This window comes from Notothenia rossii (assembly GCF_949606895.1).
Source record: "Notothenia rossii genome assembly, chromosome: 5".
Taxonomy (NCBI): domain Eukaryota; kingdom Metazoa; phylum Chordata; class Actinopteri; order Perciformes; family Nototheniidae; genus Notothenia; species Notothenia rossii.
Genome location: NC_136903.1, coordinates 29164882 through 29236970, shown reverse-complemented (window position 1 = coordinate 29236970; position 72089 = coordinate 29164882). Strand labels below are relative to the sequence as shown.

At 41.1% G+C, this 72089-nt stretch overlaps 2 protein-coding genes and 1 long non-coding RNA gene across 3 annotated transcripts; 2 read left to right on the top strand and 1 right to left on the bottom strand.

The window, feature by feature from the left end:
- Positions 1-15156: 15156 nt before the first annotated feature.
- LOC307038781 (uncharacterized protein) lies at positions 15157-27100 on the top strand (the record flags this gene model as incomplete). Its single annotated transcript, XM_079680459.1, has 6 exons — positions 15157-15288; positions 15632-16020; positions 16125-16266; positions 16372-16444; positions 16661-18088; positions 26975-27100. The coding sequence occupies exons 2-6, from the start codon at positions 15642-15644 to the stop codon at positions 27098-27100; spliced, it is 2148 nt and encodes a 715-aa protein (XP_079536585.1). The 5' UTR covers positions 15157-15288; positions 15632-15641.
- A 22111-nt stretch (positions 27101-49211) lies between these two features.
- LOC307038780 (zinc finger BED domain-containing protein 5-like) lies at positions 49212-51053 on the bottom strand (the record flags this gene model as incomplete). Its single annotated transcript, XM_079680458.1, has 1 exon — positions 49212-51053. The coding sequence occupies one exon, from the start codon at positions 51051-51053 to the stop codon at positions 49212-49214; it is 1842 nt and encodes a 613-aa protein (XP_079536584.1).
- Positions 51054-56769: 5716 nt separating this feature from the next.
- Positions 56770-60821, top strand: LOC307041581. Its single transcript, XR_013808801.1, has 3 exons — positions 56770-57180; positions 59139-59228; positions 59784-60821. It is a non-coding gene; the product is annotated as an uncharacterized lncRNA (long non-coding RNA).
- The last annotated feature ends 11268 nt before the right edge of the window (positions 60822-72089 follow it).

Below are 72089 nucleotides of genomic sequence, written 5' to 3'. Positions count from 1 at the left end.
AATAATTTTCCTGCAGAAGTGTGCAACCTCAAATGCTTTCAAAACAAGCCTGATTGTATCCGTCTTGAAGAGGTATCAAAATACAACTATTTAGCAAGGTAGGACATGCCAATTTATCTTCAAATGTGGGCTGAAAGCTCCCGGAACACGTTATATTTTTTCAAAGGAAAACCCATTCCGTTATAGAAGCTGAATATGAGCTGAGTCTAAAAAGTTGAGGAGGTGTGGGACTCTTTAAAATGGATCCTTTTAAGCATTTATTCAACTATGTTTTCTCCATTGGTTTGTGCATGGTTGACCCAGATTTGAAAAAAAATTGATCGCAAGAGTCTACACCAGTGTATTAACGGAAAATCAAAGCCTTTTTAATAGGGAGTATAAATTCCACCTAATAAAAATACTCAAGACGATTAAAGTGATTGCAGTACATGTTATATTTAATACCGCCTGGTCTCCACAATGCATTTTCTCTTGCCTGTGGAGGTGTAAATAAGACACAAACACATGGGGATTCAGGGTTTAAAGGATAACTCTTTGAATCGTTTTTAACAGCTTTCTGATGAGGCAGCATATGTATTTGCGCTATAGTGTGTGAGACAACATGTGGACATTCATTAGATCTGCTTCAAAGACGGTGCAGTCACATACTCATTTTTAGAATATTGCTTACTCTGTCTTTGCATCAACTTGTGATTATGGCGCCTCAGGGTTGTAAACAGCCCACTGAACAGGGAATCAATGCTAAGAGGATGAAGAGGCTGAGTTACTGTATAAGAAAAATGCAGTTGAAGAGAGGTGACAGGATCACCTTGACCTCAGTCTGTGCTGTCTGACTGAGTCTGCCCAAACAGAAAAACACAAACAACAAAGGGAGGAAGTTAAATCTAAGGTGACATGCTGACTAAACCGCTCCCTGCTGTTGACCAGCTACAGATTGTGTAGGTCAGGACATAAACACACACACACACACACACACACACACACACACACACACACACACACACACACACACACACACACACACACACACACACACACACACACACACACACACACACACACACACACACACACACACCACCCACCCACCCACACACACACACACACACTGCTGTTTCCTGCCAACTGCTGGCTCTGAATCACACACAAATATGCACACACACGCGCGCACAGCTTCAGGTGACAGAGATTAATAGCCTTACTGACTGACAGAGTAACTTCCACTTCCTTTGTGTCACTGTCAGGCCCCCGGGTAAAAGCGTGTCTCAGTGTGTGAGTGTGTGCGTGTGCGTGAAGCCATTATTAGAAGTATAATTGTGGAGACATTTAAAGTGTTTCCCCTCAAGGGCTCTGCCAGCATCCAATAAAGTTTTCATACCGCAGGAGAGACATAGAGCTACTAGAGAGAGAGGAGAAGGAGAGGAGAAAAAATCGAAGAGGGGGTGCAGGGGTGTAGGCCTACAGCAAGCATGTGGTATCCTTCTAGTACACAGTAAAGTCATTCAGAGCAACTTGTATGGTCTTTGTATTTTGATTGTTGCTGTGCGTGGCATCAAAAATGTCACATGTGATTAAGACAGTGGTTCTCAAACTTTTTCTGTCAGGCCCCCCCTTTGGAGAAAAAGGCCCCCCAACACAAATAGTCAGGCTCAGTGGCGGCGCCAGAGATTTATTTTGGGGGTGGTGTCGGGTAGCTTGACGTTTCATAGAGGGTGCTCAAACATTTAGGGTTTCCCATTAATGTACCGGTCCCTACATTGGAATTTTCTACTGCAACAATCCCCACGCACACACACAGTGTACCCACGACTGTTACAATGAAGGCTCGATAATCAGCTCACGGCATATAGGTGTAAGCAGGGGTAAAGTGCTATTTTTATAGGTGTTGTGTGGACCTCACAAAGGGGGGTCCGGGGGCAAGCTCTCCGGGGAAGATTTATTTTAAAATATTGAAGTTAAAAGCATCAATCTGGTGCACTTTGAGAGCAAAATTAAGAGATCTATGGATACATCTCTCAACACCCATATGCAGGGTTCTTACACCTTTTCCAAAGTCAAATTCAAGCACTTTTCAAGCATTTTCAAGGTGTATTTTCAAGCTTTTCAAGCAGCGTACAGCTGTTGTAAATTACATATTTATATGCACATATTTATACTCAAATGATTATTTCCCTACCTCACATTAAATCAGATGTTCTTTATGCTATAAACAACCAAATGTGTGTTTCGTAATAGCATTCTACATAAGGATGAAAAATTAAAGGTAAGAAAACAAAGTTTAATATTGTAAAATGAGTGACCCATATCATATATAGTAGACTGGGAATCCCATATAACCTGGCTAAGCCAATATAAAACAATCAGCCAACTAACTTTTCAATAAATTCTTTATTAACATTTTTAACATTTTTGAGGTCCTTTTAGGGTGGCAGTAAACATACGGCTCTCCAAGGTTAAGACAAAACCATTGAAACACAAAGCTGATGTAAAAAAAAGCGTGTGCAGAGATCCTCTTTCTGTGTAAGAGTTTTGGTTTTTACAATATTGATTTATCGTAACATAGTGATAAAAAACACTTTTTAAATCAGATCAGACCACTGGTCTGCAGAACACACGAGTCCCTGAATGCATCCTCAATCAACACGCAGGAGCAATCACAGGATTAAACTATTTCCATGAAAGGAAACGGAAGTGGGAGACACAAACCACATTTTTTAACTTTTTTTCTTTATACCAAACAGCATAGAAATCTATTGAGGTAAACAAACCGACATCTTACACAGCCAAGGTAACAATTAGTTCCCTGCCTTCCTGACTACTGCGACACTACGAGGCCTACAGAGCCTGACTGTGGCCGAGCTGGGGGGGGCGACTGATGGAAGGTCCTTTGGATCATTAGGTTGTGTGTGTGTGTGTGTGTGTGTGTGTGTGTGTGTGTGTGTGTGTGTGTGTGTGTGTGTGTGTGTGTGTGTGTGTGTGTGTGTGTGTGTGTGTGTGTGTGTGTGTGTGTGTGTGTGTGTGTGTGTGTGTGTGTGTGTGTGTGTGTGTGTGTGTGTGTGTGTGTGTGTGTGTGTGTGTGTGTGTGTGTGTGTGTGTGTTAGCTGCGAGCTGCAGCAGAGGCAACAAGGCTTATACACTGAATCATCAAGGCTAAATAGCATGCAGCCTATTAGGGAGTGTCTCTCAGTTCTTTGAGTTTATCAGTTAGCTGTCTCTCCAAAGTCTCCAGATGTCTTTCCTTTTCCTTAGCAGCTCTTCAAAGGCCATTGGACTTGGAGATGAAGCTTAGTTCTCCTTGTGACTCAGCTTTTTCTGCGTTATTATCAGCAGACTTCATGAGGACCCTTATGTCTTCTTCCATTCTCTTCTTTTTGGCTTTCATCTGTGTTATCTCCTCCATCATTCCTTTCCTCTTCTGTGTCTTCTTCTCATCTTGCTTTAGATGTCTTTGGTCATCAAGATATATGTGATATTTCTGCCTGGCAGATGCTGCAGAGAGGAGCAGCTCTTTTGTGTAGGCTATGTTGAGCAGCCCTCCAACACTGTGCACATGGTCATTAATGACCCGCTGAGCAATCAATGAATGCTCTTTGAGGTTCTCCACCATAACTTCCTTGTTAATTGAAAAACCTCTCTCAACGGATGCTTGACCATGTGAAAGGACCAGGACGAGTTTTACTACCTCCCATAGATGACGACACTCTGCTTTGTTGGATAAATGCTCCTGGTAGAATTCATCCAATCTTCCACTTTGTGGGTTGAAGTCCCTGAAGGAATCTGACGCTGACATCAGGCTGTGGTCATAGAAGTGACCAAACTCCCTAATGATCTCATCGCAACATTTTTCTTAATTGCGGGCAGTTTCCACAAGGAGCCGCAGAACAGTAGTGCATTTTCGTGTGCTTACTTCTTTGCTCTTGAGGAGCACCCTTGGATCCAGAACAGACAAGTTTCTTACAAGGGGATATTTGAGTGGAGCCTTTTCAAAAAGCTTGGAGACCATCTTCAGCAAAAACAGCTTGCAATTCTGTCTGAACTCCAGCCTCAACCTCTCAGCACCTGAGTTCTTCTTCATGTGTTCCTCCAGACCTCGCTCTGTGACAAATCCCACTCTCAGTTTGGTGACATCCATGTGGTTGACTGGGTCAGTTAAGTCAACTTGCAGAAGCTTGACCGTGGTAGTTGCATTCTTCATGACACTGGGCTTGATAAACTTCTCCATTAGACTCCTCAGTATATTAGAGAGATCCTCACTCATAAATGGCAGCATCGGTTTATCAGTCTGGTATAACTTCAAAAAAGGTGTGACTTCCCTTGCCACCATTAAAAAGAAGTTGAGCTTTGCTTCAAAGAGGTCATCTTGAACAATCATCTGAGCAGTCTTAAAAGACTTAGTAGATGGTTCTGTTACAGTTTTCATTTTGGCAGCATCGATGTATATTTTTAGAGAAGGCAAAATCTGTAAGGCACGCTCAGCTACCTCCACATTTTCAAGCCATCGATGATGACAGAAGTCAAGAGGGAAGGATGAGCTACCAGTGACTTCTGTATAGTCCTCCCTACGAGCTGGAACATCCTTGAAAAGCCATTTAAGGGCTGACAGAGCATGTCCCAGCTCCCAGTTTGTGGATGCACACCCTGCTCTAAAGGAGTTGTGTAGTATATGCAAACCACAGCTTCCTACATTTAGCAATTTCTTGCCAGTTTGTCCTTCAATGTTTTGCGGGGCTATGGAGAAGAGTTTCCAGTTCACATTTGGACCGTCCATTGACAGCTGAATCAGGTTTTGGAAGCCTATATCCAAACACACTGTCTCAACCTTCTCATAGATTTGTGCTGCAGTGTGATGACCCATGAAAAACGATGTCAGATACCTTGAGTTTACTTGGTTATCATTCCAGAATCGAATGTGGATGTCATGCTGGCTTTTCTTCATTTCCCGATTCAGACTTTCATCGAACAGAAGAACATATCCAGACTCTTTCTTGGCTTTGGCCTTCATTATGGAAGAGAAATGAGGACCAATCCCAAATGTAGTGAGATATGCCACTTTATTCTCCCCACAACTGAACTGCTTCGCTACATCACTGTCAGGAAACATTGTCTGGAAAATGGCCCCTGCGTTCTCACATGATTTGTACGAATAGTGGCTGGTTACAACTTTTGTTGCCCAACATATTTCTGATTTGAGTGTTGGATTAGAGCTAACAAATGATGTTAAAGTGCCTGTGGTCTTGCTGGATGACTTGGGTGGATTTGATGAACCTGCTGATATTAGAGGGGCAACTCCTGTCACTACTCCACTGGCGGCTTCCACTGTATTGGCTCTCTCTACACTGCTGGTTGCTGATGTGGATGTAGCTGTGCTGCTTGATGCATCCCTCGTCTGTTGGAAAAAATCTCCCAATGTAGGACCTGGAGTTTGAAGTCTTCTCATCCAATCTTGATGCTTCTTTCCTAAATAACATATCATAAACACAAATTGTTTATTCATAAAACAGTTATCAGTAAGATGCTGAAAATGATAGTTTTCATTCAGTTATGTCGCTGTATGTGTTATTTTAATAAGTTATCTACTTGTTTAAAAAAAAAAAGTTGTTCAGGGCTCGGGTGTTTTATTTGATTTTAAATAAACAAAGTCTTGGCTTTCAGAATATGAAACTTTTATTGCCAAAATCTCCCGATAAATACATGTTTGAAGCTTGTAAAGGGAAGATGACAGCTCTCCCTCGCACTAATGCTTTTACATAGCGATGCTCCCCCCTCCCTCCCGCTGACATTATGAATGTATGGCGTATAGTAATCATAGATAACACGGCAGGGTCCGTTACAGTTTGTTTTCATCTGATTTCAAATAAACAAAGTCTTGGCTTTCAGAATATTAAACTTGTTTCGGCAAATTCAGATGATAAATACAACTTTGAAGCTTGTAACGGCATAATTACAAGCGGAGAACGGAGTAACTTTACGTCAAAGCAGGCATAACAACAGCCGGTGTTTCTCTTGAGTGTTTTCCCCGGGAAACTAACACAATACACACAAACCCAAAAATACACAAACACACACACACACTCGCGAGCTTCCCCCAGACCAGTAATACAAACGAAAATATGTTTCCTCCGTTAGAAAGCTAGGAATATCCTCTTTCCAACAGTGTATAACTCAAAATGTGTCTTCGGGTCAATGTGACTGATTTGCGATGGAGCAAGTTTAGGCACGAAAAATACTACCAGTAGAAATACATTGCTTTTATGTGCTTCATCCTCTGAAAACCACAGGATGGCGACTGTCGCACATACTGACATAGGTACGCTCCTTTTTATTATTGTCACCTGCATAAGCAATTATCCCACATCGAGTTCGCTAACGTTACTAGCTTAAACAAACGTAACATGCAACGTTAGCCTAATCCAAAATGCTCTACTACGGCTTACCTTTCATATGGCTCGTCAGCGCAGACTCTCCCATCGCGAATAATTGAAATTCTTTGTGGCAAACTGTGCAGAAGGCGAATCGTTGGGTTGATCATCGTTTTAGCCACAGCTTGTATTTCTTTTCGGATGGCCAACGCTCGTTAAAACAGCAACCTCCTGGCATACTGTCATTCTCTCATTAGAATGCCCAGGTCACACAAAATAAAACACTTGCAGGTCGCGCGCATTGCGAAGCAACTAAGCTCGCTCCGACTTCTTTATTTTCTTTTAATCTAAAAAGCGAACTATTCAGTCAGACAGCAATTTATTGTAAAAGTAAAGCATTTACAATTTCAAGCACTTTATCTCAAATCCAAGCACTATTCCCAAAATTCAAGCACTTTTCAAATCATGAAAACACCTCGTAAAAATTCAAGCATTTTCAAGGATTTCAAGCACCCGTACGAACCCTGCATATGAAACAGAACTGTAAACAGATTTACTTTTTCTTTATGGATATTTTACAAATCACCCTTTTAAACTTTATTCTTGTTTTACTGTCATATAGTATTTCATACCTGTTTTACATTTATTCTCTTATTTTTTTATAACTATAATGATCATATAAACGTGTGCCTCGGAAATAATTGTTTACATTAATGGTGACCCACTGAGATAACACTGAGAGAGTCCTTTAGTTCACTGAGCCTCTCAGTCTGACAGGAAGGGACTCTCCTCCACTTTGTTGTTGAAAAAATTCCTTATATCCGTTAGCGTAGCTCGCTAGCACCAGAAGCTAACAAAAACGATTTCCAGTACCGGTGCGCTCTCTCTCTCTCGCACGCGCACACAAAATGGCTCGTTCCACACACACACAGACACAAACACACTCAGACGTAATAGTACTGTACTTCATCATATTATAAAAAATTGTGAACCAGTGGTTCTCAAAGTGCCCCCCACTTTGAGAACCACTGGATTAAGATAACGTCTGAGTATTGTCATCAACTGATAAATAAAAGCAATTATTGGGTTTGGAAGCGCAAAAAAAAGTGAATAGGTGGACCTTTAATTTTGTCTAAGTATTTAAAAATGTAGACAACACTACAGTCCCTCTGACTTTTTTTAAAGAGGCCCTATTATTCTTTTTGCGGTTCTCCCTTCCCTGTCGTGTGTTATATACTGTAGGTTTTTGTTTATTTAAATGGTCTGCAAAGGCTAAAATCCCAAGTTGAAGGGACATAGGGTGAAAAGAGCTGCTGCAGCACAGGCAGTATGAGACAAATAAATACCTTTTTGAACATTAAAGCATGGGGACATGTCACAGTAGAGACACTATGTAAATATGAACCTGCAAATGAGCAGAATATGTTGTTGTCTGTGAGAGCAGACTTGTGTGTTTATTGAATAAAAAAACGTAAGTTTTGTATGTACAATGTGGTTTTCAATGTGTCTGAATAAACAATGCATCTCAGGAAGCAAGGTTCTTTATTGTACTTCTCATCTGAGGGTTGAAGTGAACTGTGTCAGCCCTGAAGTGACGGCCTTTGTGTCTTTTAAATAAACTAACATTTTTCAACAGAGGACACAAGTGGATGAGATAGTCTGTCTAAAAAATTATATGACAAGTATATGAAGATGCAGCTCAAGATAGGAAGAAGGTTTGTCATTAGTTCTTCAGTGCGTGAGCATGATTGCAATGTGAAACCAAAACTACCCTGATGGAATGTATACAATTTAACAAACACACAAACTTTCAAGCGTGAAAAGGATCTTACAGATGCCGGTTTGCGTAGATATGTGTAACTTTTACTCTATTTAATGGGTCAATATTCATTTATAAGTTGCAGCTGCTATAGGTTACTCTGAGTGACATCTATATTCATGTATAATTCGATAAACAGCTAAACATGCTGCTTTAAGGCAACTCTTTCATCATAAAAATCTCCACTAGCTTTACATTTGCTGTGCAATCACTACTATGCATCTTCACCATTTATAGATAGATATAGAGTGAAAGTATAAAAGTTGAAGAGTGAAGGCAAAGGAAATGAGGATGGTTGATTACTGGTGCAGTGAGTCTCTGAGGATGAAAGGCTTTTATTAAAAGCAGATGAGAAGAATGCATGACAACTACTTCCTCTCATTGCTCGTATTTTTCTTAGTGTCTCTCTGCCTCTCAGTCTGCCACCCACCTCTGGGATTTGCATGTCATATTGAGACTGGATAGAGTGTACCTGAGAAGTTTACCTAACTAAACATCTTGAAGTACAGCTTGTCCATTTAGATGAGATGCAATAAAGAGAGGGAAAGACACACAGCCACCCTCTGTCTGTCCTTTCCCTATAAAGGAAATTAGTTGCTTTCCTTCCTAACACTGACTCAACATTCTGAACATTCTCCTTGTTATTGTTTTGCCTAATATGTTTTTGGCACAAAGCAACATTTATTCTATACTTTGCCACATGGATAATAGATCAGCATTAAGACATTTGTGGTTCAGTTTGTGACCCGCAACATAGATTTCAAACGCCAAGCCGATAGAGTTTATTTAACATTTTAATTCAAACTAACTTAAATGATAGAAGTCTGTGTGGGCTAGCCTCACAATGGGCCGTAGGACCCAGCACTCCCCCGCTAAACTAAAAGGCAAATGTATAAGTTAAACTAATAAATAATATTGTGTTAAGTATGTAAGTCGCTTTGGATAAAAGCGTCTAACAACAAGTAACATGTGATTTAATGTAATATGGTGATTAGGTGAGATCAGGAACACCTGAGCAGAGCTGCAGAGCAGATCAGGTGCACCTTTGCAGTGAGGAGAAGGAGAACAAAAGGTGGGAGCGCATAACAATTAAGTATTTTTGTAAGCCGGCCCGGAAGTTAGCAACAAGGGCTTCCTCGACAACAAGCAATGTTTTTCTTCCATTGGATTGAAATCCTATCTGTGGCAAACAGACGTTCATGACACTTAGAGGTTTGGTTCTTTTTCTAAGCTAAAGGCGGACTTCTGTTCCACATGACAGCGTTTAGTAGTCTCATTTAGTCAACTGTTAGCAACCACCGTTTGCTTCGGACACTCAACAGTAAGATATTTACTGGCATATTCTATGTCGTAGAATATTTTTTTCCTTTCTGCTCAAGTTAACCACAGGCCTTATATCAGAACTCTAAACGAAACAAGTTTAAAAACTGTTGACAAGAGAAGCGGAAGTGGTAAAATGCTTACTCATGTCCAGATTTCAGTACTTGTTCCACTCCTTTGCAGTTGTTATCTCACATGCCTAATATATCTTGTGAATCAGATTTTGGTTGCAAGTGATGCTGAATTCATGATGCCAGCAGCAGCTTTCATCCTTTGTGAATTTGCACTTGAGTGTATTCTGATTTCTCAGAAGGTTCAAACTCTGTGAATTAGAGAATTCACATGTGTACTCCATGTTCTTGCCAGTATATCAAGTTTCAATTTGATTTCTTTTTACCACTTCTGTCTCATCTGATCAAATGATCTGCCTCCTTTTTCTCACCTCTCTATCATGTGCAGGGGCGCTGCATCACAGACGCACTAAGATCTAATTTCTGCTTCTGCCAATGATCATAGCCTGTCATGTCTGTTTAAACAGAAATGAAATGAAGGCTGTCATGAGGTTGATTAACAATGGAATGCAACACAATACAAAGAAACACGATCCATACATGAAAGCATCCCAGCTAGCGGGGAACGTTCTCACAACTTTGGCTAACGTTACCTTTTGGTTCTAATACGGTTTTAAAGAAACATTTTAATCTGATGTTCAAATAACCTTTTTAGGATGTTTATTTGTTCAAATAATGTTCCTATAAGGTTTAAGCTTAACTAAGACATAACGTTTTAACTGCAACATTCAGAGGATGTTTCGAGGATGTTATTAAGGCCTGAGATGACAGAAAGTTTTTTTATAAAATGTTCCTTTAATGTGATATGTTAACAAAGGTGGAACGTTTTGCCTGCAACATTCTAAGGAAGTGTTTTGGACGTTGTTGGGTAACACATTGAATATCTTCTTTATAAAACGTTCCCTCAATGTTACATGATAACAAATTAAGAACATTTTCAAAGCAACATTCTGAAAATGTTTTCAGGATGTTATTGAGGCCTGAGATGAGAGAAAGGGTTGTATAAAATGTTCCCTCAATGTTACAGGATAACAAATGAAGAACATTCTTCAAGAAACATTCTGAAAATGTTTTCAGGATTTTATTGAGGCCTGAGGTGACCTAAAATGTTTTATAAAATGTTCCTTTAATGTGATATGTTAGCAAAGGTGGAACGTTTTGCCTGCAACATTCTAAGGATGTGTTTTGGACGTTGTTGGGTAACACATTGGTAAGAGAAATATGAACGTTAGTTTTTACTGAAATTATTAAATAAAGTCAACATTTCACAGAGCTGTGTGGGGTTTGTTCAACTTTTAAAATATGTTTGAATGGTGATATACACAGTGATAGATGTTAAGGACTAACGTTTATAATAAATACATCCCAGCTAGCGGGGAACTTTCTCACAGCTTTGGCTAACGTTACCTATTGGTTCTAACAAGGTTTTAAAGAAAGGTTTTAATCTGATGTTCAAATAACCTTTTTAGGATGTTTATTATTTCAAATAATGTTCCTATAAGGTTTAAGGTTAACTAAGACATAACGTTTTAACTGCAACATTCAGAGGATGTTTTGAGGATGTTATTGAGGCCTGAGATGGCAGAACGTTTTTTTATAAAATGTTCCTTTAATGTGATCTGTTAACAAAGGTGGAACGTTTTGCCTGCAACATTCTAAGGATGTGTTTTGGACGCTCTTGGGGTAACACATTAAAGATGTTCTTTATAAAATGTTCCCTCAATGTTACATGATAACAAATGAAGAACATTCTCCAAGAAACATTCTGAAAATGTTTTCAGGATGTTATTGAGGCCTGAGGTGACAGAAAGTATTTTATAAAATGTTCCTTTAATGTGATATGTTAACAAAGTTGGAACGTTTTGCCTGCAACATTCTAAGGATGTGTTTTGGACGTTGTTGGGTAACACATTGGTAAGAGAAATATGAACGTTAGTTTTTACTGAAATTATTAAATAAAGTCAACATTTCACAGAGCTGTGTGGGGTTTGTTCAGCTTTTAAAATATGTTTGAATGGTGATATACACAGTGATAGATGTTAAGGACTAACGTTTATAATAAATACATCCCAGCTAGCGGAGAACTTTCTCACAGCTTTGGCTAACGTTACCTATTGGTTCTAACAAGGTTTTAAAGAAAAGTTTTAATCTGATGTTCAAATAACCTTTTTAGGATGTTTATTATTTCAAATAATGTTCCTATAAGGTTTAAGGTTAACTAAGACATAACGTTTTAACTGCAACATTCAGAGGATGTTTTGAGGATGTTATTGAGGCCTGAGATGGCAGAACGTTTTTTTATAAAATGTTCCTTTAATGTGATCTGTTAACAAAGGTGGAACGTTTTGCCTGCAACATTCTAAGGATGTGTTTTGGACGCTCTTGGGGTAACACATTAAAGATGTTCTTTATAAAACATTGTTTTCAATGTTACATGATAACAAATAAAGAACATTCTCCAAGCAATATTCTGAAAATGTTTTCAGGATGTTATTGAGGCCTGAGATCACAACGTGTTTTATAAAATGTTCCTTTAATGTGATAAGTCAACAAAGGTTGTTTTCAGGAGGTTATTATTTTTTTATAAAATGTTCCTGTGATGCGAAATATTAACAGGGTCATGGTCAACGTCAGATTTATTTGTAGTGCGCTTTAAAAAACAAAGTTGTTGCATTTGAAAAGGATGTTTAAAAGAAATCTGATGTCACCACATTTTCCTTTTTAGAAAAAAACAAGCAGTAATTCATGATATTGCATGTTTGCGTAGGCATGTCTGAGTTCCAAGCTAGACATTGTTGGTTCTAAAAACATTTTGAGAATGTTACCATTCATTGTTCTAGGCACTGTTCGAAATGGGGGGGGGGGAGCCAGGGGGAGCTTGGCTCCCCCGAAGAGGGAGGGAGCTCCCCTGAAGGCCGACTTTGAGATAAATAGGGGCAGCCCAAAACAATCGTGCATATTTGTCTCACACAGATTAGAAATGTTGAGTTTCTGTAAATAAAAGTTCTTGAAATAAATAACAGTTATTGTTCATTACAGTTTCTGAATATTTGTTGTATATTTGTGAATATTTCTGGGTGTTGCCATCTGTACATGGCGGCCAGAGTTCCCGTTAGAATATTTTTCCGCCGGTCAACATGTCCGTTAAAGTTTAAATCTTCCGGACTAAATGAGAAAAGTGCCGGTCAAAGGTCTTCTTTGTTATTTATTGTACTTTAAAACAAATTGATATGATTCAATATTAAACAAACTAATTATAGTAGATGAACTATTCAAAAGTGTAGGCCTACAGTAACTTACACACGGGAATAATAAACGGAACGCTCTCTCCCTCTTCTGACAGCCCGTCAGCTCGCGGATCCAGTAATGAGTGACCCGACAGTAAAACTAAACATATCTATAACTAGTTACGGTAGTTTGAGAGGTAATTAAAATAGCTACGTGTGATATTCTAACCTGAAGTGTGTGTTTTGTTCCGCTCACCGCTGCATGTGATCATGCAGAGCTGCGTGTCGATCGTCAGCAGCAGCTGATCTCTCTCCCGTCATATTAGACTTCACTCGCGTTTATGTCCATATCGATCAGATCTAGCTAGTTCTAGCTAATGATAGGACTACCTGCTTATTAAAAGACACCTAAACAATAAGCGTCGCAACCGGGTTAGGCCGCAAAGTATAGCACAGCATTATGCATTTGTTTACATGCCCACCGGAACCCCGAGGCATTACCAACAGAATCAACGCACAATCAACCCATACAGGACATCTCTTTCTCCATATTAAGTGTTAGACATTAGAATTGACTATTCTTGTCTGTCACATACTCTTTTGTCTGTCACATAAGTGGAGCAAGTTGTGCAACTGATGTGGTATTGCTCTAAAACGTAAATTATTTTTGAACGGACACTTTGACCGGAGAGATTTAGATTTGCCGGTCTTCAGCATATTTTACCGGTCGTAGTCCGGTAATTACCGGCTAACGGGAACTCTGGTGGCGGCGCTGCATTCTTTACGCTACTTACGTTGCTATGGTTACGGTGGCGATGCCGGCGCGGTATTTGAAATGTTCATATTGATATTTTTTTAACTCCGGCTTTGTGATAAAAAATATGACAAAACGAAAACAGCCATGCCTCGCAGCTTTTGGGTTCACAAGCAAAGAAGCAAAGGAGTCTAAAAATGACAACGTGAACGGAAAACAACTTTTAGTTGGCTGGCTGTAAGCGGCGTTAGGGTCGAGTTTGACAGCTCCTCACCAAGTTGAGTAAAGTTGGAACGATATTGGCAGATTCAGATATCACGGATCAATAACTCAAACAAAGTACGTCTCCTAAGTACCGTGGTAAGGTTGACAACGAACTACAATCACATTTTGATCAAATAAAGCCAATACGTGCTGTCCTCCAAACTGGACACATTACATTGGTCTCTATCCGCAACCGGAGAAGAAATGAGTGCTCATGGACCGTCTGCAAAGTGCAACTCCGAAAAAAGAGAATACAATAATATCCTATCACTTCACATTTATACAGTATATTTCTACCAAACTCACTACACACATCAATAGTCTCCTGTGTGTCATACTACAGCAATGAGTTTGGAAGAATGTGCTTTTGAATAATTTTGGTGAATATTTCTAATGTAAAGTATTCAATAAACATGGCATCATCTTCAATAACGTTACTATTATACAGTTTAAATATTCACCAAAATTATTCCAAACCATATTCTTCCAAACTCTCTGCTGTAGTATGAGCATCAGGAGACTATTGATGTGTGTAGTGAGTTTGGTATTAATATACTGTATAATAGTGAAGTGATTGAATATTATTGTGTTCTCTTTTTTCGGTGTTGCACTTTGCAGACGGTCCCTGAGCACTCGTTTCTTCTCCGGCTGCGGAAAGAGACCAATTTAATGTGTCCAGTTTGGAGGACAGCGCGTATTGGCTTTTTTTTTATCAACATGTGATTGTAGTTCGTTGTCAACCTTACCACGGTACTTAGGAGACGTAATTTGTGTCTGAATAACGTTTTGTTCATGAGTTATTGATACGTGAAATCTGAATCTGCCAATATCGTTCTAACTTTACTCAACTTCCACACTGAGGGAGAGGCCTGAAGATGCTTCAACAATGGCCACAGCCGCCGGCGTAGTGACACCGTCTGTAGTAGTAGCAGAGTGATTTTATAGCAATTGATCGAATCCGCGCTGCTGCGCCAGTCAGAGCGTGCCTGTGATATATTTAGTAGCAGGATGTGCACTGAAAAATAGGGCTCCCCCGAAAGCAAAGGGTAATTCGAACACTGGTCCTAGGAATGGTTTCATCGAGAATTTTTAATTTGGTTCCTAGAATGTACTTCTGAAAGATAGGATAACGTTCTATAAAAACATTCTTAAAATGTTTGGTGATTACGTTGTTCGAACATTATACCCCAAGTGTTTTTGTTGTTTATGCACATATCTCTATTGTCATATGGATCGAATAACGTTTAGAAAACCAAAGACAGACATATAGAAGAACGGACCGACTATCACTGCCCGTCCCTGAAACCCCTGTTAGTGTTTGTAGGGGAGAGCGGGGTAATGTGGGACACCGGGTAATGTGAGACACCCGCTGTAACTAGGCAAAGAAACAAATTTGCGGTCATGTGACCATAATGTTTTCAAGCCCCTCCCACCCCCCACTTGTCATGAAGGAGAAGTTGGTGCTGGTTCTGTGGTAAGTATTTTTTTTCACAAAAATGTGTTTGTTGCATGTAAAAGTAAATGTTCTTACTGCGAACGTAATCAACTGTAGTATCAAAGCAAATTGATTCAGGTTGAAAAACTTATATCATACATGTTGCTGAACTTCCAACATATAAAACCATGTGATTGATGCTAGTTAAAGATTAGCCTGAATTGCCGAGATGTTGTTTTTTCTAAAATGGTGGCTGTGGGGTAAAGTGAGACGCTGACTCACTTTACCCCGACATGAAGCACAAGTTAAGTTTAGTCTTATATATATTTTAGTCTAATATTACAATACATATGTTTTAATTTTAATGTCATAAACATTGTAGAAAAGTCATCATGCCAAGACGATACATCAGGAAGACAGCTTGGGGCCAAACACCCCTCACAGAGATGGAGAGTGCAGCTGCAGAGGTCATGCAAGGAAAGAAGTCCTTAAGACAAGCAGGAAAGGAAAGAAATATCAACAAGACAACCCTCCAAAGATTCATTAAGAAAATAGAGAAAGGGAGAGTTAAATCAGTAGCCTGGGGTGCAGTAGCTGAGGCAAAAAGAATACTGACAGATGAGATGGAGGAGGAGCTTGCCCAACATTTAAAACAACTGGCTGACCAGTTCCATGGCCTTGCTCCAGTTAAGTGCCGTGAACTGGCATTTGAATATGCAGACAAAAACCATATCCCTGTCCCTGCCAATTGGATGGAGAAACAATGTGCAGGTAGGCTAGCGTGCGCAAGAGATCACATGATTCTGTAGGTCAACTTAGGCCAACTGATCTTGCCACAAAGCTTATCTTATAATAACGAATTGTCCACTCTTTAGGAGTAGAGTGGTTTGGCAGCTTTCTAGCCCGTCGCCATCTCTCTGTCCGAACTCCGGAGGCAACATCCCTGGGAAGGGCTACAGCCTTCAATAAGACTACAGTGGGGGAGTTCTTTACAAATCTGGCTGTAGTGATGGACAGGTGACAGAATTAATTATTTAGTTGCAAATGTTTTATGGAGGCTTTACCTGTAAGATTTGGTTTTGATTCTGATAAGGTTCTTCCCTTGCCTCTCTTCTTTAACAGACACACATTTCCTCCACACATGATTTACAATGTGGATGAAACAGGCGTCTTTACAGTACAAAAGCCACGGCAGGTAAGCTACTAGAGAGCAGCAGACTGATACTGAGTGGCTTGTGATAATGACCAGCTAGCTATTGGCAGAATGCTGAAACTAATGCTATTAGTAATGTTGTGAGCCTGTGAACTAGAAAAAAATGAATGGACTGCAACAAAATAAAATGTACCTTTAGACCAATAGTAGCCTACTGATTGCACATGCCATTGATTCTAAACTTTCTACTTGATTCAGGTTGTGACAGAGAAAGGGAAAAAGCAAGTTGGTTCTATCACATCAGCTGAGAGAGGAGAACTGGTGACTGTGGTGTGTGCAGTGAATGCTGCTGGGAATGCCATACCTCCCATGTTTGTCTTCCCCAGAGTTAGGTTTAAGGACGACTTCATGATAGGAGCACCTCCAGGAGCCAAAGGTGCCTCCACCAGAACAGGATGGATGAACGAAGACACCTGGCCTGAGTTCCTCAATCACTTGATAAAGCACACTAAGTGCACTCCTGACCATCCCATGCCGCTAATCCTGGATAATCTGAGAGCTCACATCTCACTCAAGGCAGTGGAGAAAGCAAAGAGTAATTGTATTGTTCTGCTCACCCTCCCACCCCACACATCCCATCGCTTGCAGCCTCTCGACGTGACGGTGTATGGCCCGTTCAAGACCCTATACAGCCGAGCTCTTGATGGGTGGATGAGATCTAACCCTGGCAAAACAGTCTCCATCTATCAGATTGCAGGATTTGTGAACGAGGCCTTCTTGTCAGCAGTGACACCACGCAATATCACCTCTGGCTTCAAGTCCACTGGGATCTTCCCATATAACAGAGATATTTTCCCTGAGGAGGCGTTTGCACCATCCATGGTGTCAGACCGGCCAAACCCTGAGCTGCAGCCTGCATCCACTGGTCCATCCACTTCAGATGATCCGGATGGTCCACGGCCTGCAGATGATCCACCCCCTGCAGATGAACCACCTGCTGCAGATGCTATTCCACTCGCTGATGCTATTCCATCCACTTTGCATGGTCCACATGGATGTGCCTCGCCAGCTGTCTCACGACCTGGATATGTGTCTCCTCAGGAAATCATACCACTTCCAAAATGTCCCCCCAGAGGACAAACAAAACGAAAGCGTGTGAAGACAGCCATCTTAACAGATACTCCAGAGAAGCAAATCATAGAACAGGCTTATGAAGAGAGACAAAAGAACCTGGCAGGGAAAAAGCAAAATAGCAAAGAAAAGGGAAAACCGAAAAAGAAGGCACCCAAGAAGAAAATCATAGATAGCAGCTCGGAGGAGAGTGATGACCCTGTCCCATTTGAGGATGATTTTGAGAGCTCTGAAGATGAGAGGAGTGACCCCGGAAACAAAGATCTGTCCGTGGGTGACTTCGTCCTCGTCAACTTTGCCACAAAACACCGAAGTATCCGTTATGTTGGCATGGTTGAGAAGGTTGAGGGGTACGAAATACTAACCCAATTCCTCAGAAAAATCAAGGGAAACAACAGAGAGTGGGAGAGACCCACGTTTGCTATGAAAGAAAAGGATGTGGCACATGTTCCTAAAGGTGATGTGGTGAAGAAGCTGCCTCAACCTAATAGGCCTGGAGGAACAACACGGAGAGAGCAACTCTTCACCTTTCCCTGTAACCTTCAGGGCTGGAATGTAGAGTAGGCCTTGTTTAAATATGCGGCTGATGTTCATATCATATCGTGTTCTAATCTAACTGGTTAAATGGTTAATTGAATGTTTATTAAAGCACTTTGAAATATATTATGTTGTATTTGACTTTGTTTGGAGTTACTTTGTTTAAAAAATGTGCTAAATTGACCAATCCCCATGATTATGTTGCGCATCCGACATTAGTTTTGGAATGTGTGGTTGTCAATCTATCTGTCAGGATTCTAACTGTTACAACATGTGTTGTTTTGGTAGTTTAAAAGTGGAAAAGGTAAGTGGTTCACTTTACCCCCTTGATTTCTCTAGTCTGTCTCAGTTCACCCCTTAGCTGGGGTAAAGTGAGACACAAGACCACTTTTTAAAAAACAATCATATTTTCACTGCCATTTGTCCTGAAGACATTCTGATCATTTCCAGTGCTAGGAAACATCCTGAATTAATGGGAAATGTGTAAATTTTACTGATATATCATTTTAGCTCACCTACAGGAGAGCAAATGTAAAAAAAATCTCACATTACCCCGCTCTCCCCTATGTGTTTGTTTCTACTGTGTGTCTCTCTCTCTGCCTGCTGGTCTGCTCTACACGGCTGGGAGCAGTCTCCAATCAACCACACCTGCAACCTGCTCTTCAGCCACACTATGAAAACCTGCAGCCTGCACTCATTCCCTGCCGGATTGTTGCCGTGAACATTTTTTTGCGTGCTGCTCTAGCTTTTTACCAGCATATTCTTTGACAACTTTGCCTGCTTTTGCCTCACACTGATTTTTGTGTCTCTCCCAGGAGGAATCCAAGGCCCAAGACCAGCCAGGCCTCTCTACCAACCCTTGAACGACTGTTTCCCACTGCCGCCATAACCAACCTCCACTCCCAGCTCCCCTTTTCTAATAAACAAATGTTACTTTCACCAGCTGATTCCGTGTCATCCTTTTACATGCGTTAATAGTCACATTCCAATAGTTAAGTAAACTATCATAATCATCCTCATGACCACAGTGGTCAGTCCACTTACCCAGGATTTTTTAGTTGAACAATTAAAGGAATATTATATCTTTATGTTCTAATAATGTAAACATATTTTAGTAAGTTGTTACCATAGAACATTTGCATAATTTCTTTAACATAAACCATGTTATCCTTCTCTAAAATAATAACATTCTGGCAACATAAAAAATCTAACTTGCAGCTGGAAATGTTTTAAGAACAGTAGGGCATAATGTTCGAACAATGTTATCAAAAACATTTTAAGAATGTTTTTAGAGAACGTTATCCTACCTTTCAGAAGAACATTCTGGGAACCAAAATAAAAGCTTCTGGCGAAAACGTTTTAAGAACAGTAGGGCATAATGTTCTATCAATGTTTTCAAAAACATTTTAAGAATGTTTTTAGAGAACGTTATCCTACCTTTCAGAAGAATATTTTTGGAACCAAAATAAAAGCTTCTGGCGAAAACGTTTTAAGAACAGTAGGTCATAATGTTCTATCAATGTTTTCAAAAACATTTTAAGAAGGTTATCACCAAATATTTGAAGAATTTTTTAAGAGAATGTTATCCTACCTTTCAGAAGAACATTCTGGGAACCAAACAAAAACTTCCCGCTGAAAACCTTCCTAGAAAAATGACTGTAACATTCTCAGAATGTTTTTAGAACCAAACATTTCTAGCTGGGATTTCTGTCGAGATACATAGAACTCCGGAACAGCAGCAAGTACTTCTTCAAAATAGTCTCAGGATGCAGTCAAATTTTACATTTTAATCCACTATTAAAGTTCCCGTTGTTTTACACTGGAATACTAGTTTTTATACACACTGCAGTGCAACCCTTCCCAGATTAGGTTGACTCAAACCATTTCATTTAAATAAAAAAATCTAGAACATTTGACAAAGGAGAACACTGACCTGCCAGGTATGTGTTCTAGCAGTATGAGACTAACACTGCAGGAAAAATGTTCCAACATCCTAACCCTAACCCTAGCTCAAATGTTAGAATGCTGGACAACTGAAATGAGCATTACTTCCAATTAACCAGTGTTAATGATATAACTCCAAAATGCCCAAGACACACGTACCAACTTGAAGAAAACTCAAAATGACCATAAAGAGACACAAAACTACAAAGATACACTAAACATTTACATTAAAAAAGAAAAACCACTATAAGTTCTGTGTGTCTTGTTTCTATAGGAGAGGTCTGAGCCTCTGGACCCATTGTCTCACAATCCATCCGTTAAATAAATATACGAATTGTCAGGGGTCTATCTTGCATCATTCATGTTTACTTTGTGATTGCTTTTTGAAAATTGAAAATAAACCTCACTTGAGTAAAAAAGATCCCATGTTCGCCCCTCTTTCATCCTTCAAGTCTCTTCCTTTGTAGCCTGCCTGAGTCTTTTTCTCTCCGGTTACCAGGTAATAAATTGGTTGACACCAGACATTTAGGCCGGCGATGGAAATATCACACCCAAATATCACGCTGACCCTCAGCAGCCCTCTCCATCGCCCGCCAGACAACGTCCTTCTTTGTTCTTCACACACAGAGGAACAGAAGGCCAAAAATAGAAGAAAGGAGGAAAGAAAGATCTAAGAGAGAAAAAAAGAGAAACAGGTGGAGAGAGTAAGATAGATGAAGGCAACAGAAACAGACATCGGAAGGATCAGGTGTTCGTCTATTATATTTCCACTCCATCTCTCACTCTCTAAAGGCTCTATAGCATCATTAAAAGCTCATTTGTACTTTTCTTAAACTCCTCCCCCTCTGCATTGATTAGACGTCTCATTGATGCTCCGGTGATTAAGATTGAGATTGTCATTCTTTGGCATTTTGACTTACTAATCAACACTTATAATGATGAGGAAACCGTTCCCTCATGTTGTGTCACCATTATGATTTAGGCGTTGTTTGGTTGTTTTCCTTATTCCTGTTAGTTGGGTCCTGTGAGATGCAGAAAAGGCAATTAGGCTTCATGGACTATATCTGTCGCTTCTTGTTGTTCTGTTCTTTTGTCCATCAAAAGAAAAAAGTGACAACAGTTAATGATTATGTTTCATTGATTAGTTTTAAATGACGCCTCATTTACATGAAAAGTGTTCCTCAGAATCTAGGTAACATGGGGGGACTGTAAACTGATTCAACAAAATTCAGCTTGAAGGTGTGAGGCTTCTTTCCATATTGGGAAAAAGATTTGCTTCAGTGTACTCTGCACAAATGTACTGTAGATCTGCAGGGCCTGTGTAGAGAACCTTAAGCTGCATTTACATGAGCATTGCCGTGAAAACATTCAGATGAGTGTTGTTTCTATGGTAATGTCCCCTGCTAGCTTGTTTAGCACAGCTATTATCTGATTGGTTGCACGTCAAAACACCACAGCAACGTGAGCGAAGAACCGTTTTGCTGCTTGTCATGTAAAGGCAGATTTATTGATTGAATATTAATCATATCTGTGTTATCAGATGCATATGAGGTGGATGATAAACATAGCTGAAAAGTGTCCAGTTCGTAGAGGGACACCGAAGCTAAGGACTTTAGATTCCTTTTCGCCACAGGCAGAATTGTGATTACAATCATCAAGTCATACTTTCATTCTGTCCAGTAGTTTGGCATACGAAATGTACATTGCCTATCAGTCTTAGCTGTCATTACCCAGGGCTGCCAACACTCACGCATTGAGCGTGAGAGTCACGCAATTAACCCATATCTCACTCACTCACGCCACACTTGCCTTTCCTCACGCTAAGTTTTCGTCCAAAATAAATGTATATAAATATAAAAATAAAGTGAAGGAACAGCAAACCGAGCAGTCTACGAAATGGGACGGTCTTCTGGCTTAGTTCAGTAAAGTTGGAACGATATTGGGAGATTCTGATTTCACTGATCAATAACTCATGAACAAAACGTTATTCAGACACAAATGACGTCTCCTAAGTACCGTGGTAAGGTTGACAATGAACTACAATCACATTTCGATCCAAAAAAAAAGCCAATATGCTCCGTCCTCCGAGCTGGACACATTACATTGGTCTCTATCTGCAGCCGGAGAAGAAACGAGTGCTCAGGGGCCGTCTGCAAAGTGCAACTCCGAAAAAAGAGAATACGATAATATTCAATCACTATTATACAACTTATTACTACCAAACTCACTACACACATCAATAGGTAATATTGGTAAGGGACTCTCTGTTTAGATAGCTAACTTAGTTATCTCAGTGGTTCTCAAACATTTTGGTCAACATTTATGAGAATAAATGAAAAACAGTTATGAAATACTATATGACAGTAAAACAAGAATACAGCTTAAAAGGTGAGTGATTTGTAAAATATCCATAAAGAAAAAGAAAATCTGTTTACAGTTCTGTTTCATATGTGTTGAGATATGTATCCATAAATTCATTTTGCTCTCAAAATGCACCAGGTTGATGTACTTAACTTCAATATTTAAAAATCTTCCCGGGGGAGCATGCCCTCGGACCCCCCTAGAGGAGGTGAGGAAAGGCATTTTCTATAGTTAAAACGTACATGTCTGTATTTTGTCTAATCACTGATTGTAAGTTTAACCAAAGGAAAAAAAAAAAATTGTGATGTAACACACTGCAATAGTGATTTCATAGAAGAGTGCTAATTAAAAAATTGTTTCTCGTTGCCAAGTGCACAGGTTTTTTTCTTTTCATTGCTTTGACTTGCTGCATTTGATCTGTTTTGATTCCTTGACAGTTGGATTGAATCTAACGACAGCTCTGGGCCTAAGATGCTCTGTATGTGTCTTCTGTAATTGGTAACGCTTGATTTTCCTGTTTGAGAGGCAGATAACCAGAGCAGCAATCTGTCTGTGAAAAGGCAAACAGTCAAAGCAACAAGGAGTGGGTTTTTTTAAGATGTAAGAAGCAGAAAGAGTGAATATTGCCACTGATAGATCAAACTGAAAATCAATGAAGTCAGTGCGAGATAGGAATACTGTCTCTCTATTTCTCTCTCTTGCATACACACAAATGCATGGGCTAATTAAAGGAAATCCAGAGTGAAGGAGAAACAGAGAGACAGGTATGCCAAGGGGATGAAGGAGACTTTAGACTTCATAAAGGCGAGCAAAGTAAATTGACCTCCTGAATGAGGGAACTGTTTCATTACATGTCCCCCGGGTGTGCAGGGTAATAAGGTTAAAGCTTGGGGCACACACTACAGGATTAGAAGACACAGAGGTGGTGTGGAGGGGAGATAGAGATGAAGCCATTGCAGCACTGTAATGACTGTGTTTTGTAAAACATAGCCTACACTGCCTTCAGTTTGATTCAGCTCAAGAATAATTCAAATATTAAACATTTAATATACATTTGAATATATTAATAGAGGTACAAAAAAAAGGACTATCATTCTTAAACAAGAAAAATAAATTGTGGGTAAGAAACAGGCTAAGCTAAGCTAACCACCTGCTCACTGTGGCTTCATATTTACTTTACACAGCATGCTGTATCAGTCTTCACATTAAACTCCTGGCAAAGAGCAATTAATCTAGGAGATGTTACGCCATGGCTTGCCATTCAGTCCAATGGAAACTGAAAAAGCACATTGGGTTTTTTTAACACAACTTTGTAGCTTTTTTTAAGCAGAATTTCACTGAGCATTATTCTATTTCCCAATTTCAAAAAAGGATACAACCAAAAAACTATATTGAAGCATTTGCAGTGACTCAGTAACCTTTGACCCAGCACTTCTGACAGCTGGCATTAATGTACACCTTTCCCACTTGAGCAGTTAAGCCTTTATTTAGCAGTGTATTATAGCTGCCATAATACAGGACTTAAAGCCATATAGGGAGGATATGTAAACTGACATATTAACTGGGCCATTATGTGTCCCTTGTCATCAACGTCACCCACAAATATTATGGAATAAGGAATTTGATTAGAATTTACTTGACAAGTAACGTGACCATCCTTATGCATTCGTCCAAATGGGTTTGAATCTATTGCGATCAATTTAGCGAAAATACTTAGGTTTGATGGTATTTCAATTATCTTTGATCATTTTATTTAGTTCTAATGCACAAAACGACACGTGTGTCATTGTGCATAGAAAATCACCACATTGCTATATTTTAATCTTAACAGCAAAATATTGCAACACAACCAGCAATCGACTTTGATTTTATGTGGCAATGCTAACATGCTGATGTTGGAAAGGAATTGATTTGACCATGTTCACCATCTTAGTTTTGCATTCTGAAAAGTGCTTGTAATAAAGTGCAGCTGACTGATAGGAATGTCATTAATTCTGCAGATAGTAGGTGATAAATTAATCAAAATGAAATATATAAGAATTGGACTAGCTGATTTTTTACGGACTTGTTGAAAGGCTAAAGGAAAGGTCAGGGGATTAAAGTGATTACAGTTCCTCCTCTGGGGAATGTGGTCGTCAGTACCACATTTTACAGAAATCAATACGTCAAGATATTTATATAAAAAACTGAAATGTCTACCTCATAATGGCCCTCAAGGAAAGGTCAGAGAATACCAATGTCAGTGGGATTCATCCTCTGAGGAACATGAATGTCTGTAAAAAATGCCATGGCAATATATCAAATTGTTGTTGAGATGTTTCAGTCAGGAATAAAGTGAAAGACTGACTGAGAGACCAAAAATACCATCCCTAGAATCAAACTGTTAACGTAGCAGGCTTAATTGGAGAATTAAATCATCATGAAAACCTGTTCATTTTATACCATATTGGCTGGCTGACTAATCACAAAAATATAATCAATTGATCTGCTCATTGAATTTAATAGTTTTCAAGTAGAGTGTGATTACTAGATTTGCTCTTCCATAGCCTAATCTGTTTCTGTTGCTCCTGTAAAATGGTGGATTAAATTGTTTTTGAGCAATTCAATCTCGGCACAACGATTATTTTGTGTTGTGAAAACCTAAAACACGTTTATTTTTGCTTTGCCTGGCGTTTAAATCAACCTTTTTTTTATCAATATGGAAAAGTTTTAAGTTAACTGCTCCTGCAAACTCTACCGCAGCTAAAGCATCAACTGAAAATGATATTGGCTGGACAAAAGTTCACTCACTGTTAACCAGACTGAAGGCTGAATGAGTCAAGAGAAGTCTAATTAATTTAGCTATGAAGATTATGCTTCATTAAGCCAACCCGGTATCACGGCATGACGTGAACATGTGACGATTTACCATGTTGGGAGACGTGAAGATGTCACGATTTCGTCCCTTCAAACGTGACAGTTACACGGTATTGCTAACATGGTCCAACAAGTGGAGAAATACCTGGAAATGCCAACTAAAGGCTCTACCACTGACGGTCGGTTGTAATTGTCAATATTAATATAATGTTTTTGTTTTTTTAAAAGTCACACTCGATTTCGCCGATTTTCTTGTTGCCCCAGCTGGTCGACACCTCTTTTAGCAGAAACAAAGGCTACATTAATGTATTAAATCGATGTTAATCCATGTGTGTGGTTGTGGAATTAACGGACGTGATACCTGGTTGCAGGGGCGGACTGGGACTAAATATCAGCCCGGGACTCTAGACCGGCCCACCGCAGTACCGCAAGTAAATACTGCGAGGAAATTGTCGACGGGGTGGGGGGGGTGGGTACTAGTGACTTATCCGGACGGCCCACTTATCCGACCCGCTCACTCAGGTATTGTACTCAAGCTACTTTTACATAATTGTACCTTACTTGAGTATTTTCCATTCCTTTTTTATATAAAACTTTTTTGATACACCCAGTATCTCACAAAAGTTCTAATATTGGCTCCACATTGAGAAAACACAGGTTTTGTATGTTGGTGATGTGACGGCCTCAGAGCCTGGGGCCTGTGAGTGTGTTGCAGGTCCTGCGATGGGGTCGAGCTTAAGAGGCCACTCAGCGGGATCAGGAACACCTGGCCGGAGCTGAGGTGCTATTTAAGCCCAGCTGCCCGGAGTCACATCCCCGTCAGTACTCTCTCCAAGACGGCTGCAGAAGGACTCCTTGATCTTTCCCCATCGTCCATCCTCTCCTGTTTTTGGTGTTGCAAATAAAGTGCCGTGATTTTTGGAAACTTTGAGCGTCTCTTTTTGAACTTTCCTGTTGCGGCCAACGGGCCGGTCGTAACAACTGGGGGCTCGTCTATCGTGAGTAGGAACCGGGAGTTAGTTGGGTTGTTGTGGTGTTAGCTGTACCTGAATTAGCCTGTGTTCGTGGCTAATTGGTAGCATGATTTTATTTTGGGGGAGAAGCTGGGAGCATGTGTCGCCCATATGACTGTTACGTCACGTGTTGGGGATTCCCTCGGATGACAGTGACGTATGTGGCCTTATATGGTGTTGTATATGTACTCTAGGGGTGCCTAGGCGTTATTTTGGAACCCGTATGGTCCCGGGTTTGGGTGTATTGATGAGGTTTGTTTTTGTCCGGTAGCTGTGATCTGTTCTCTTAGATATTCGATGAAACATAGGAGGTAGTGGTCCCGTCTGTGTGCACAATACCTGTAGGAGTGTTTCCCCTGGTAGGTTCAAGAGGCGTTTCCCCTTTGGGTTTGGTCTGGGGTGGGCTTTGATAGTGTTGAGGTACGGCGGTTAGAGCTTCACTTTCCCTTTTCCCTAAACTTGCTCAGGAGCACTTCCGTGGTTCAGGGGGGTTGCCGGTTACCTGGTCGCCTCTCTCGGTCCAGCGGGCTTTAAGTGCATAAATACCCACCGCTACGCCTCATGAAGACTAGGAGGGGGAGTTACCTAGTGAGTTTTGTGGTTAGAAAGTCAGCTAGCGGGGCTGCTCATTCCTACTGTATGCACAGGTGGGCTAAGACATTGCAGCGGTTATTGTATAAATATGGAGGATATTGTAACGGGTCAGAGTTCCGTGTTGAATTTTGAGCAGGAGAAGGAGTTGCTCAAATTACGCATAGAGTTGGAGACGGAAAAGGAGTTGGCCGTGGAGAAGATGCGACAGGGCATTGAGCTGGAAAGAGCGGTGTCTGTGGAAAAATTGAGGCAGGAAACTTAGCAGGCAAAGTTGGAGTTGGAGAGGGAGAAACTGGCATTGGTTAGAGAGGGCAGAGTAGCGGTTGATGTCCTGTTTCCTGATGATAGTCAAAGCAGGACCCGAGGGAGGTCAGTGGATGAATTAAATGATTTGAGGCTGGTGCCAAGGGTTAATGAAAAGGATCCAGACATTTTTTTTTCCATGTTTGAGCTTCTCGCTGTTGTAAGGGGGTTGTCTGAGGCCACTCCATCCATCCATCTATCTTCTCCCGCTTATCCGTGGTCGGGTTGCGGAGGTAGCAGTTCCAGCGAAGAGCCCCAAAGTTTATTTTCCCTGGCCACATCAACCAGCTCTGACTGGGAGATCCCAAGGCGCTCCCAGGCCAGCGAAGAGATATAATCCCTCCACTTGGTCCTAGGTCTACCCCTTGGTCTCTTCCCAGCTGGACGTGCCTGGAACACCTCCCTCGGGAGGCTCCCAGGTGGCATCCTAACTAGGTGCCCGAACCACCTCAACTGGCTCCTTTCGACGCGAAGGAGGAGCGGTTCAACTCCGAGTCCCTCCCGGATGACCGAACTTCTCACCTTATCCCTAAGGGAGACACCAGCCACCCTGCGGAGAAAACCCATCTCGGCCGCTTGTAACCGCAATCTCGTTCTTTCGGTCATGACCCATCCTTCATGACCATAGGTGAGGGTAGGAACGAAAATGGCCCGGTAGACAGAGAGCTTTGCCTTCTGGTTCAGCTACCTTTTAGTCACAACGGTGTGGTAAAGCGACTGCAGTACCGCTCCCGCTGCTCCGATTCTCTGACCCATGTCACGCTCCATTGTTCCCTCACTCGAGAACAAGACCCCGAGATACTTGAACTCCTTCACTTGAGGTAAGGACTCATTCCCTACTTGGAGTAGACAGTCCATCGGTTTCCTGCTGAAAACCATGGCCTCAGATTTGGAGGTGCTGATCTTCATCCCAGCCGCTTCACACTCGGTTGCGAACCGATCCAGTGAGTGCTGAAGGTCGCAGACCGATGAAGCCATCAGAACCACATCATCTGCAAAAAGCAGTGGTGCAATCCTTAGTCCACCGAACTGCAGACCCCCTCCCCCACGACTACGCCTCGAAATCCGATCCATGTATATTACAAACAGGGGTGGTGACAAAGCGCAGCCTTGACTTACTGCAGAGGACCCGGACACAGCTCTCGCTTTGGGAGTACAGAGATTGGATGGCCCTGAGAAGAGACCCCCTCACCCCATACTCCCGCAGCACCTCCCACAGTGACTCCCTGGGAACCCGGTCATACGCCTTCTCCAAGTCTACAAAACACATGTAGACTGGATAAGCGTACCCCCAGGCCCCCTCTAGGATCCTTGCGAGAGTAAAAAGCTGATCCGTCGTTCCACGACCAGGACGGAATCCGCATTGTTCCTCCTCAATCTGAGGTTTGACAATCGGCCTGACCCTCCTTTCGAGTACCTTAGAGTAAACTTTCCCGGGGAGGCTGAGTAGTGTGATGCCTCTGTAATTGGCACATACCCTCTGATCCCCCTTTTTAAAAAGGGGAACCACCACCCCGGTCTGCCACTCCTTCGGTACTGTTTCCGACTTCCACGCAACGTTGATGAGACGTGTCAACCATGACAGTCCCTCAACACCCAGAGCCTTCAACATTGCTGGGCGGATCTCATCCACCGCCGGGGCTTTGCCACTGTGAAGTTGTTTGACGATCTCAGTGACCTCCCCCCGGGAGATTGGTGTCGATCCCCCGTCATACTCCAGCTCTGCCTCTAACATAGAGGGCGGAGTTGTCGGGTTCAGGAGTTCCTCAAAGTGTTCCTTCCAACGCCCTAACACTCCATCAGTTGAGGTCAACAACGTCCCATCCTTACTGTACACAGCTTGGATGGTTCCCTGCGGTTGTAAGGTTCCAGAGCCGTCTGAGGCCACTCGCGTGTTATTATTACAGTGTGTGTTAACCGGGAGGGCTCAGGAGGCTTATTCGTCTTTAAGTGGCAGTGACTATTTGTGTTACGATTTGGTTAAAACTGCCGTTCTCAGGGCTTACGAGCTGGTGCCTGAAGCTTACCGTCAGAGGTTTAGGAATTGGAAGAGAGGTGATAAATCTCACTTCGAGTTTGCTCGAGATATTTCCACCCATTTCGATCGCTGGTGTGCGGCAACTGACGTTGATTCTGACGGCGCGTTGAAGGATCTCGTCATTCTGAAGCAATTCAAAAATTCTGTACCGGAGCACATTGCGGTGTATATCGGTGAGCACGCAGTCAGGACAGCTGCTGAAGCTGCTGCGTTAGCAGATGACTATGTTTTGACACACGTTGGGGGAGGTGCTGCCGTACAAGGCAGTCACGGTGGAAATTCATCGGGTATGGGAGCGTGGTCTGGTCGTCCAGTGAGACCTGCTGGGCAAGAGAGTGGGTATGTACGCGGTGCACGTGAGCCTGACAATGTGTGTCATTACTGTCATGAGCAAGGGCACTGGAGAAAAGACTGCTATGCATTTTGGGCTAAAGCTGAGCAGGAATGGACAAGTGGTAGTCCCAGGCCAGCAATGTTTGTGGAACCTGTCGCTGAGCAGGTGACTGGGCGTTTAAACGGTGAGTTGAAACCACAGGGGTCTGGCTCAGAAATGCAGTCTTATTTGCCTTTCATGACTGAGGGTTTTGTTGTGAAGTTATTACGCGACACCGGATTATTTGATTCGTTCATTTTAGCATCTGCCTTGCAGTTTTCAGAGGACACATATATGGGGTTGTTCATTCCAACACTTGGTATGGGGTTAAATGTTCTTCAGGTGCCTCTCCATAAAATGATGCTGTTTTCGGGTCCGTTTCAGGGTGAAGAAGCGGTTGGCGTGCGGCCAGCTCTACCCATAAATGGGGTCACAATGATCCTGGGTAATGACATTGCGGGTAGTCGGGTGTGGGCTGATGGGGCACCTCCTGCTATCGTGGTGCCAGTGCCCCTGGTTAGTATTAAGCCAGGCAAGAGCGAAACTGAGTGCCCTGACGGGTTTACAGCATGCACTGTGACACGGGCAATGAAACGTGGGCAGGCAGAGGACATGAGCTCAGCTGACATCGAGGAGGCCTCACCGCAGCATGGGGTGACATTTCTGATGGAGAGTGTTCTGACTGGTGGGGAGGTGAGAAATCATGCTTGGGCGTATTCGCTTCAGGAGAATATTCGAATGGGAAACTGGATACCTCAGTGGGAGCATTTTGCTGGTGAACCTCTTTACCAGGTTGGGGGGCATTCCAGGTTTCGTGGCATTACGAAAAAGAGAAAAAAAACAGACGTAACACGCTAATCAGCTGAACTATTCAGTGTTGTTTTCTCTCTTTTAGTGAAAGTTGTGTTGTGGGCACTATGTTTTTGGTATGTGGTTGATTCGGGTGCCAGGGTTCTGTTGGGGACACTGACTTTATGGGGGGGGCTGCGACGGAGTACCGCAAGTAAATACCGCTAGTAAATTGTCGACGGGGGGGGGGTGGTGCTAGTGACTTATCCGACCGGCCCAGATTGTCCGACCGGCCCACTCAGGTATTGTACTCAAGCTACTTTTACATAATTGTACCTTACTTGAGTATATTTTCCATTCCTTTTTTATATAACAACAGATAATATACTGTTGCAGTAATATACTTCTGATACACCCAGTATTTCCCAAAAGTTCTAATATTGGCTCCACATTGAGAAAACACAGGTTTTGTATGTTGGTGATGTGACGGCCCCAGAGCCTGGGGCCTGTGACTGTGTTGCAGGTCCTGCGAGGGGGTGGAGCTGAAGAGGCCAATCAGCGGGATCGGGAACACCTGGCCGGAGCCAAGGTGCTATTTAAGCCCAGCTGCCCGGAGTCACATCCCCGTCAGTACTCTCTCCAATGCGGCTGCAGAAGGACTCCCTCCGTGATCCTTCCCCATCGTCCATCCTCTCCTGTTTTTGGTGTTGCAAATAAAGTGCCGTGATTTTTGGAAACTTTGAGCGTCTTTTTTTTAACTTTCCTGTTGCGGCCAACGGGCCGGTCGTAACAGTGATATAACATAATAACTGAAAATGTTTGCTTCTGATACTTGAAGTAGTTGTTGGTGATAATACTTCTGTACTTCTATTCAAGCGAAATGTTCAATTAAGGTCTGTTACTTGTAATTGAGTACTTCAAAATCTGAGTATTTAAACTTTTAAAATAAAGTGACATATTGAGGGGTTCACAGAGTTATGTGTTATACATCTTCTTGACCATGAGCAATGAGTTCCTTGAGCCTTTGCCTGGCAACTGGACAACAAGACTCCAGAGTACAGACTTTTCATGGCATCAACCTTCCAGAAAAGCAGTTCGGAAAGTGACAAGCTATCCCTTTAAGAAAAAAGATACAAAATTATAAAATGATAAACCATATTAAACGATCCCTGTGGTAACAGTTTTAAAGAGGACATGTTATGCTCATTTACAGGTTCATATATGCATTTTGTAAAAAATAATAATACACTTCATTTAAAGTATAGCACACTTTAAAAACAACGTCATCTCATGGTGCTTCACAATGCTATAAGGAGAAAATAATAAAACAAAGTCAAAAGATATCTAAGGAGCATATTGATTAAAATATGGTAAAATAAAAAGGTTAAGAGCATAAAAGGTTAGAATTAAAAATAAAGTAGAGGCATTTTGTGCCTCTCCTGACATGTTTACATGCTTTAATGTTCAAAAAGCTCTTTATTTGTCTCATACTGCCTGTGCTGCAGCACCTCTTTTCACCCTCTGTCTGAAACCAGAGGCCAGTCTGCTCCGATTGGTTAGCTGGCTGGCTCTGTTGTGATTGGTCAACTGTTTAGAGAATTTCTGTAACGTCCCTTATGACGTGCAATGTGGTGGAGCTAGCCATTAGCGGTGCAAGTTTTACATAGTAATGTCATTTTTATACGGAAGTAAACAAAGGAGCCCAATCAGGTTTGGGGGATTATAGCCTTTGCAGAACATTTACATACTCAAAAACCTATTTAACACACTACGGGAAAGAGATTACACCCAACAGCATAATAGGGCCTCTTTTAAATGTATGATTGGCCATTCTAAGCTGAATGAAAACACACGTATAAATCGACTGATGTTTGGACTCTATACACGGTGCTGTAGTAAAAAAGAATATTTAACGTGTTGTCAGTGTCAATGCCAAGGTTAAATAAAAGAAAATATCTCCCAAAGAAATGAAAAGTGAGAGCTCTTTAGTTGGCCAAGGTCATCAGTCAGTCTTGAATATTTTATAGCACCACGGCATGCCCTGCTGCTCTCTCTATACACATACAAACACACACTAGCCCAAATACTGACTGGCAGTCGGTGAAGATGGTCCTACACATACTCACATACACGTGCAGTCCCTGGTCGGATGGGTGATCAGAGTTCAACACACACACACACACACACACACACACACACACACACACACACACACACACACACACACACACACACACACACACACACACACACACACACACACACACACACACACACACACACACACACACACACACACACAGAGTGTACACCCAGAGTGAATAGTGCTGGTTTGAAGGGCAGAGGGGCAGAGTTGAGAGGTGACCAGTGTCCAGGTGTGCATCTCCAATTATCCGCTACTGCTGCCGGTACCTGTCAAAAGTACACACACATGCACACACACAAACACACACACACACACACACACACACACACACACACACACACATACACACCCACATACACAAAAGCCCCCTCCTTGCTTGATTCCCTTCTCATCTCGCCGCACCACTCAATTAAAGCACCCCCCTTCTCCAACACCTGGTGTCCTACTGTAAAGAAGAGAAAGAGGCAGGTACAGTAGAGGAAGGATGAATCTGATATCCTGTTTGTATTTTTTCTCTTTCTACCTCTCTTGCCTCTATCTCAGGCTTTTATTTCTTCTTCATTTGAAGTGAGATGGCAACCTGTGTGCCTGTGTGGTCCTGTTTGGCATGCCAGCGACTGCTATTTGACTTTGAAAATATGAAACGCGTGCAGAACAGGGGGACACGGCAATGGAGGAGCAGGAAAGACAAGATTGAGAAGGAGGGGTGTGAGCCCACTACTGATGGGTTTGTGTGAAGAGGAGAAAGGGGACAGGTGATCAGAACAATGTGGAGGGGATGGAGGTGAACGAGGGGGGGGGGGGGGGGGAATTGTTATACAAACAGAGAAAGTAATAACAGGAGTTGAACGTGAGAACATTGAGGGGGATGAAAATAAATACGGGACAGGGAGCAGATCAAAGCACAGAAGGGCGAGGAGGGAAATGGTGAGATGAACAGGAAGCTGAGAAGGTAACAAAACATGTGAGGTAGCATCGAGAGGAGGCAGCATGAAGGGGGGCCGCTTTCAGTCCATGGAGGTCAAGATAATGTACATTTCCTGTTCAGGCCTTAGTAAGACCAAACTGCCAGGAAGTGCGCCAGGCAATGAAGCAAACTTATGTAGTGGCTAAACCCTGATACTGCAACTTCTGCATAAGTCACCCGATGAGCAAAATGGGGTTTTTATATCTTACATTGGAAAGAGACACCTCTCAATAACTAAATGTATCCAATACAAAACCTTGAATTTATTTATTTATCGATTAATTTGACCAAGCCGCGACCGAATGAGAAGAAGTGGCTAAGAAGGTGGGGCTTAAGATGCATGTCACTTTATATTTTTTATTCCATATCAATAACTAATGTAATGTAAACTAAAAGTAATGTAACCTCATTACTTTACATTGCTGGTCCCACAGAATAATATCGTTATTATGCTTTTTAAGTGGATTACATGAAATAAAAGCAAATTATTGTTTTATTTAATGAATCAGGTTTCCACCCAGTGCATTTAAAAATATAAATATTTAAAATAGAGAATAATGAAAGCATCTAAATGAAAAGCACCTCCAATCCCGCACACCGTTAGTTAAAAAGGCAGCATCTCTGTAGCCGCTGCTGCACTGGAATTGCCTGCATGGAAAACAGAACCCAGCGTCTGCCTCTTTGCTGTATTCTACAAAAGTGTAGGTCTTGTAGTACTCAGATGAAAACAATCTTCTCTGTTTCCCGAAAACCGTTTTTGGGTATTCCGGCAGGATGGGCTGAGATGGGCCGCTTTCTCTGTCTCCCAAGTCAGTAGCGGCGGCATTAGGACTAACGTAGGTCAGCCTCAGAGGCAGAGCACTGACTGGCTGGGCTGCTCCCATCTCTCCCGGCTCGGCTTCCGACTCGCGTCCCGCCACTCCCGGCTTGCCTCCCACCGCTCCCGGCTCGGCTCCCGGCTCGCGTCCCATCGCTCCTGGCTCGGCTCCTGGCTCGGCTCCTGGCTCGGCTCCTGGCTCGGCTCCTGGCTCGGCTCCTGGCTCGGCTCCTGGCTCGGCTCCTGGCTCGGCTCCTGGCTCGGCTCCTGGCTCGGCTCCTGGCTCGGCTCCTGGCTCGGCTCCTGGCTCGGCTTGCCCCAGGCACTGCCCGGCTTCGTTGTAACATTATCTTGGCAGGTGTTCGTTGTGGCATCGGGATTAGTTTTAATGTTTGCCTTGAAAAAAGTCTGTATATCCATTTTCGACCGCCAATGTACACTATACTATACAGTAGCTAATTTTGCATTTGAAATTAGCGGGCTTCGCTGTCAGATCGCGATGTGATTGGCCACAGAGGGGTTAGCCAATCACATCACGATCCGACAGCGAAGCCCGCTTGACACAAAGATATCTGCTCGTGCAACTGCACGCCGTCCGGTGGCTGCATAGCAGCGCTAATGTCAATGAGTCAGACATACATTATATTTAAATTTTACCAGGATGCAGTGACAAAAATATTTGGGAAGGCTTAGCCTTCCCTAGCCTACAGTACCCGCCACCCCTGGTTTTCACTATAAGTACAACATATCTTTTGGACGGACACTATAATTTACAGTTTTTTACCATGTTCAATCTGAATTTTCTTTAAAATAAAAAACATCTATATTGATTCCGACTTTTCTCCATCCAACTCACAGGTTTATCATTACTTTGAGAAAAAACATTATTAATTTAACCCTTTTAGAAGGGGAGATATGGTCATTTGTTCTGGGAATGTCATTTTCGAGCCTGAAACATGAAAAACAGGCTTGGGGCCTAACAGGTTTTAAGCCCTGAGCCTGTTTTTCAGGCCTCAGGCTCGAAAATGACATGCCCAGAACAAATAACTATATCTTCCCTTCTAAAAAGGGTAAATCAATAATCTTTTTTCTCAAAGCAATGTGCTCAGGGCTTAACAGGTTAAATAAAAAGCTGAAATAATAAATTAAAGTAACAGTGCTAAGGGTTTACAAAGTGCCATGGTTTAAACCATGCCTGTACTAGGTAGTTTATTTAGTTTTTTAAAAATGATCCGCTGATTAACAGACGTGTCTTTTCCCATGTTAGTCAATGGGAAAAAGTCTTTCTGGGCCGGGTGACGTCATGGACTGATATGGAAATGTTGCCGTTTGGACACAACAAATGTTTGCTTCAGAGTCTGGCGCACTTCCTGGGGGCTTGGGCCAAAATGACAGATATACGTCTTACCTTTGCTGTTTTCTGATCAAAAGTTGTGTTCAAGGGCATTCAAATGCATATAAACGCTACTGAGGGTTAATCCGATGTATCTGTGTCACTTTTAAATGCTTACTGATAATCCATCATAACATTTATGGCAATAAACATATTTTTCACATAGAGCAGTGCTCTCCAACACGTCGATCGCGGGCAGTTTTTCAGTAGCTCATCGCTCGATTATCGATTATAGCGTAGTAAGGTTCCTTATTGATTTTTCGGCCGCGGCTGGACAATAACGTTTTTTTAGTTTAGAATTTGTTCTGTCACACGAATATCAAATTGGTCTGTGATGCAGAGATCAAGGAACAGACGTGACAGCAGGACAGCGATACCACACACGGAGCAGTCTGCTTTCTCCACCAACACCAGTCCAGAACCAACAGCAGAATGACCCGCTCTGAATCGCTCCCTGTCGCTGCGGCTCAGACACACAGGGAGGAATTCGTGTTTTTTGAGAAACACTCGTTATCGTCATGTCAGTATTTTGGTGGATTTAATCAAGTCTTAGATAGCAGAGTATGAAAGTCCTCTTTCTATTTTCAGTTGATAAATACTTGTGTAAAGTTTGTGAAGGCAGGAGGAAAGCTTCCATGATCACCGTCTCCTCTGTTCCTCCAAACCCCACCCCCTCCCTGAAAATAATGGCTGACAGTGACCCGATAGAAACTTTATTGTTGATTTAATCACTGATTGAGATATGATGAAGCTATCTTAATCTCATGCATTCATGGGATTTATGTAACAGTAATGCTGTGTTCACAACGGACGCGATGCGATTTTTGGGTGCGGCGCGATTACATGTAAAGTCAAGGCAGAGACGCGGACAGACACAAATTCGCTCCGACAGCGCGCATGAAGCGGTGGACGCGGCGCGAATCACGCGATTGAGGCGATTTGAAGGGGGCCGCGTTAAATGTGATAGTTACATTTTTTCAACTCGAGCGTCAAATTCACGTGACCCGTTCTCGCAAAAGCCAATCAGGATTCCCTCTGACGTCCCTCTGACGTCCTACTGTTGATCAGTTGTAAAGATGGAAGAGATGATCTTTGTGGCAGTGAGTGGGTTCCCGGAGATTTACGATACAATGTCGTAGCCTATATCTACTGGGACTGAGGAGAATAAGAACCCAGACACAGCGTTTGTTGCTACGCTTGTAGGACTTCCACAGAAGGTGCAAAGCAGCAATATATGTTATATCCTCCATAGTCAAGGACAGAAATAACCAAAACGATCTTGCATGGAAGTGTAAACAACCTCAACCAGGGGGGTGCTAGTGGATCGCCGGAGCTGTATTAGATTAACATTAACATGCTTATTGTAGTTGTAAGTGCACTGCCTTGCGGCCTGTAGCACCATCCTTGATGGAGCATATGTATCTGTGTCACTTTGAAATGCTGGAAATGTGTTTTACAGGAAAGGAGTGAGCAGAGGGTAGAGTTGTCGGTTCTTGTTCTGTTTTCTGTGATATATCTCAGACTGTCAGTTGCGCGCGCTACTAAAGAGACGCGCTACCATGGAAACCAAACAATGGTGTAGCTGTATTAAAGTCAGAGTGGAAACAGTCCTGAGTAAATCTGATTTTGTCAGAAATCGGGAGAAATGCGGGAGAAATATGACCCCGGGAGGAAACCGGGATAGGGCAATGAAATCGGGAGTTTCCCGCGAAAATCGGGAGGGTTGGCAAGTATGCAGGGCCGCCGCTCCCTACAGGCAAATCACGCAAACTGCATGGGACCCCGCCTTGCGCAGGGGGCCCCGCCCAGAGGGCCTCAGCTCCTGTGCGCAATTCTCCGCTCAGTTCTCTGCACACCCCCCGCGAGAGTGAAGTATTATTTGAATTATTTGAAGTATTAAAGTAACGTGTTATGGCAGGAAAGTTCAATCTGGTATATTCATTTTAATGTCACCTCATATATAGAATGTGTGTTAAACTTGTGATTTCTGCATTGAGTGACTTCTGCCTAGCAGATACCAAGAAGAGGCCCCTAGGGTCTTTCTGTTAATTATCAATAGTCCTTGCAATTAACAGGGGAATTCCCAGATACATTTTCAGATATAAGGCAGTTAAAGTCTTGTAGAATTAATGATTTATCTCCTAAACATCCTGCAGGCCTTGAGACTTGGGTCACCCAGCAGTAAACGAGATAGACGTCCTTTTGAGCTTATCAATAAAATGTATTCATTCCTAGTAAGCTGACTTTGGGGTGAAGGGAAGTTCAGGGAAGCCATTAAGCCACAAGAACAATTAACTTATGTTGGTTGACTGATGCGGTGACTGTCATGGGACGATGGCGTTTGGATATTTACAAATATGGCTTTCATAAAGAAAAACAGGTGACTGTTGTGTGATAAGATACATGATACGATGTTTGTGTGTGTTGAAGATGTTTAGGGGGAATGAGTATGTGTCCTGAAAAAAAAGAGTCCTCTGTCATGACTCCAAATCATTGATTGGGGGATCTGCCTAAGGGCAGAGGGAAAGAAACACACACACACACACACGCGCACAGAAGCAACATGGAATCAACAACTGCGGACTTACTACCTGGGATCCCGCCCAGAAGGGAAACCGACCAATGGAACACTGCCAACTCACTGTCTAGCTCGCTCAGAAGTGAACTCTGTGTATAAATGTTGTGATCATTTTGAAGATCGGCGCTCTTGTTTTTGACTTGCCGTTCCTGAGACGTGTCTCACACGGTGGTAGAACCTGAGCCCGGAGTACTCTGCAGAGTGCTTCGTGATTAGGTGATGTATTTGTATGTTTTTACCATTAAAGCAGATTATTGTTTAACCCTTATCCTGGCTGCTTTGAATTTTTCCTTCTTTTGAGAACCCGCTCATAGAGGAACGGCGCAGAGCAGAGATTCTGCCCCAACAAATGGTGTTTCCCCGACGTGATGACGTCATGACGTGGTGACGTCATGAGTAGGGTTTTTGAGAGGAAAATCAGCAGCCAGCGGACGAATGGTCCGGAGAAGAGGCCTAGAATAATCTCTGACAACTAAAACGAGGATCCTACAATTGAAAGGTGAGCAGACGAGCCTGTTTCTATCGAAGGTCTGTAATTGGCTAAACTCAATTTTAGAGTTGTCAGAGACATATTCCGGTGTCATAGTTGTTGCGGTGGAATATACAAATACATATTTTAGATAGGTAGGAAAGTTATATAACATAAAAGTGAATCAACGAGGTATGTAAGACGAAGGTGAAAGGCCCCGTACTTTTTGCAAAAAGGAGACGGCTGAAGACTCGTTGGGGGATGTTCAGTGGCTGTTTTCAGACGCCATCCGGGAACAAATCAGAATAACAATTCTTAGGTTCATAGGAATCGAAGTTGAGTTATAAGTAAATCCAAAGGAGAGTAACGCAACCTTCAAAAAGCAATTTTGAAGTGACCGGACCTCATTAATCCTTTGTTCTGTGGGGGTTGAATCTATAAAGCCAAATGTCACGATAAAGAGTTCTGTAAGCCTGGGTTACGACTCCATGTCAGGGTCACATCGTTGAAAGACGGTGTTGAAGCGGGCTGAGAGGCTCGCTAAACTTGTTGGAATAAACATCAGACAATAAAAGCTGAATAGACTGTACGGGGAATTTTTTCTGTGAATATTTACTGGTAACAAAGACAGTAAGTCAGATGAATAAATACGAAGTCATAATGAAGGGAGAATTTGAACGAGAGGAGCGTGAGTTAAGAGCTTACGAGAACAGTGGGTTCAAGCAGAAAAATTGAATAAAATGATAGCAGAAATGTTAATTGTTGAAAGAAGCCCCCCGTCTCCTAAAAAGGCTGAGAGCTGCAGCGGGGGAGAGAGAGGGGGGTGTCAGTATTTGTCTGTGAGACCCCCCCCCCTTTTTTCCCTCTCGAGAGCAGCAGCGGCCCGGAGGGTGTCTGCTTGCTTTTTTCTCTAAAGCCTGAAGTTGGAAGGAAATACATTGAAAATTAACAGATCAATGTGTGATTTGAAGTGGTAGATATATTGAAATAAATAAGAAACAATGATTTGCTGCTATTTAAACATAGTCTTTGAGAACTGATTGATACCGTTGCATTGCGTTGTGAATTTTATGGTATTTGTCATTAACTAAGGATTGTACTTAATTATACTTCAAGGAAAATTATATTACATACAGTAACCTTAGGGAAAGTAAAAAGAGATTTACTGAGTATATGAAGTACATTGAGTATATGAAGTACATTAAGGGTAAGGTTTTATTCAAATTAAATATGATAGGTGGATTTTTCCATCTAGAATACGACATGGAAAAAGGAGAATTTGTTAGACATGAAATAACAAACTCACTGGAAGAAATATATATTGTAATGTTATTTAGGAGTTATATTTATTATATACAGTTACTCTCAGTTGATGGTTGTTTAAAGTAGATAGGAAACTAAAAATGTAAACGATTCACCACAATGGTGTTTTTAAGTTTATGAAGAAGGAGTAGAAAGTAGAAAGTAGAAAGAAGGTTTTTGTAAGTTTGTCAGAGGGAATCTGTTAATGTTTAAGCATGACAGAGGTGCTGCACGAGGCTAAAAGCCATCTCACACAGTTGGAGAACAAAAGAGGTTTTGATGAGAGAAGCTTGGGCCGGCAGCTGCAGGGCGCAGAGAGGAAGAGAGAGAGAAAAGTCAGATGGTTTGAAGAAGTATAGAGAGGGTAAATGTTATATAGAGTTACTACTATTCTGGAAAATGTCATATTGTTTTGTGAGTAACATAAAATAAGAATATATTTACTAGATATAAGAACAACAGGCTTATCTAGGTTAACAGAAAATGGCTATTAACCAGTTTCAGCTGCAACTATCCTGTCTTTGTTCTAAAGAGAACATACGTTGCATTTATAATTAATATTAAGAAAGTTCACAATTGATACCATTAAAGATCGTTTGGGATTAATAGGACGAGTTTGTCATAAACATTCGTGCTTAGATGGAATAAAAGTGTTGAGATGTTCTCAAAAATGGGAGTTTTCACAATGCTTTTTAGTTTTTATTGAAACAATTAAGTAATAAGGACAGAAAAATGTTCCGTGATGATTTATTTAGGTTTCAGCTTTAGTAATAATGAAGATTACATTTTTTAATAATTACTTTAAGTGTTCCAAAAATATATTCATTAACTGTAGTCAGATTACTTGTTTTCAAATATATAGCGCTGAATACAGTTAGTTTTGTATTCTGTTACAAATCTAACCATGCTTGTAACACACAACTTAGATAAACAATTTGAAAAAGAATAGAAAAAGCAAGTAGATAAAAGATGAATCTATAGTGGTTAAGAAAGGTGTCTTTTTTTTGCCTATTAACTTAGAACTGAAGTAATGAAGAATAGGAAGACTGTTACCATTAATGGGTTTAACATTCACATGTTTCAGCATTCCTGACCATATAGACACTCAGCTGTTTTATCTTGTCACCCGCTGGGGGAGAGATTTACATTGAGTTTTTCTCAGTAGCTGATTTGCTGTGATTACAGCAGCATTGGATAGTTGTGCGCCACCTTTGGGTTGTACTCTGAATCAGTGTGTTGGTGAAGTGTTGTTCATTGCAAACAGAAGAACTTTGCAAAGAACGCATCTCTGAGGAGGTATGGACAGTTTGCTTGTGCCTCGTTGTCAAGGCAACAGTGGTGTGAAGAGGTACTGCAGTTTTGGGGGATTTCTGCTGTACAGAGGACAACGTGTGTCTGCTGATTGTATCACATTGATCCAGAGGTCCCTTCCCCCTCAGGACATCCCAATGCCAGAGAGAGTTTCCTTGGAGCCCACTGACCAGGGCCGGTTCTAGCTTTTTGGGGGCCCTGCCACTGACTACAGCTGAAGAGGACAATGAATCATTGACTGTTCTCAATATGACAAAATCTTGAGACAGGCTGGTCTCAGTCTGTTCAGACTCTGAAGAAATCATGCAATTATTTTAAAGCATAACTGTGCAAGAGTTTACCAGAAGGTGGTGTAGAACGATATGCTTAGTGTTTAGGAAGGGAGGCTGATTGTTTAATGATGGTCTGGAATACTGAAAAGATTAAAGTTTAATATCCTGGTTTGGCAAACAAGACATCTGATTATTTTGTCATACATGATAATCTTGACATAGAACCTAGCTATGGGTAAACGTGTGGACGTTATACCATTATTATCATGAACTAAAAATAAATAGGGAAATAGTATCTGGTTAAAGATGAATGGATTTCATATCCTAGAGAGGATTAGTTATATTGTGAATACTTCACAAGGTGTTCGCTAATGTATTTTGAAGAAAACATAACAAAAACACAAGTCCAGTTTTGTTTTTAGATTAAATTGTCCATTAAAAGAACTGTTCAGCTTAGGTCTAGCTTTAGACTTTGATAGTAATAGAGTATTTTGGCTTATTTTTGTATATCTGACATTTTTTAAATATGTTGGCTATTCACTAGATAGAGAGATGGCATTACTTTCCATTTGTTAAGAACATTTCTGAAGATTAAATATTTGTTTCATTTCTAATATTCCTATTTCGGATGTAATTTGAGAGTAACAAGGCTGATGCTGAAATTGGAAAATATGTTAGTGGTTTGTATGATGTAAACAAAAAAAGGTTTTGTTTGTTCAACCTCCAGTTAGATCTGAAACAGTAATAATGATTGATTTGGCCAAAGCTTAGTTTAACATCCTGATGTAACATTATGAGGTATGTTCACTTCTAAGGGTAAACAAATTGATAAAATGGATTATTGTTATTATTATTGATTTAATTTGGAATATTAATTCAAAAGGCCGTTTTCTGCAGGTTGACTTAAGAATGCCTTGCATCAACATTTGTCAGGTATTGTGTTTCCTAGGGGCGGTATATTAATAAAGTGTATTGATAATTTGTTTGTTAAACATCTGAAGAAAATGGTGCTGCGAACACGAGAAAAAACTTTGTTGCATTGGTTGACATCAACACAATGATGTCACTAGTACAACTCCAGCTAGTAGAATATTAAAGTCTCTGCAGAGCACGACACATGGCCAAAAAGACTGAGACCAAATGACCTTTGACCCTGACTGACAGTGTGAGTGTGAATGAAATGTCTGCATGTGATCAGTGCAACTGCATGATTCTAAAACAATGACTAACCAAGCATGTTTTTGGACTCACACATTATTCTGGAGCTCCAAGGGAAACGAGAGGTTTCCTAAAGAATGTTGACATGTTTCTAATATTGATTGAGTTATAACAGGTAACACAGATGCAGAATCAGTGGCCAAGGGGCTACTGAGAGAGGTAATTCCAGAATGAGAATGAGAAAGTGAACTGTGATAATGAAAACAATTTTGTAATATTTCAACAGGTATTAAAGTAACTGAGGTTTGAAATGTAGAAAGAACATATTACAGTTAAGTTAAAACATAGTAATGTAATGAGATAGAATTTAATTTAGACAACATCTTGTAACTAGCCTGGTAAAGAAGTAAAAGCCATAGACTGTTTAGATCATTATTGGGATATACATTTAATTTAAATTCATAATAGAAAGACATTTGATGACAGTATGTTGGATTTCTGTATTAATTTTTTCAGCTTGATAATATCTAAGCAGTGACAGGTAGAAGCAGTATCACCAGGAAATTATTCACTTTGTCAGTATCATGATTTTAGTTGTTTTTAATCCATAACATTAGTGTGTTCCATTACCAGAAACATTAGCAGTTCATATTTAGATTTTAAATAGGATCTCAAGGATTTCATTTATAATAACACAGATGCTTGTCAGAAATTCAGAGCTATTGAAATATGTTATTTAGTTCACCTGAAGATGTTGGGGTTTATTTTGTTGACACAGGCCAAGTGTTAGGATTCTGAAGCGGCACTGGCAGATAGGAGGTCTGCAACTAATTTAGAAAACCTGTTCACAGACGGCTGTTGTTTTAAGACACCCCACCAACAGGCTCCAAGCAGCCTACCAGTGGTGGGTCAAACACCTGAGGGCCCAGAAGCCCTGAGCGTAGACTTGAGGGGTGGGTATCAGATTTCTCCACACAGGTTCCTGACGCCAAAAGGGGGACCCGAGGAGCACAAGGCCTACACAGCGGAGTTCATCTGGCTGAAGGTCGTCAGGTCTAGGTGGCTCAACCCCAGGTTCTCCGGCCCACTGAGTGACCCAGAGGACATCCCATCCCGTCCGCCGAGGAGAAAAGGGGGACATCGGGTACTACTGGAGCCAGTGTGCGGCGAGGAAATCACCTGGAAGGACCCAAGACACATCAGGACGGACCTGGCTATCGTCAACGAGGACATCCCTACAGCAGACGACTCGGAAGCTGTCATCAGCGGACTGGAGGAGAAGGACCTCGCGGACATCCCTACAGCAGAGAACTCGGAAGCGGCTGTCAGCAGGCTGGGGGACTTCTCGAGACAGCAGAGGAGTCCACTTCTCTCTGATTAATCAGTTCCACCTTCGAAGGAAAAGGCCGCATCTCCCCCTCCCTATCAGCTGCCCTTGTTGGCGTATTCCGCTGAGGGGGGGGGGGCCTGAGGATTCAACAACACGCAAGGACACTGCTGTCTGGCACTCAGGTTCGCACTCTTATAGTTCCTTCACTGACATTAAAAGTTGTGTTCTGTTCCCAAAGGTTTAATGAAGGGGGACAGACACAGTAGCAAAGAATGACAGTAGTTGTGTTTCAAATGTCTTATGTGAGTTGTTCTCGTGGGGTGAGACCAAAAGGGGGAATTGAAGTATTATTTGAATTATTTGAAGTATTAAAGTAACGTGTTATGGCAGGAAAGTTCAATCTGGTATATTCATTTTAATGTCACCTTATATATATTCATGTGTTTTAAACTTGTGATTTCTGCATTGAGTGACTTCTGCCTCGCTGATACCAAGAAGAGGCCCCTAGGGTCTTTCTGTTAATTATCAATAGTCCTTGCAATTAACAGGGGAATTCCCAGATACATTTTCAGATATAAGGCAGTTAAAGTCTTGTCGAATTAATGATTTATCTCCTACACATCCTGCAGGCCTTGAGACTTGGGTCACCCAGCAGTAAACGAGATAGACATCCTTTTGAGCTTATCAATCAAATGTATTCATTCCTAGTAAGCTGACTTTGGGGAGAAGGGAAGTTCAGGGAAGCCATTAAGCCACAAGAACAATTAACTTATGTTGGTTGACTGATGCGGTGACTGTCATGGGACGATGGCGTTTGGATATTTACAAATATGGCTTTCATAAAGAAAAACAGGTGACTGTTGTGTGATAAGGTACATGATACGATGTTTGTGTGTGTTGAAGATGTTTAGGGGGAATGAGTATGTGTCCTGTCAAAGAGTCCTCTGTCATGACTCCAAATCAGTGATTGGGGGATCTGCCTAAGGGCAGAGGGACAGAAACACACACACACACACACACACACCCGCACAGAAGCAACATGGAATCAACAACTGTGGACTTACTACCTGGGATCCCGCCCAGAAGGGAAACCGACCAATGGAACACTGCCAACTCACTGTCTAGCTCGCTCAGAAGTGAACTCTGTGTATAAATTTTGTGATCATTTTGAAGATCGGCGCTCTTGTTTTTGACTTGCCGTTCCTGAGACGTGTCTCACACGGTGGTAGAACCTGAGCCCGGAGTACTCTGCAGAGTGCTTCGTGATTAGGTGATGTATTTGTATGTTTTTACCATTAAAGCAGATTATTGTTAAACCCTTATCCTGGCTGCTTTGAATTTTTCCTTCTTTTGAGAACCCGCTCATATAGGAATGGCGCGGAGCAGAGATTCTGCCCCAACAAGAGTGAGAGAGAGGTGACAAGGGGAGCACGTCTGTAACCCGACACCGTTGTAATGAATCGACATCTCACCCATCACGGCTTTGATACGGCCACTAGTGCAGGTGAAGTGATGACGGTGAAAATACAGTTTCAGTCCGGCGCAAGCAAGAGGGGAAAAAAACAAAACATGATGAAACGAGAGCATCACTCGAAGGTGGGTTATTGTATGAGTCAAATGTACAACTTGCGAATGTTGTATAAGTCAAATTGCCAATTGCCATATTAAAACATCAGCTGCAATTCACGACATGAAGAAGGCAGTCTCTGCATATTATATAGGCTAATGGAGATGCAGTTATTTCCAGCATTCTTTATTTACCATTCATTCAAGTATTTTATGCCTTTTATCTGCTAATGTACAGGAGGAAGAGTGATGCACTGTCTGTCTAGTTGGCTTACATAACAGTTAAAGTTTACAGCCTAAAAAACATGGAGCATTGTTTCCCCTTTTATTCATTTGTATGTCAATTTGCACATTTCATGGTGATGCTCTGCCTCTCCCCTTAACTCCTAACAGTCATCATCATGTCAACCACAACACAGAGAAATACTGATAGAAATGTGTGTGTAGTTGTTGATACATTGCTGACAGAGGGAACTACATTTGAATACAGATTTAAGAAATATCAGTTTTTGAGCATGTAATAAGCATGTTTTGTCTTGACTATATTACAACTATATTAAAATAAAATAATATAGTATTTATATTATTGAATTGATTATGATTATGATTATTAGTAGAAGTAGTTTATTTGCATTAATTATATTTTAATCTTTTCGAGGCTAGTATTTGGCAGGAAATGCAGACGTATTCACCTGCAAACGCATACTGAACGACATACATGCACATTTACCATTTACCTCACTCCATAAAAAAGTAACTGTGTTGATAATAATAATAATAATAATAATAAACAGGAATTATATTTGCAAAGTAGCCTACTTTGTTTCCAAAAAAAAATGTTTCACTCCTGTCGGTTGGGGGGGGGGGGGGGGGGGCCTCATCTCACAATGTCGCTTGGGGCCCCAAGTTGGCCAGGGGCGGCCCTGCAAGTATGCCTACAGACATAAATAAACCAGCGACTGTATTCGCCATGACACAGACAGTCTGTGGTTTGTACTTCTTTAACTTTTGTCCAATTTCTGAACAGATATGAGGAGGTGTGATCTCTGTGTGCTAACTGCTAACAGCTAATGGCTGATGTTTTCTGGTTGAACGTCAGTAACGGCAGGCTGAGATCCTCACCGCTGATTGGCTTCCGCGAGAACGCGTCACGTGAATTTGACGCTCGAGTTGAAAAAATTGAACTCTCGCGTTTGACGCGGCACCGTTCAATCGCCTCAATCGCTTGATTCGCGCCGCGTACACCGCTTCATGCTCGCCGTCGAAGCGAATTTGCGTCTGTTCTGCATTGACTTTACATGTAATCGCGCCACTCCCAAATATCGCATCGTGTCCGATGTGAACGCAGCCTAAGACAGAGAATGTATGTGTGCACCCACATGCACTATTTTTGTTTTTATAATGCTGTTGTAAATACTCCTGTTGTCTGCTGTGTTCAGACTTAAGTAATGTGTGTGATGCAACATTCAGGACATTCAGTGTCCTTTTTTAACAGAAGACCGTAGAAGCTGCAGCTCGACTGCAGAAGTATTCGTTTTTTGTTTTTGAGGATGGAACAATTTCACACACAGATATAGGGAGGCTTGACCTATACAAATGATTTATTATGGTTTATAATGTAATCTCAAGAAGAAGAAGAAGAAGAAGAAGAAGAAGAAGAAGAAGAAGAAGAAGAAGAAGAAGAAGAAGAAGAAGAAGAAGAAGAAGAAGATGTCTGAACAACTATTCAGTGTCAATCCTGTGGATATCTCCAAAATAATGTTCATTTTAAGTCTCAGCAAAACTCACAACATTTCTGGAGCCTTGTAGACCCAGAAAACTATAAGAACATTCACCAAGCAGCACTGCAAATGTCTGCTTTATTTGGTTCTGTTCTACATACCTTTGTGAAGCAGCTTTTTCTGACATGAATGTCATGAAATCTAAATGCAGAACAAGACTGACTGATGAACATTTAAATGACTCCTAAGTGGGTACACTCCAGCATACACCTCTATGGTGGACTCCATGCAGCGCCATTCATCACACTAACTGTAAACAAAATGAGTGAAATGCTTGTCAGGTAGTGATTAAGGACATTTATATGCATTTTCAGTGATGTACCTACCATGGGCCATATTAATGTGTGAGAAATGCTTATTTTCTTGGACCTTGATGTGAAGTTAAGATTTTTGATAAGCGTTAGGTATTGCAATTTCACACGTGTACAAAAGTATAGCTTAATTCAACTGATGAGGGCTATGTGAATAAATGTAAGCTATGTGATGCAAGTAGCTCTTGGACACTTTCATTTTTTCGAAGTAGCTCTCAGATGAAGAAAGGTTGGAGACCCCTGATATAGTGTAACGGAGCTTTCGGTTTTGGGCAAATTGCACGTGCATCACTCTCACTCCTCAATGGTAATGTTGAGGTGGATTTAGGAACTCCCCCTCGATTTATATTGGCTCTAATTGTTATAATAGGTGTCAATCACCCAAAAAAAATTCTAAACCTCTCTAAAAAGATTTGTTTTTGTTTTGCATCAATCTTGATAAGGTACTTATTATATGTTATAGTTTGGATTCCTAAAGGTTTTTGGCTACTATCTGTAAGAAATTTAAATCAATGTTTAATGACGTAATTTAGTTTAAACATACAGTAAGCTTAAAACTGTTTTATTCTGAAAACATTTTTCGGTTAGCATTGGCTTATGGCTAACATTGCTGCTAAAGTTTATTTTGAAAAGCTTTACTGGAATGAGTCTCCGGATATCAACAGTGACTATCAGGATTTATCCTTTAACACCCACATAAAATCAATTTCAAGGACCGCCTACTTTCATCTACGTAACATTGCAAAAATCAGGCATATCTTGCCTCAAAACGATGCAGAGAAACTAGTCCATGCATTTGTTACTTCAAGGCTGGATTATTGTAACTCCTTATTATCAGGGTGTACCAAGAAGTCAGTCAAGTCGCTTCAGCTGATTCAAAATGCTGCAGCTCGTGTACTAACCAGAGTTAGGAAAAGGGACCACATTACTCCTGTTCTGGCTGCCTTACACTGGCTCCCTATAGCAGTGGTTCCCAAACTTTTTGGGCCCAAGGCACACCAAAGGACAAGTAAAAATCTCAAGGCACACCTACCCTAAAATAGCCCTTATAACACGTGTTATCACTCATATCATGTAAAATATCTGTAAATGTGCATACTTATTTACTAATGGCAAATAAAATGTGACAAAGACAACTATATTACTAATGAAATATTTATTAACGAAAACAAATTTAAATTAATTTATAAATATAAATATATATATATATATTATATATATATATATATAATATATATATTATATAATTTATTAAACTTTAGCAAATTAGGCTTCATCAAAGCAGCAACACACTCATTTAAACCAGACAGGTCACAAAATTAAAAATGAGGCAACGGAAACTCAGCAGAAACTCAGCACAGAGAACTGTCAATGCAAGGAAACATGGTCCTGAACTACAAATTATGAATATAACATTTCACCAATCAGCATTGAAACATGTGCTATTTTAAAATGTGCCTATTTACAGATTAATGGGATACATGTGCCTGTCGGGGCGCGCAGATTTTTTTAATCCTCGGTGGCACTGAAGAGAGGGCAACTCGCAAGTCCTGTTCAACAGACAGCCGTGACCTGCTGTTGTTCTTCATATAAGTCAGAGTAGAGAACGCCAGCTCACACAGGTAGGTAGTGGGAAAATGAAGTAGTTGCTCAATCGCGTGGTGGGAGATGCTTGGGTACTCCGATGCAGAAGCCAACCAAAACTGATCCAGTGGGAGCTCACTGAATTTGAGTTTCAGTGTGCGGTCCACACGGAGCTCTGCGCACTCCTCTCTCTCTTTCATGGAGAGCTTCTCTGTGGAGGATTCCTGGTGGAATGGGTCTTGGATCCAGTCATAGTCCTCGATGTCAGCCACACGTGGAAAATACTGCTCAAACCTCTCTTTTAAGGTCTGAAGGTGTTCCGCATACACAGCGCGCTCCTTAGCTGCCTGCGGCGCAGCTGATGTCAGCGGGAACATGTCCATGGAGCCCTGCTCCAAAGCCTCCTGCCACAGGAGAAGTTTGCCCATAAACCCCCGAATCTTATCTGTGGACGATAAAATGTTTTCATTCCTTCCCTGAAGCTTGGCGTTTAACTCGTTCAGATGCCCAAATATGTCTGCGAGGTAAGCCAGCCTGGCGCACCACCTCTCATCCGCGAGCTTGTCTTTATGTGGGACAGCGTTTTCACCTGAAAACTCCAAAAGCTGTTCCCGAAGCTCATAAAGACGGGATAGGACTTTCCCCCGTGACAGCCAACGTACCTCTGTGTGCAGGATCAGGCTTTGGTGGTCGGCTCCCATCTCGGCGCACAGCTGGGAGAAGAGGCGAGATTTCAGGGGCCTTGATTTTATGTAATTCACCATCTGCACGGCCTGATTCAGCACCTCAGTCAACTCCGGGGGCATGGTTTTGGCAACCAATGCCTCTCGGTGCAGAATGCAGTGGTTTGTCACGATATGTGGGTTTTGTGCCCTCACCTTAGCAATGAATCCTTTCACTCTCCCCGTCATGCTCGCCGCACCATCTGTGCAAAGACCGACGCACATATTCCAGGTCAGACTGTTCTCTTTAAAATAGTCATTAGTTACCCTGAATATTTCCTCTCCCGTGGTGTGGCTTTCCATTTCTTTGCAGAATAAAAATGTCTCTTTGATGGAGTCAGCATCAACATATCTGACGTTTGCCAGAAGTTGGGCAGCCCCACTGATGTCCGTAGATTCATCTATTTGGAGGGAAAATCTGCCGCTCGCCTGCAGTTTCTCTGCCAAATGTTCCTCAATGTCTTCGGACATGTCGTCGATTCTTCTTTTGATCGTATTATCAGACGACGGCACTTTCGATAGCTCATTTGCGGCATCTGGACCCAGCATGACACCTGCAAGTATTGTGCAAGCAGGGAGGATGAGTGTCTCCGCTATTGTGTGAGGCTTCTTCTGCTTTGCAATGAGCTCCGCTAGCATGTAACTCGCCTCCATTGCCTTATCAGACACTTTCACAGAATCCAACAAACGTCCTTGCTGCCTCTGGTTCAGATCCCGCGCTCTTCTGAAGTAGTTCAAGTTACTGTGAACATGGGCGGGATGTTTGGTTTCCAAGTGCCTCTTCAGCTTGCTTGGAACCATGTTAGCATTAGCTAACTTCTCCCGACAGACGACGCACTCGGGCTGAGGATTGTTCACATCCCCGGTCCAAATGAAGCCATAAGACAGATAACTGTCATGGTACTGTCTGCTGACAGTTTTTTTCCTCTTCTCTTTCGGTGGTGGGTTGTCGGCAGTCTCTACACTGGTGGTTGCTGGTTTGCTCCGCACAAGAAAGCGCTCCATTTTCCCGCTTGCTTGTTTCTCAGTTTTAATATTGTCCTTCAGCCTTTGATGTGTCACAGTCTTATAAATCCCACCTGCGCAACTGCGTTAACAGCGGAATACGGGGTTCTGTGAGGATTATTTTTTAAATAATCGTTTTTAGGTATAGAGTTTGCCTCTGTATTATGAAATGTGTGCATACAAAGTACTGATATAGTAAATAAAAAAATAATTATTTTTGTGTAGTTGTATATTGCAATAATAACGTATGTTTGTCACAAAATCCCACGGCACACCTGGACTTGCCTCACGGCACACCAGTGTGCCGCGGCACACCGTTTGGGAACCACTGCCCTATAGAACACAGGATAGAATTTAAAATTCTTCTTCTCGCCTACAAAGCCCTTAATGGGCAGGCGCCATCTTACCTTAAAGAACTCATTATACCCTATTGTCCTACTAGGGCATTGCGTTCCAAGAATGCAGGGTTGTTGGTTGTTCCTAGAGTCTCTAAAAGTACAATGGGAGCCAGAGCCTTTTCTTATCAAGCTCCACTTTTGTGGAATCAGCTTCCAGTTTGTGTTCGGACGGCAGACACCCTATCCGTTTTTAAGAGTGCGCTTAAGACCTTCCTTTTTGATAAAGCTTATAGTTAGGGCTGATTAGATTCAGCCCCTAGTTTTGCTGATATAGGCTTAGTTTGTCGGGGGACATCTTACTTCTTCCTTCTCTCTGTCTATACCTGTGTACTCTCATGTTCCGATTAACCCAGCTTACCCAAATGTCTTTCTTTTTGGTGTCTATATACGCCGGGATCCGGAGTCATGGATGATCCTGCGGTCCTGTGTCATGGATTGCGAGTCCTGGATCTTGAGTCGTGGCTGTGGTCCTGGATCATAAGTCCTGGATGGATATCCTCGTGGATTCATCTTCTTATTATACACACATGCATTTCCAAACATTTGGACTACCTATGTTGCAAATGTATTATCTTTTCAATTTACACACGGCATCTATTGCACGTCTGTCCGTCCTGGGAGAGGGATCCCTCCTCTGTTGCTCTCCCTGAGGTTTCTCCCATTTTTCCCTTTAAACTGTGGGGTTTTCTCTGGAAGTTTTTCCTTGTACGATGTGAGGGTCTAAGGACAGAGGGTGTCGTATTTTCATACTGATATTCTGTACAAACTGTGAAGTCCACTGAGACAAATGTAACATTTGTGATATTGGGCTATATAAATAAACATTGATTGATTGATTGATTGATTGATTGATTGATTGACTACACTTCTCGTTTTACGGTAACAACGATTACAGCCGTTAAAATGCATTAAATAAAAAGTCATGAATGAGTCCATGAGGAGAAAAGGCGTGTGGAAGTATGCAATGAATACACAATGTCTAAATCCTCTGTTATGCGCGATATTGGACATCAGAGAGACAGGAGAAGACAGGACAATACCCCTCCTCGACTCCTCTCTTCCCCTCCTCCGGGACTTGACCCGGAAATCGATCAAGACACGCCATTTTGAACGACGTCCAAATAGCGGAAATGCACACGGAGGAGTCGAGGAGGGGTGAGGGAGGAGGGGTGCGGGAGGAGACAAAACGGAGGATACACGCGAGCAGACAACGCGGCAGTGTTTTCACTATTCGCGTATAAAAGCCCCGCCCCCACCTTCACAGCTGGTCCATTTCATCCATGATTTCAACAGAGGAAAACTGACAACTGGAAGATGAGTGGAAAAGCGTCAAATAAATGTTTAAGTGCTCACAGCTCCGTGGGAATTATTATGTGCAATTCATTTCTAAAAGGCTTCCACATTACTATAATTATATTTGTATTTAAATGTAGGCTACATTTTACACCAAAACGGAACACAAACGCAGGACCAACCATCATACATTGAATTCCTTGACTAACAAGAGAAAGATTAATTCATTTAAATAAATATTTAACCAGAAATGGTCCGGTTCTAAAGGGTTATTCAGTTAAGCCCGATGAGAGGGGATAGGCAGGGTCGGCTCCAGAACAAATCAAATGGGGGGGAAACCATTTACCACGGGGGGGCACACACATGCTGTAAAGTCTCTTGTCTCTCACACACACAGCACTGCACGCTTCATTAAGCCAAGTCTCACACACACACACACACACACACACACACACACACACACACACACACACACACACACACACACACACACACACACACACACACACACATACACCTGAAAGTGTGTTATGTAGCACCCTCTGTTGTTGTTACCTATTTCCGCCAGCGGGTCATATTGACCCCACCCCTTTTCAGATAAACATGACGTGTTGCTATAGCAACGCCTTTTGTCTACTGCGGTTCCCACAACTGACTGTAGTGAATGAGTGCGCTCCCGCTCACCGGAGGAGAGACAGCAAGCGCATTTCGTGGCATCTGCGGGCAGTGGCAAGTACTTCCGGCATCTGCCACGGAGGCCGCTACTCCGTGGTATCTGTGGCAAGTATATGCCACAGATGTGGTATCTGTGGCAAGTATATGCCACAGATGCCACAACTTGCCGTGGCAAGTATATGCCACAACCATGCCACAACTTGCCGTGGCAAGTATATGCCACAACTTGCCGTGGCAAGTAAATGCCACAAGTTAAGAGAAGGTTTATGGTAGCTGCCACTCGCCTTCCGTGGCAAATGCTGATATTTAAACCCGTATTTATCGCGTAAAATGTCGCTGTTTTGGCATGACTTTATCAGACTGATCTGTACACAAGACTGATGGTCTGTTACTGATGGTCCGATCTCTATTTTTCAAAAAGATTAAACATTATATGTTCTATAGATTTTACTTGAAGAACGTGGTTTGTTAAAATAAATAAACGTGCTATTTTTATGATAATACTCAAGATATATTATTAGTAAGTTGACATAAAGATCTAACAATGTTGACCAGAGGTGGGAAATAGGCTAACTTGTATACTCAAGTAGCCTACTGTACTTGTGATTTAGAAATAGCCTTCTTGTGCTATAACGGTACGTCTACACTACAGGCATAAAAAAATGCTTTCAACGCTTCGCCCATTCACTTGAATGGGGTGACGTAGAAGATTTGTAATCTTCGCCGAACTGCATTGTGGGGAGCATGGCTTTGCAAGCATCACGAGCATCTATGTTCAACTTTTGAGGCTCGATGCTTGGCATCAGCCAATGAAATCCCGTTTATGCAAATCCCGCCAGTGCAAGCGCAGCCAATCAAACCGCGTGCAAGCTGGGAGAGCCAGACCGCAGTTAATTTCCTCATATTCCAAACGAGATATTACGGTAGCAAATCACCCGGTTCTTTACGACCGGAACTATTTACCAGGATACAAACCAGAGGAACCAGGCATGGAGGGAGGTGGCAGAGACAGTGGGTGAAACTGATAGTTAACAGTAACCAACTAATAATTTTCATAAAGTGCATATTTATTCCAAACTCACAATATATATATCCTTCCAGTAATAAAACGTAATGCACAATGCAATGATACACAGTATCCAAAGTCTTTAGGCACTGGTTGGAGGCATTCATGTAAAGCAGATCGCCAGAATCCAATACTGGTAAAAACGTTATAGAGATCAAATGTTTCCTTGTCTGAAAGTAGAAACCTAATTTTAAAACAATATTTTCAGTGTGTGACTTGAAAGATAAGTTCTGATCAATAATAAAACCTAGATATTTGTATGTAGTGACCCTTTCAATGTCAATGTCAGTCCCTTGAACAGTACAAATGTTGGGGAGAAAATAAGTTAACTTTTTGCCATTTGAAAATATAATGAGTTTGGATTTGTCTGCATTTAATACTAACTTGAGTTGAGATAAATTAGATGGAATAACATCATGAACATTAAATAACAGTATCATCTGCATAAAAATGGAAAGCAGCCTTTGATAAATTATTACAGAGATTATTTACATATATGGTGAAATTATTGGTCGGGTTCCATCTACTTTCAGTGTGTAAAAGGAGTCTCCTATTTCCTCCACGATAGCCTCAGTCACCACATTGCTGAGTGTACTTATGAGTTCATTTTGCATTTCGTGACAAGTGTAAGTGGCGTTTCGAAGGATTGATTTCACTACATCAGCCAATTTGATGTATTTTTTTATCGTATAGTCCAGCAGGGAGAGGAAAAGGCCACTGCCCCCCTCTGACATGTTATCAAAAGCCTCTATCTTCCCTCGTAAAGGCAGCTGGTTTTCCACCAGAAATCAATAAGAGAGGAGATATAATACCTGTTTTTTCGTAGTTGGTCTGCGTTAACAAGTGTAGAAATCTCCTTTCCAGTGCTGGCACGCCTCTCTCGCTCCTTCCACATTGCATAGCAAGAGAGATGCTCCTTTGAATTTGCATGTTTCTGAAATCCCTTGTCTCTCTCTTCACCGCATTTTTCCAGTTACGGAAGCCAACAGATATAAATGCATCCATTCTCCGGGTTTTGCTAGACTGCCGACAGCAGAAACAAAATGCAGCATCGGCCTTGACACTGTATTCAAGCCAGTCTCGGTTGTGATACCAAGCAGAGACAAACGAACGCCTCCTGCCAGTGAGGGTGCTGTAAGCTTACTGTTTTAAGAAGATTTGTTTGGGCTAATCAGTTCCAATATCGTCTATGGGTTGTTGAATTCCAGCGCTAACGTTAGCTGCAGCAGGTGGATGGGCTTGGCTAGCAGGTTGGCTGGTCGAAGAGCACGGCTCCAGCTCTTCAGAGGTGGTGCCGCCGGCGATGCTGGAGATGGGTGCATTATTCCCTTTGTTTTCAGGAGGTGGAGGAGTTGGAGGAGGCCGTGTAGCAGCTGCACCTTGCAGTCATTTACGTATATCCATTACTTTATTACTGTCCGACAGTCCGAGCATAGCTTCGTCTCACTGACTTGCTAATTATGCGCGCATTTTTTTTTAATTAATAACAACAAATCAAAGGCCGGGGTCATTGGTCAAGAAACACACCAATCACCAGTGAGCACACCTCAGGCTGTGTTTTTTATTTATGTTCTTTATTTCTGATTTATTTCACACAAAAAAGATTTAGTGGAAACGTTTTCACTTATAATATGATAAAAAAATTAATTAAAAAAACGGCAAAGTGGCAGGGCTTGCCTGGCCTGGCAGGGGGGGCACAGTGACTCATTTGGGGGGGCATGGCCCGCGAATGCCCACCCATGACGCCGACCCTGGGGATAGGCCTACAGCTGTGCACATGTCATAATTAACAGACGTCGTTTAAGAGTGACGTTTGAGTGAACGAGGACATCCCAATTAATACCTGAGGACTCCTCTGTCCTCGCGTCACCTCCTCGTGTCTCTTGCTCGCATCTTACGGAGGCGGAGATAAGATGCAAGGAAGGGACGCGAGTGAGGGAAAGGAGGAGTCGAGGAGGGGTGTCTATGGAAGCAAACAAGAAACAGAAGTATTTGAATTTTATCAGACACCAAATTTGCTTTGAAAATAATTACTTTGAAAATCATGTATCTGAATTTTTTTTTTTGCTCTGAATTTACCTATGTGAAATAAAAATGTAAAAATTCAAGTTAAAAAAATTCTAATGTTCAAATTCAGATCCCAAAAATTCAAGTGAAAAAAATTCGACGTCAAATATTTCGGTGTTTAAAATTCGATGTCAAAAAATTCGGTGTATAAAATGCAGCATCATCCGGGCTACTCAGACAGGATAAGCAATCGAGCCCGAATGCAATCAAACCGACTTCTGGCCTATCAGAGCCAAGCGGCGAACCCCGGGACAGTGCGGTGAAGCCCAATGCTGCAAACTGTAGGCGATGGATGCTAATGGGAGCAATTCCCGTAGACCCTATGTTAAAATGTCCAACTTAACATCAGAAAATGAACATGTTTCTAGCCTGGATCCACAAAAGCATATTCTGTATATAGTTAGATTCCCCCTTCATGACAACGGGACTCCTGCTCCAAGCTCCTCTGTCTCACTGCTAGCTCCGTTAGCTCCATTGGCTCCGTGATGCTATAGCGGCTCAGCTCATGAGGAGAACACTACTTGAACTCGGCCGTGTTTGTTGTGTTGGTTCCTGGTGGACTATTCGTCATGCAAATATAGGATTTACCTACGGTTAAAACAGACCGTCCATGAATGCAGTTTCTTCGGTAAGTCAACCCTGCGTACTTTATGTTATGTTACTGCTGTTTTTATTAAGCTAACGTTAATGAATGTTTAGAGTTGGCTTAGCATTTGAGCAATCGTAGCTCCATCTGTGCTAACGATGCTATGCGTAGCATCCAAGACTGTAAAACATTAAAGTCCTTATCTTACATTAAAAACTTTTTTTGGCAGTTGATTTCTGGGGGGTGTATGCAACAGATAGTCAATGTATGTTTCTTTATTTCATACTGAATAATATGTAAAAAAAGGAAAAATATTAGGTCCAATAAAAAAACTTTGCTTCTGGAAGCAGGCCATTTCGTGACGTCACGTGTGGTTCCCGGCTGCCGCTGTCTGGCTCCCTGCTGCCGTCCGGATCGACAGCCAATGCGCGCAGCCAGCGAGAGTTCACAACGAAAAATGGCGTCAAATATTGTTGATGTTTACGCATCAGAAAAAGCTAATAGCGCGGGTATTTGGCACAATTTGACAGAACAATTATTTGGTGTGGACGATGCGAGCAGTGACGATGAATCTGAACGATCTCTGCCGCCTTTTACACCAGAAATAAGAGGCCTAGAACCGTATAGGTTCGAGCCAGCAAAACGCGAATGTGCACCACCGGCCTCAGCTGAAAACATGGAAGTCACTCCGCCCTCGCCAGCACCAGCTCGAGTCGGCAACACAGATCCCGATTGGTGTTGCTACACCCGCCAACGACACACCTCTTCACCATGATCCGGAAAAAACAAGACAAACTCGGAGATAAACACTGATACACAAAGTTGACATGCGGCTATACCAGCAATGCTACACTGTGTGATGCTGGGACGGGCTGAACTCACCAGGATTCGCGGAACCACACGTGACGTCACGACACAGCACCAAGCAGCGGCAAGTTTGAATCCAGACTTTTCTGGATACCTCTGAATTTGACCCATTTTCCCGATATTAACAAGTGATTTACAGCAAATAGGAAACGATATTCGATCTATATCACGTGTTACTGGAATAAGACCCAACAAGTTAATGCATTTTGAAACAGTTCTATGATCTTTCAGCTACAGTAAATTACGCAAGATAAGGACTTTAAGTGGGATGCTACTGTATACCTAAAGGCTTCTGTGCGAGGTTGCTAAAATAAGCTCATCCTTGTACGTTAGATAGTTAGTTTTCTAGTTAGGTTACTGTATGCATTGTTAAGGTTCATATCAATTTGCTATGCTCTACTATAGCATAAAATAGACTAGCTACTGTCAACGTATTGTTGAAGAGAGGCTTAGTGTATATTAAATCAACCTCACAATGAAATGTGTGTATCTTTAAAATACGAGCGTCACATTTCAAGATGGTCCAGAAATAACGCTCCCTTAGATATTGTAATATGGTTGGTTGAACTGGAGTTATTTATTGAATTTGCAGCTAACCGCCTATCCGACTAACGACCCAAACATTGTTGTTTTTAATATTATTACCAATGTCTCTTTTAATTGTATTATCATCAGACTTGAGAAACCGCCTTATCGTGGCTGTAGAACGGAACATGTAACTTAATGCCTGCATTTAAGGACGATGAATAGCGTAGTCAATGCTTTAGTGACAAGGAAATGATTTGTTTAAATATTAGATACAGTATGACGTTATCTGTGACTTCAGTGAAAATTAAGCTATTGCATTGCATTTGTTAATAGTGTCTTACCCTTACGTGTGTGATACACATGAATATGGCATATGAAAACAAATTAATTTGACTGACTAATGAAAAAGTCATCCAAAGTAACAGTAAAATAAAAAGGACCTACACAATAATACTCAATCAAACTGATACAGTATAAGGGCTGTGATATCCAGCAATTTCTTAAGTATAACAATAAGATTATGACCTGAAAAGAAGATAAAACGTTGTTTGCATGTAAAGAAGTCTGTAACCCACGCATGTAACTTTACATCTGTTTGTTCAAAGTGTCCTTAAGGTGATCCAGACAGGCTGGACCAGAGGAGGAGAGACAGATCTGGACTCCTAACAGCAGAGAACTTCAGCACGGATTCCAAGGTACACCTTTTTCATACTTTACAAAGAATGCATAAAGTAATTACTCTAATACACTGATATACATGCTATTAAACATGACTAAATACTAGATCACCTACACATCAGTGATGTGGAGTGAACTTTCTTTGCAAAAGGTTACATTTACATTTTACCAATCAACATAACTTTTTTGTTCAACTTTCACATTTCAATGTATTTAAGGCAAATATTATTGAACATAGTGAGAACTACGACCCTTTGTCTCTGCATATTGACTGTAAAAAAACATGCTAAAAGTGATTCTTTCAGTGAGACAACCGAACAGAGCAAGCTTCTACAGTTGCACTAAGTTTTGATAACTGTTAAATATTATTTTAATAATACATTTATTTCAATGTTGATGAGTTTAGAACGGTTTATTCATAATCTGATTATCTTTGTAGTACACTGTTGGATTTAAAAAACACATTCAAATAAAAAAATCATTATATTTATAGCCCCCGAACAAACAAACACACCTCTATCTTAAATAACACACTTGCTCTGCAATAATATGTTTTTTGATATTTCTGTTAGGAAAGGACATGCCTGAGAGACAGGACTGCTTCACCATGTTCTCTTTCTCTGAGGGTCCAGAAGAACATCCAAGAGGGAAAGGAAAAGCTGATGTGATGAGATTTAAGAGCAGTACAGGACATTCACTAAGAGACACTTATATTGTAACACAAAGACCTGCACACTGAATAGTTTTGTAATCTAACAGGAACTTCATTTCTGTGTTGTTTTGTGTTTTACGTTGCACTTCAGAGACAGTGTGATTATTGTCAGGCCTATAAAGTTTGGCAAAAAAAAAAAAGTCAGCTGATCAAATGCATTTGCCTCACTTTATGAGCTTCACTATATTTGAGCCTTGTACCGCAGAGTTTGCAACGTCACAAATAAATGGTGCCAATCTTCAGTCAGATGTGAATGTGTAATCTAACATTTTCAGTAAGAATAATGGACAAAAGGAGTCCAAATACAATTTATTGAAATGTGAACTAAAAGTGATCAAGCATGAACCATCACCATTTTTTTTAAATAAAAACGAAATAATATACCTAAGTTACACTAAATGTTAATTTGTTAATTGACAGGCCAGGCCTGTGCAGGTAGTAACAGCTATGCCCAGCATGGGCTAAGTTCTGTAGGTGCAGGTCCTCCTCCCTCAGGTCTGATCCTCTTCGCAGGGAAAGACCCTCAGTCCTCTCTGGCCAAACCAACAGACAGGACGTTCATAAATCTGACGTCTCCCCCAAAGTCTCTAATCATCCATCCTGTGAATATGAGAGGGGTGTAATAGATGCTTTGGACAATAAGAAATATAAAGTTAACTGTTGAGTTGCTCAGTTTTTTTTAGATTGACAGGGTTTAATAATACAAAAAAAAGGAGAGGCACCGTAAAATAAAGATTGGTCTTTCAATAAATTGTGTTGATTTTGTCTTTTGAATTGTTTGTCTAAAGTCAAGTAGCTAGAACTGTTACTTATAGTTTGAATGATACAGTCTGGTTATAATGCGTGGAGGAGGCATCACAGGTAAGAGCACCATTTGTTGTGTTCCATCCACAACAAATGCACAGATTGATGTGTGTGTATTTATTTATCTACTATTTCTTGAATCATTACTGTCAGTCCAAAACAAGAGATTTTGTTTTAGTAACATTTAAAAAAAAAAAAACATTATCTATTTTCCACTACACTATCTTGAATATTATAGTTTTTACATCACTACATTTATCTAACAGCTTTAACATTGTAAAGATGTCACTTCGGACTCTGGGTAATTATGACAGCATGTCCTACTATTTTGAGAGTTTTAACAAACCAGACCTGCATCTATTAATGTAGAAAATAATCAGCACATTAAACCATTATGAAAGTAATCATTAGTTAGCTCATTGTTCAAAATGAGCTCCAACTACAACAGTTAAGTCAACTCGTGCATCGGTAATAACAATAAAACAAATGATATAATATAATAGTATAACTTGTGTCTACTTTAAATACATTAACACTTTCCTAATTATACTAGCATACTTTTACTAAAGTAACATTAACACGTTTAAATGCAGGGCTTTTGTAAGAGAGTATTTGTATAGTGTAGCAGGGTCTACTTGACTGATCTAACCGAAGTGATCGTTACGTTACTTTGCAAACCCCCCCCCCCCCCCCCCCACACACACACACACACAAAAGGACACGGTAACGTTGTGATTCACTTCAATTAAAGATAACACTTGTATAAAAAAAAAAAATCCACCTAACTGTGAACCAAATGTAGGCTTGTATAAAATAACCACGTAACTGTGAACCAAATTTGAAGTCACAGAAGAAAAAAAAAAGTTTTGTAGCTTGTAGAAAAAAAATGAACTTAGTGATGAAATGTTCACTTGCAGAAAAATACATATATTTTTTATATATTTTCCATTACTACTGCAACTTGGTTATTACAACCTCTCAAATCAGTCATTACAACTTGACGAATCTGCTCTGTGGCAGTATTTAAATCGACGAATCTGCGGTCTTGACTTTTGCTACACTTCTTGCGATAAATGTGTCGCAAAAGTAATTGTCACCTGTAGATCAGCTGTAGATGTGGGGGGAGGGAGGGGGGTTGGAGCGAAGGGGCGGAGCAATCAGAACGACGAGGCTTGACTGCGGGGCTAACGGTTCGTGTCGCTACAGTCCGCTGACATGGCGCGTCAATCAACGGTAAGTTTTGCCCATTACTTGCCCAGTATTACTTTGAATATTATTATTGTGATTGAGGATTAAATCTGCTTTGAAGACCACCGTTTTATATCGTGCAGTTTATCGGCAAAATAACGTCAGTTAGCCAGCTAACGCTAGCTTTGTTGAGTTTCAAATGCATTTGCCTCACTTTATGAGCTTCACTATATTTGAGCCTTGTACCGCAGAGTTTGCAACGTCACAAATAAATGGTGCCAATCTTCAGTCAGATGTGAATGTGTAATCTAACATTTTCAGTAAGAATAATGGACAAAAGGAGTCCAAATACAATTTATTGAAATGTGAACTAAAAGTGATCAAGCATGAACCATCACCATTTTTTTTTTAAATAAAAACGAAATAATATACCTAAGTTACACTAAATGTTAATTTGTTAATTGACAGGCCAGGCCTGTGCAGGTAGTAACAGCTATGCCCAGCATGGGCTAAGTTCTGTAGGTGCAGGTCCTCCTCCCTCAGGTCTGATCCTCCTCGCAGGGAAAGACCCTCAGTCCTCTCTGGCCAAACCAACAGACAGGACGTTCATAAATCTGAGGTCTCCCCCAAAGTCTCTAATCATCCATCCTGTGAATATGAGAGGGGAACAAATAGTGTAATAGATGCTTTGGACAATAAGAAATATAAAGTTAACTGTTGAGTTGCTCAGTTTTTTTAGATTGACAGGGTTTAATAATACAAACAAAAGGAGAGGCACCGTAAAATAAAGATTGGTCTTTCAATAAATTGTGTTGATTTTGTCTTTTGAATTGTTTGTCTAAAGTCAAGTAGCTAGAACTGTTACTTATAGTTTGAATGATACAGTCTGGTTATAATGCGTGGAGGAGGCATCACAGGTAAGAGCACCATTTGTTGTGTTCCATCCACAACAAATGCACAGATTGATGTGTGTGTATTTATTTATCTACTATTTCTTGAATCATTACTGTCAGTCCAAAACAAGAGATTTTGTTTTAGTAACATTTAAAAAAAAAAAAAACATTATCTATTTTCCACTACACTATCTTGAATATTATAGTTTTTACATCACTACATTTATCTAACAGCTTTAACATTGTAAAGATGTCACTTCGGACTCTGGGTAATTATGACAGCATGTCCTACTATTTTGAGAGTTTTAACAAACCAGACCTGCATCTATTAATGTAGAAAATAATCAGCGCATTAAACCATTATGAAAGTAATCATTAGTTAGCTCATTGTTCAAAATGAGCTCCAACTACAACAGTTAAGTCAACTCGTGCATCGGTAATAACAATAAAACAAAGGATATAATATAATAGTATAACTTGTGTCTACTTTAAATACATTAACAACACTTTCCTAATTATACTAGCATACTTTTACTAAAGTAACATTAACACGTTTAAATGCAGGGCTTTTGTAAGAGAGTATTTGTATAGTGTAGCAGGGTCTACTTGACTGATCTAACCGAAGTGATCGTTACGTTACTTTGCAAAACCCCCCCACACACACACACACACACACACACACACACAAAAGGACACGGTAACGTTGTGATTCACTTCAATTAAAGATAACACTTGTATAAAAAAAAAAATATCCACGTACCTGTGAACCAAATGTAGACTTGTATAAAATATCCACGTAACTGTGAACCAAATTTGAAGTCACAGAAGAAAAAAAAAAGTTTTGTAGCTTGTAGAAAAAAAATGTACTTAGTGATGAAATGTTCACTTGCAGAAAAATACATATATTTTTTATATATTTTCCATTACTACTGCAACTTGGTTATTACAACCTCTCAAATCAGTCATTACAACTTGACGAATCTGCTCTGTGGCAGTATAAATCGACGAATCTGCGGTCTTGACTTTTGCTACACTTCTTGCGATAAATGTGTCGCAAAAGTAATTGTCACCTGTAGATCAACTGTAGATGTGGGGGGAGGGAGGGGGGTTGGAGCGAAGGGGCGGAGCAATCAGAACGACGAGGCTTGACTGCGGGGCTAACGGTTCGTGTCGCTACAGTCCGCTGACATGGCGCGTCAATCAACGGTAAGTTTTGCCCATTACTTGCCCAGTATTACTTTGAATATTATTATTGTGATTGAGGATTAAATCTGCTTTGAAGACCACCGTTTTATATCGTGCAGTTTAGCGGCAAAATAACGTCAGTTAGCCAGCTAACGCTAGCTTTGTTGAGTTTATGCTAGCTAAACAAGTAGTGGTTGTAGTCTACAGCAGTAATTAATATATTATAGCCTACTGCTTTGGCACTAACGGTTGATAACCGTTTATGAAAATAAAACCAATTGAACTGTACTGAAATAATGACTGTGAGGAGTCCAGTTCTGTCTCTCACTCTCTGGTCCAGCCTGTCTGCATCACCTGGACAGCTTAAACAAACAGATATATGTAAAGTACCATGTGTACAAACAATATAACTTATTATCTTCTGTTGAACATGTTGGATTGTGTATTGTCCGAGTCAGGGTCCTTTTTATTTTACTGTAACTTTGGAAGTTGTGTTACCAATGCTTACTGTTTATTTGATATCAATTTGGTAATACAATTAATAAAAACAAGGTTTGGGTTTGTTCTTCAGATATGACTGACGTAAACGAGTAAGCTCAATAATGAACTCCAGCTCAACCAACCATATTGTAATATCTAAGTAATCATCTTGAAATATGACATTAATAATTGTAATATACACACATCTTATTGTGAGGTTGATTTCACATACACTACTTCGCTAGCTAAATAGAAAATAGCATGGATAATTTACAAAGGCTTTGAAAACACCACCGTTAGTGCCAAAGCAGTAGGCTATAATATATTAATTACTGCTGTAGACTACAACCACTACTTGTTTAGCTAGCATAAACTCAACAAAGCTAGCGTTAGCTGGCTAACTGACGTTATTTTGCCGCTAAACTGCACGATATAAAACGGTGGTCTTCAAAGCGGATTTAATCCTCAATCACAATAATAATATTCAAAGTAATACTGGGCAAGTAATGGGCAAAACTTACCACTGATTGACGCGCCATGTCGGCGGACTGGTAGCGACACGAACCGTTAGCCCCGCAGTCAAGCCTCGTTGTTCTGATAGCTCCGCCCCTTCGCTCCAACCCCCCTCCTTCCCCTCCCCCCACATCTACAGCTGATCTACAGGTGAAAATTACTTTTGCAACACATTTATCGCAAGAAGTGTAGCAAAAGTCAAGACCGCAGATTCGTCGATTTATACTGCCACAGAGCAGATTCGTCAAGTTGTAATGACTGATTTGAGAGGTTCTAATAACCAAGTTGCAGTTGTAATGGAAAATATATAAAAAAAATATGAATTTTTCTGCAAGTGAACATTTCATCACTAAATTCATTTTTTTCTACAAGCTACAAAACTTTTTTTTTTCTTCTGTGACTTCAAATTTGGTTCACAGTTACGTGGATATTTTATACAAGTCTACATTTGGTTCACAGTTACGTGGATATTTTATACAAGTGTAAATGTCTGCACACAAGCTCAGATTTTTTTCATTCTGACTTTTAAATGTTTTGGCAATAACAAAAGATTACAAAAAAGGATGTAACTCCCAAGGGTCCTTAGGGAGCACTTGTTTTGAATTATAAAAAAAGTAATGCATTATAGGGTTTTTTAGCCCTGAGCCCAGGATTAGCAGAAAAGAGTCCAGGGAAGCTTATTTACAAGTGAACAGCATTTAATTAAACAATGATACAATGAAATTGCAAATGGCGGCCCTCCCGTTGATGAGCTTGTCCGGTTCGCGTGGGGTCACCCGGGGCAAGAGGTCGGTTTTCTGCTGGCTTCACGTGTTATAGTCTAAAGTCTTCTCCCATTGGTCCGCGTCGACGGGGGCGGGTCCAAGGCACATCCTGTCGTTTTCGGATATTAATTTTACAATATTCTAATGTCTGTTGGTAATTTAAACATTCCCTAATAATAATATTGCAGCGTTAATAAGTGAGGATTAGGGACAGTGTGTTTAGTGTGCAACACCACGTGTCATTTCTCCTTAAATTCACTTTTACAAAATGTAATATTAGTCACATGCTAATGCTAACCAGAAGTGACGATATTTACTCACAGAAACCGGAAGTCGTGTGTTAACATTCGGTTTTCACAATAAAGCAGTTTTAAATTAGAACAGTGTATTCATTTAAAGTTATAGCACATAATATTGATTTTATTTTCTTACAATTACACATTATTTGTTACTTTAAAAACATGTAATGCCTAACTTTACTTAGTTACTCCCTTCTGAAAGTAACGAGTTACACTACTAGTTACATTACTTTTAGATTTCTCTGTATCACCTGAGATGCACTATTAATCAAATGAAAAATAACAATATAAAGTTAAACCTCATGTAGGCCTATGTCCAGATCTGCACAAATACATAATCTAATAAGTAGAATGCTGAACACAGAACTCTGTTTCCTGCTCGTTATTAGAAAATCAGCCGTGTTTTCTTTAGCTCAGTTTCAACCGTGGCATAACACTAGTCTTGGTAGCCAGCAAAGTTTTCCTGTCTGATGGGGGCTGCCTGCCTGTTACCTGTAACTTGCTCAATATGTTTCAGAAAGACATTTCCCCTACAATGTACGCTGCAACAAGCCTGTTTATCTCTGCTATGTGACTCTACCATTGCTCCATCTCTTCATCCATGAACTCACGAGTGTAGTGCATGCCAAAAGGGACATTTGATTTATTTTGCCGTCCTCCCTTTATGCGGAGAGTGGAAGACCTTAAAAGGGACCTATCATGCAAAATGCACTTTTTGATGTCTATTATATATAAATACGTGTCCCCGGCAGTAGTGTAGTGGGGATTTTTTTACTGGGGAGACGCTATTTTAATTAGCTCCAAACAATGCCACACAAGTGTGCACGCGCGCAGTGCACTCACAAAACGGGCAGACAGGTCCAAAGAAACTACCAGTATGCTTAGTCCTACTTTAGTTACTGTACTGCAAAAAGCAGACGGTGCTGCCCTCAACACACACACAGACTCAAAACCATGGACACACTAGCACATACAGTAAATGACATAGACTATTTATTTATTTATTTATTTTTCTCTCTCTCTCTTTAAAACTCATAACAAACAAACAAAATTCCCAAAGTTGTCCTGATATTAACTTATTAAATAAATGAAAAATATAGCCTACTTATGCAAACAACATTTAATCTGGACTTGAAATTATTCTGATTAGGCCTAGCCTACATTGCAAATAAAGAGACAGTGCTGCTACACACACACACACACACACACACACACACACACACACACACACACACACCTCTTGTTTCCTCCGCCACATCTCTTCCATCCATACCTCTGGGAAAGGTGAGCTTGAGCTAGCCAGGGGAACGTTTTTAGCGCAGCTAACATTAACGTTAGTGCTAGCATTGTCTTTAGGCGGCTCTTCTGATGATGTAGTACTAGTAGCAGCTTCACTTGTAACTTTGGTGCTGCTAGCCTCTTTCTTCTTGTGAATGATATTCTTTTTAGAAAATAAGTCAAGTAAAAAATGTTTGCCTGTCATTATAGAGCTTTTTCGTTAGCGTTCTTGAGGGAAAGAGCTGCCGCAAAATCGGCGAAGTCACGCCCATCTACTTCCGGTCCATGGGACCTTATTTCAGAAAAATAATGTATTGAAGTCAATGGAGAGAGAAAACTTATCTTTCGATCCCGTTTGAAATGTGCCATGAATTACACATATGATGTTTGTCAATCTTAAACAATTATTTCCGTGTCAAAAAAGTCACAGTTTGTCGTAAAACTGTTGAAATATAAGACTATGAACAATATGCAACTAGAAAGACTACAAATCCCAGAGTCGCGTAAGTCGCTAAGATAAGATAACTTTAACAAGATGCCTGTGTGCTTAGTACCAGGTTGTTATCCTACCAGCAATGGGTCTTGCTCATTCTTTTGCTTCCCGTCTGATGAAAGGACCAGGAGTGGCTGGATTAAGTTAGCTACCTAGCTAGTAGCTAGCACGTTAGTTAGCATTACAGCCTTGTCATTTTTATTAGCCTTAATATGAAGTAACATTAAGTAACCCAAAGTGTTAAACAGTAAGAGTAGTAGTCACATTTCGTGAACCCTTTGAAGAGTACTGTCACCGGTGTGATCAATCTATAATACACAATTTAAGCCCGGGGGAGAAATGCTAACGGTAACGCTAGCATCGGCGATCGCCGATCTTTTCTACTTCATGCTATCTGCACAAATGGTTGACATTAAACATTAAAAAGACCAGGCAGTTCAGAGAGAATCAAAGGAAGGCAGGCAGGCAGCTTTGCATGACATTTTTCAGGACGTGTTTCATTGTGGTGATAGTGAGGGTAGTCAATCCTTTTGTTAACAAGACAGTAGTGACGGCCATCTTGGTGATGTGTGTTGTTCTGCGAGACCAGAGATGTAGTTCATTGAGCGTTTCACACAAACAAATGTGTTACTTCACAGTTTTACGACACTTTTTTTTTTTTGAGTTGCAAAATTATCTTTTAAATTGAAAAACATCATATGTGTAATTCGTGGCACAATTCAAACGGGATCGAAAGATAATCTATCTCTCTCCATTGACTTCAATACATAATGTTTTCGAAATAAGGTCCCATGGAGCTCCCCCGGAAGGGGAGGGACTTCGCCACTCTATATGGTCTTTGTTTACATTAGCAAGCATCGCTAACACTCAGAGCTAACCTCTAGGCTTACTGGAGAGATTATGTGTAAAAACGCATAAAATAAAAAAGGAAACTCACCTTGTGGTAACCCCTCAAGAGAAAAATAATTTGAGCTCCATACTGTTTCAGAAATAATCGTTGATGTGGTTTGGAACATAATATGGTGTTTAATCACGGCAGAATGCACCTTTATCTCCGGTAGAATTCTGAGCAGGCATTAGCTCCCCCTCCTCTTTTTTTTCAAGCTAAGGACCCCAAATCACCCCTTCCCTAACAGGCCTGAAACAGAGGGATATGAGGGATGTTTAAAATGCATGATCTGTTTGGTATTTTGAGCAAAACACATCATAGACATGTTTTTTATATATTTTTATATATCTGAGACCAATAATATATGCCTACAAATAGCATAATAGGAGACCTAAAACCGGGGACATTTTGAGTCTTGCAGTCAATATATCATTAACATATCCAATTTTCTTTACTGCTAAAGAAAAAGGGGGGACAATTGTGGTTCAATGTAATTCGAACATTTTAACTGTAATAAACTGATGTGTACTAACTAATTTCTATAAATGGTAACTAACTAACTAATTAATGAAACCTTTTAAGAAAATCTGATTTCAATACCATGGTACAGATGTAGCACCTAATTTCAGACTCCAGCTTACAGCTTCCTGCCTACGACCTGCCTAAAACCAGTATAGAGAGGCGAAGTCACGCCCATCTACTTCCGGTCCATGGGACCCCGGAAGCGAAAAATTATACATTGAATTCAATGGAGAGAGAAAACGTATCTTTTGATCCCGTTTGAATTGTGCCACGAACTACACATATGATGTTTGTCAATCTTAAACAATAATTTCCATGTCAAAAAAGTCACATTTTGTCGTAAAACTGTTGAAATATAAGACTATGAAAGATACGCGACTACAAAGACTACAAATCCTAAATCCCATTCTGGGTCGCGTATGTGATGTCACATGCGATAATGCTCCAAGTGGTTGAGACTCGTAATTAAAGCGAAGAAGAAGATTTCATAACTGATTTATTACCTCCAATAAATATAAGAGATTGCTCCAATAAATTCACTTTTACAAGATGCCTGTGTGCTTTGTACCATGTTGTAATCACAAAAGTGATCATACCACTTGCTCGTTCTATCGCTTCCCGTCTGATGAAAGGACCAGGAGTCGCTGGATCAGACATATCAGGTAATATCATAGGTAATATACATGTTGTGCATGGAACATAGTCAAGTTAGCAACCTAGCTAGTAGCGACGAGTAGCGAGCACGTTAGTTAGCATTACATTACTTAGCCTTGTCATTTTTAGTAGCCTTACCATGAAGTTATTATTTTATTACATGAAGTACACCAAAATGTTAAACAGTAAGAGTAGTCATCATGGTAAGTATTTCGTGAAACGTTTGAAGAGTAGCCTAATGCGCCCTCCACCGGGTGCTAAGGAAGCAGTTCAGGGAGAGTCGAAGGAAGGCAGGCAGGCAGAGGGCTTTGCATGACATTCTTCTGGACATGTGTCATTGTGATGACAGTGAGGGTGAGTCAATCTGTTTGTTGGAAAGACAGTAGTTGAGTGATTACTGAGAGAAAATTATTAAAAGAGATAATTATTCAGTGTTGTTACTTTAAAGTGTTGTTACTGACCTTTTTCTCTTTTATTTTCTTTACCTCACCTGTAACTGCTGAGACCATGAGGAACATGCACACTGGACTGACCTGCTCTGGCAACCTGATTTCCACTGTATGTAATAGTATTTGGTTATGGTATATTATTTATATACATCAAAGGCACAATGCACCCCCCAGAGACACACATGTATTGAGTGTGATATTTTGCATAGGTCATGTGAAATCATCTTTACATACTAGAAAACTGTAGGAGCGGCAACTTGTTTTGAAATTGAATTTTTAATATCCTATAATAAAGTTGATCTGTTTTCTTTATTCTTCTCTCTTCCCAGCTCCATCCATCACCGTTCTCTGTTCCTGCAGGTCCTGCTTGCTAATCAATGCTTTATTTTTTTACACAATTACAAATAAAGTCAATGTATTGTATGACATGAAGTTGTGCTTCATTCTGAGTCAATAATAAATTCATTCTGCCTTCAACTGCAAAATGATTGTGGACTGCACCAACATCCATGTAGCTGCCCCCAGTAAGATGAATCAAGCAAAGCTGACACTCAACATACAGCTGTGCTCTTAAGTTGACATGAAGAATTTGTGAAATATTGGTAATTATTTGGAAAAAATTACTGACGATGCAGAAAACTTTTTTTATTTAGGAACAGTGGTCAAGTGAAGAATTTATCACTACATATGTGTCACACTTAAAAGGCCAAACACACTGGCCAAACACACCTCGTTTACAACTCCCCAGTTGACAGCCATGACTCCGTCTAAATTGTACCCCCCAGGCACCCTCTTCATGAGGGACGCGCATGGAGTGGATGAAAGTCCCGACCTCAGCACAGCACCAAAATTGCTGGCTGTCAACCTGCCCTGCCTGTGTAACTGCCACTGAGGATTTGTCCGCTGTCCTACGGTGGCTGTCTGGATGGCAGCTTGCTGATCTCTGCTCAGTCGCATTGAGGCAAGAATTGCCTCAAGCCCACGACCCCCATGCTCCTTCACCAGCTCCGGCACATTGAAAATGGCCTGATGTTGAGGCTGCAGCTCTGGCTCAGGTGACAAAAGCCCTGCCATGCCACGCTGCGCCCCTCAGTGCAGACCTGAACCAGTCTACTTCCTCAGTGGCGATGTCTCTGGCCAGTGGGTTGTATGTCTCCTCTTGCTGTTGGTAGAGTTGAGACACCGGCTGGACTACTTTTGAAGTGCCAGGCTTCCTCCACTGGCACTCAACTTCTGTGGAGCTGATCTGCCACATGGCAAATATTGCCAATGCTGCAGCGTGGCTGCATTTGTACATCTCCCGTGCACAACCACAGACAGCGCTCTGCATCGCGCCATCCTCTCCCATGTAGATCTGTACAAATAAAGTAAGTACCATGTTTGTTAACATGCTATAATAGATTGAATGAGCAATACAAGGATGGTCCGGATCTGGGGGTGGGAGGGTTTATTTTTCCATAGTTTTGTCCTCTTGTCTGATTGTTGTTATTGTTTGTTTTTTCTGTATTTTTTGTAATTTGTGTTGTATTGGTTGTGATTGTACATTGTATTTTTTTTAAATGTGTATTACATTTTTGAAAAACATTTGATAAAAAAAAAAGGATTTGGTCAGGATCTAGACTCAGTGTGTAGTTTATGAATTAATCAATGCTCTCTACATTAGGAAAACACATACCAGTGTACCAGAGGGAGTCACACACAGCTGTGCCTAGATAACCAAACAAATTGACAAGATAACCAAAATCCTTGAATCTA